The following is a 72089-nucleotide window of genomic DNA, read 5'->3' on the forward strand; positions in this document are numbered from 1 at the left end:
AATGCGTCGCCCTAGTGTCCTCGCCGTCTCTCCGACACCCCTCACACACAACTTCATCGCCTCGACCTGGTTTCACTGAAGACGTTACGTCATGTGGAAGAAAGGAAGCCCAGATGCTCGTTGAAGATTTTAGAATACTGAACTGGTGGTGTGTCTCGCAAACAGGGCACAGAAGTCTTTTGTTCGTGTCAGATTCAGGGTGCGTAAAGGAGTCGAAGCAAGGAGGACAGAATGAGTGAAAACAGGGTAGATCACGAAGACAGGCATTGGGCTTGAAGCAAAGAAGACATTTGGCATAGTCTTGAACCTGTTTTGTGATCTGCCGTGATTGGTTGATATCGGCCATGGTATGTTGTGACTGGTCGACACTGAGTTAAGTTGTTCATGACCTGTCAAAGTTTGACAAAAGCTACTCTGTTTCGGCAACGTCACCTGAAAGCAAAACATAATGGTATATTAATATTTTCTCAACTTTTTTCACCAATATTACGATATCATAAATCATGGACGATTACTACACACCATGAGAAGCTATCCCTTGTCCGTCACAGAGACTATAACGAATTCTCAAGTCCCTATATCCATGTAGATGTAGTGTACCGGGATTTCCTTATTAATGCGAAAAGTATTTCTGGAATGTAATTAAGAATCACATTTCGTGATAAAGTAACTTCCCTGTTACACTAGAAAAAAATGCAATCCTGTACAAAGAGGTATTATGTTAAATCGGTCATTCGGAAACTTGTCCGATGAAATATGTATACAGACGTACATCGCAATTATATCTTTTACTGGCTGTTGACACCATACCTAGGTATCTTATGACCAAGATGAGTATATGTACATCTTGAATAGTATATACTACTACCGTTTCATACGAAGCCACAATAAGCCACAAAAGGATCAGACAATTCTAATTACTTATTTTCTACCAAGTATCGGCCAGTTTATCTAAATATTTGACAAAATAATTCTAGAGTGCGCCTGTTGATTTTGAACATGAAAATAAAAAAAAAATAAAAGTCGATAAAATAAGAGAAAAAATACCATGTAATGTCAGAAGGAGGGTATAAGTTTGCGTAACTTGTATCGCTATATAGCCATATTAAGACGACCTCCAATTAGGAATGGTTTGCGCCCATATGCTTCGTGTAAGTAAATAAAAAAAACAAGATTAAACATTACGTTTGTGATACATGTATCATATGAAGAGAACACACTTAAAACTTTGCCTGGTCACTTTTATCAATGTTTAAGTTGATATACCCCAGACATTCGATTTCATTCAAAATATCTCTTCATTGGAAGTTAGAAGTAGAAGTACGTCACGGGTAAGATTGAGATGTATGGAAGATAATAAAATAATAGTAGTAAAAGCCATTTGATATATTTATCCTAACCGGCTAAGAAATAATATTTACGAATGAACTTCACGAAATGCATTTTGAATGCACATTTTCATCAAAAGACTTATAAGTAGATATTATTTCTTCCATTATCGTTATAAAGAGTGGTTATTAAAGTGAATACATACCTGCATCCATTTGGGACGTAGTTAACGACTTATTACACCTCTGACTGGCGAGCGATGTGAAGTGACATCCGGATTCCTTATCCTGAATAGAAAGCAATGACAGACACATGATAGTGGTGTTTACAATTCTCTAGATAGCATCCCACAACCAGGTGTACGTGAAAAGGATACAAAGTTTGTCTGATGCACAGGCACTCGGGGAGCAGCTATAATATCCAAAAATTCCAGTTAGGGATATATCCTTCCAACTGCTTCCTAAGGATGAAGATATTTTTGTCATGTTTTTGAAATAAATGACTATTCAGAGAGTTGGACTCGACTTGTAATTGTGCATAATACTGTATATTTGACTCTTGTGGGTGCTAAAACTGTAATAGGCAAGTGCTTTCTGTGAATGTTGATGATCAAGATATGTTTTAAAGCAGAAGTAGAAGAATTGTGGCGAAAACCGTTTATCTCACAGCAGGAAAATAGAAACAAGTGTCTTGGACACTTAGATAAATCTGTCACCTTGGTAAAAACTATTTACAGAATCGAGATGGACAGCAAATTTGTACAAAAGTTATCTAAATATTTACAACAATGTAATACGATATGATGGTTATTTCTAAATACCAATATTAGTTTTTGTACATGGGGAAAGATAATGACTGCAATGGACAAACAATTAGATTATGTAATGAGTGGGTAGTTGAGGTTGGGGGTTGGGATTCCTGCATGGTCAATAAATAGTTTTTCAAAATAACTTATTTTAGTACATCTGTAATTATTCTAGCTGCTTCACTTTTCATTTTTTCGAGTTTTTTCTCTCGTTCTTGGGGTATATTACCTCAAACTATATCTCCATACTCCATTATGGATCTGATGAATAAAAACAATGCCTGCAGGCAGAATTTATAGAGTTTGAATTTTAGAAATCGCATAAGCTTTAGTTTTGGAAAGACTTTATAAATTATATGGCTGACATGATCTATCCACTTACCACTGAGAAATAGACAGCAATGTGCTGCTGAGAGGATACTCTAGTAATAGGCACATGGTTCATGTGACGGATGTGGTGATTTGGAGGTTTTCTTTCCCTACATACATTTTCGGATTTATTTTGATTTTATTTCATATGGCAGATATAGCATGTGATATGTGATATGAATATGACTTTTACACAATCATATACAAAGATCTGTCGTCGGCAAAAAGTTTCAAAATGGAATAAATATCAGAAACAATATCATAAATAGAACAGAACTCCGGGGTTCTCCAGCATAAATAGAGCTGTTATTGATTAAATTTGTTTTCTGTGTGCTCTGTCCGTTAGATGATTTTCAAACCAGAAAAAAAACGATGCGCGATATTTTCAACCAAAATCTTGTTGTTTACATCTGGTAAAGTAAAACAAGCCTTGTTTCTGAAAAAAACTGTATCGAGAAAATAGTTATTTTGTTGACCCACAGTGACGTCACGAGGCTGTATTGCATGGGTAACCATGTTATTACATGTAATACAGCCTCAGACGACACGAGTGTATTGCATGAGACCAGCCAGTATTATACCCATAGGTATGAGATGATATATGGTATCGTAATGGGTGATCTAACAGCGATTCGTCAATATATGTCCGTTGATGTATCGAATGATTACTAACAAAACTTAGATAGAATATAGACGAGGCATTTTCAGAAAAATGCGTACATTTATTTACTAGTTGTGTCAGGAAATCTTTGTCGATATAATTACATAAATAACTTTTGTGGAGATGAGTCTGAAGAGGATTTATATTAAAATTCCTATTATAACAATACCTTAGATACCAGTGTGTTAAAAGCTCAATGAATGGATAGCTGTAAAACGTCTAAACTAGAACGAGTGATTTTTATGAGAGACTTAATCCATAAACTTTCTACCCCGTCATTTAAGTGTTGTAGTAATTAATTTATCAGATACATTCCCCCCCTACTATGTCATCGCGATAAAAAAATACAGGACTATGTTAACCAGGGATACTTAAGGATATGCTATTGTCTGATCAGTGAATGCCAAAATACTACTACAGTAACATACTTATTGTGTAGTATGCCCAAATTGTGTTTTACTAAGATTTTAACCTTAAAATTAAGAAATAGAAATGCATTACTATTCGAAAACTCTTCAGACAATCAGACGAAACAGGCGAGACGGAATTAAATATTGGACCAGGATTTGATTCGATGTTCCCTTTTATAGCAAATAAAAAAGCTATTAAACACAAAATAAAGCAAGAGAGAAGGTGCAAATAGTATGATTACGTTTTTATTAAAACAATCACTGTCAAGTATGGGCAAAACCTTGACTACGTGTAAGTTGTATAACATATAGGGCTTTAAGGCGTCGTTATAGCTGGAAATCAAACACTGAATATTCTTTGGTCTTATTACTCTACACTGTCCTCCAAAAGTTCCATCACACATGCAGTTTTTACGAATACCTACATCACAAAGTACAGGAATATGTAAATTTCACTAATACAGGCATCAGCATATATTATTTATCAACTTATTTATATTCTCTTACTCAGTTTAATGGGTTTTTATTTTTATTTTCGAGGGTGTTCTCGGAGATAAATTGCCAGCAAATTTTAACATATGTTATAGAACTTTTGGAGGGCACTTGTACATTAGAACCTAGTCTCGCTCCGTGTATAGTACTGTGGAAAGGCATTATGTTATGTTATGCCTGTAAGGTATACATTATCAAAGTTGAACAATATATATCCACTAGTCACTTAATGGTAGCAGTTACACAAATACGACAGTTATAGAATAATGGAGACAAGGATTTCATAGTAACATTTTGATGAATTAAATAAATTTCAAAAACCAAGTGACAAAAAAGGTCCAACTTTTTTTGTTATATATTTTTTTCTCATATAGATTTTTGGAAAAAGGAGTTCATACCACAGAAGAAAATGGAAGAAAACATATGCCCGTGTGATCGTCTTTGAGCTATTGTCATTCAAAGATACGAATATAGACAAAATATTGATTTTCATGGGAATTTTGTCGTCTTATACACACGAGATTAAAGCGATTGAGGTGTTGAATATATATGGATGTTTGGTGAATTTATTTCAAGAGGTTTTCTTAAAAATGTATCAGATAATACTAATAAGACTCATATTTTTTCTCAGAATAACAACATTTGCTTTCCCTGAGCTATAAAATGACCATTTTCAGCCATTTTTGCCAAATATAACACTTTATAGGAAAATTTCTGGTATTACACTTTTGTAAATATTTTGCATATCAATATGGAAAAGGTCGCTCTTTCTCAATTAGGCAGAAATGGGGGGTCCGGCCCAGTTTAAATTTTTCAATATTTAAGAATAAAAATGTAAAATCCGTCTTTAGCCAGACTGATGTTTTACACAATCTATCAGTAATTTAGTAGTATGGTAGTAGTTGATGAGTCCAGCGTTGTTTATATGGATTCGTAGTTGCTCACTGTGCATTGTTTATTTTTAAATTCATTTTCATTTTTAATCTTAATTTCTTTTATAAGACAATTTTAGAAAGAACTGACCATGAACACATTTAAAAAGTAACACTAAAGCCTCTTTATTTAATTATGTCATGTAATCCTTAATAATCCTTAATCCTTATAAGTTTGTGGCTGTGAAGCTTTTCCTATGAGTTATTATACCTTTGAGATGAAAATCCAATCGTAGGTTTCATTAATATTTGTGGCTCTTTGTTCAATCTGATAGACTTTATTCCATTTCCTAGTAGTTCATTAAAGACCTTGGTGCAAACAAAGTAAATGGAAATATCACATTATTTCCCCAATGAAAATAAACGTTTTCGTATAATAGTATAAGTAATTCAAAGAATCGATTTGATTTTTATGATGTAACCCTGGTTAATACTAGCCGCATTATGTCGCTCGGCTAGAAAGCACTTCTTTTTAGCTCGATCGGTTGAGCATCAGATTAGTGATCCAGAGGTCCCAAGTTCGATCCCTAGCTTAGGCAGATATTAAATTTATTGTAAATCCTGCACCCTGTTACATTGGCGCCTACGTAGGGACTCGGGAATGATACTTCATGATCGTTGTGACCCCTAGAAACCTAGACGAGTTGATTCCTGGAGGGAGATGTAACCCTGGTCAATACTAGGAATCAGAAGATCTTAGCTATCGTTGTCAGACTAGTAATCAGAGTCCGATCCTCCCCCAGTTTATTATGTAGACCTGCAAACTCTAGGGACGAGTTGATTCCTGGAAGGAATCGGGACCCCTAGAAACTCAGGCGATGAGTATGTAACCCTGGTCAATACTAGCTGCAATAAATTGCTCGACTAGAGAGAACTTCTCTTTAGCTCAATCGGTTGAGCGTCAGACTAGTAATCCAGAGGTCCGAATTCCATCCCTAGCTGAGGCAGATATTAAATTTATTGTAGATCCTGCACCCTGTTACATTGGCGCCCATATAGGGACTCGGGAATTATACTTAACTATATTTGCGAAGGAATCGTCGTAACCCCTGGAAACTCGAGGACGAGTTGTTTCCTGGAGGGGGGTATGCAACCCTGGTTAATACCGCCCGCAATATATCGCTCGGCTAGAGATATCTTCTATTTAGCTCTATCGGTTGAGCGTCAGACCGGTAATCCAGCGGTCCCGAGTTCGATCCCTAGCAGAGACAGGTATTAAATTAATTGTAAATCCTGTTACAATGTTATCTATGGTAGGCTCACATAAGAAGATATTTTTCAGGATAACTGAAATGTTTTATTTGGCGGCCGCCAAATAATTATCTGGCGGCCACCACTTAATTTATCTGGCATCCTCCACTTAACTAACTGGCGGAACATTGTAACTACGTTATATATTTGTTGTCGTACACGGAGTCTTCAGTGTCCAATGGTCCAGCATATAAGGACAGTGATTGTAACCCATAGAATTTCGAGGTTAAAGCAAAACTACGAAACTAAAATCATAATATGTTTATACATTGAAAAATAAAAGACAGTGCTTCAAGTTCAGCAAAAGTTAAGCAACTCAGTAATGAATCTTGTTGTTTTGATGATTATATTCATGAACTTTGGGCTTGTATGACAAAATAAGCCAAGGGATGCAATTAATTATTAGAACTTATCAATGGAGGTAATGGTGTAAAGAAAGTAAATTTTGGACAGAAGAAAAATGCTTTTTTGTCTTTTTTGTCTTTTATTGAGAAAAAAATCTATTTGTCAGCGGTGGAGCATCTTTAAGTGATTTATGGTGTCATAATGACACCTATTGTACTGTCCTTACATGACAATGAACAGCTATTGTACTGTCCTTACATGACCAAGTCGTAGTTCTATGTGTAAGGGGAAGCAACTCTTGCAAAATTTTCTCCTGAAATCCATTTGTCTTCATATTTTATTGATTATAGGGAACTTCAACAGCTTTAATAAATTGTAATTTTGCTGCGATCTTTCGTCATAGTAGTATGCCAGATGATTTAGCAAACCTCGTTTAACCAACATCGCCTAGAGAAACACAGGTGCATCCCAACAAGAATTAATGTTGCTGAGAATTGTTCATTTCACTTCCCAGGGAGACATATACATTTGCGGGTAACGAGATGATTTCTTGCAACTAGTTTTGTATTTATCGCCACACGACATATATATGTTCCGAATGAGATAATGAGAAGGTTCGTGGAGCTCGTGGAGCTCATTAAGCCAACCTTTCCAGGAGAAACAGAGAGATAATATGAGATGATGAGACGGCTCGGTTGGCCCGGCTCTGCTCGGGCGGCACAGTTAGGTCAACTCGGTTTACCACGGCTGCACTCGGCTCGGCTCGGTTGAATCCGGCCCATATCGCAAGGAGAAACAGAGAGGCTGTAAAAAGAGTTGTTCTGTAAAACTACTTTATCTCTCTCTTTCTTCGACTAGAAAAACAGAAATGCTGAAAATGAGATGAATTCGTCTAACTCCTTATGTGCGAATCGACATATGAATTAGAAATTTAAGATTAAAACTGAGATGATTTAATCAAACTACTTAAAACTGCATCGGCAATGGAAACACAACGTGAATGAGATATTTCCCAGAACTCCATAACAACGCATCAAAAGCAGATAAAGAGATGCTGAGAGTTAGATGAATTAGCTATGCCCGTATCGCCAGCAGAAGCACAGATGATGAAAGTAAAATATTTCTGGAAACTCGATAATCGCATATTTTCTGAAAACTCCTTCAATCCGCATTGCCAACAGAAACAAAGCTGGTGAAAATGTGATGATTTCGTTGAACTTGTTTAGGCCGGATTTTTACAGGAGAAACGACCAGGTTGTGAATACACATTTCTTTAGAACTCGATAAGCCGATATTTTCTGGCACTTCATTAAGGCCACATCGCCAACAGAAACAGAGGATGCTGAGAGTAAAGTGATTTTTATGCCTGCATCACGAGAAGAAACATTAAGACCGCATCGCAATTCGCAAGAGAAAAAAGTGATGTTGTAAATGAGGCATTTTTTGGAACTCCTTAACCCGATATTTTTTTTAAAGACTTCTTCAATCCGCATCATCAACAAAAACAGGGGTGCTGAAAATAAAGATGATTTCGTTAAACATCTAGCGCCGCATCGACCGGGAAATCGTCAATGATGTGAATGAGATTTTCTCTGAAACTCCTTAGGCCAAAATTTTCTGTAACTCCATTAAAAACCGCATTCCAACAATAATGTTGAGAGCGATATATTTTCGTTGAACTGATTATGCTCGCATCGTCAGTGATGAGAGTGAAACATCTTTGGGAACTCCATCAGTCATTTTTTTCTGAGAGTCCTTAAATCCACGGAAATGCTGAAAATGAGATTATTTCGTTCAACTCCTAACATGTAAGTGTGTATCGACATAATAATTAGGGAGAGAGGCTAAAACTGGGATGATTTCATCAAACTAATTAAATATGCATCCCCAACGGAAACACAGCGATACTGTCAATGAAATATCTCCTGGAACTCCCTAACACCACATCAACATTTCGTTGAATTAGCAAAGCCCGTACAGCCAGCAGAAACACAGATGATTAGAGTAAGACGTTTCTGGAAACTCCATAAACCTGATATTTTCTAAGACTTACATGTATTTATTCCGCATCGCCAACAGAGACAGAGATGCTGAAAACAAGATGCTATTTATTTAAGCTGTTGAGTCGCACCGACCAGGAAATCATCGATGATGTGAATGAGATAATTCCTGAAACTCTTTAAGCCAACATTTTCTGGAACCCCATTAACACCGCTTTGCTGACAGAAATAGATATTTGTATAGATAATTCAAGGACACAAATAATGTTTTGAAACACAGTTGAAGAATATTCATCAAATTGTGATCATTGAATTGATGTTGTTTTTTCTGAACATTTTCAACTTTACTGACAATAGGGAATGAGTGTGACCGCCCAAAAGTAGCAGAGGCGGCTTAAAACCTGTCTCGAAAGAAGAAACGGGATGCTGTGAATGAGATACTTCTTGATACTCTTGAAGCCAAAATGTTCTGGACCACATTTAGGACCGCATCTCAACAGAGATGCTGAGAGGGAGATCAGCAGAAACTTAGATGGTGAGAGTGAACATCTTTGGGAACTCCATAAGTCATTTTCTTCTGAGAGCCCTTAAATCCGCATTTGCCAACAGTAACTGAAATGCTGAAAATGAGATTATTTCATTCAACTCCTTACACTTTAAATTTTAAGTTTTTGAAAGCATTTCCAAGAGTATCTCGATTAGATAAGTGAAGAAGATATTTCTTGAAACTCCTAAGCCAATGTCTTTTCCAACTTCTTAACCCCCGCATCGTCCGGAGAATCAGGTATGTTTGAATGAGATATTTCTTGGAACACAATAAGCCAATATTTTCTAGAACCCAAATAAGACCGCATCGCCAACAGAAATCATACATGTAGATGCTGACAGTGAGATGATTTCGTCGAACTCATTAAGCACTGATCGCCAAGAGAAGCAGCGATTTTTGTTAATGAGGCATTTCTTTAAACTCCCGAAGCCGATATTTTCTAGAACTCCATTTAGACTGCATCGCCAACAGAAACAGAGATGCAGAGAGTAGAAACATTTCGTTGAACGTGTTAGTCCTGTCTGGTTCTGGAACTCCTTTAGCCGCCATCAGCTGGAGACATAGAAATGCTTAGAGTAAGATGATTTCGTTCGACTCATCATACTATGGTTTATTCAATATTATATATATTACAGACGATTCATTTATCTAAATTATCCAGAAAATACTAATTGGTGCAGGTAAATATTCAACATGATAATTGTGCATAGAAAATAAATTCCCGTATAAGATGAACAGTTTTATGAAAAGTGAATCTTTTTAACTAGAACTTGGGAAAATCTTTTACAATGATTCCTTTCCGTTACATCCCAGAAACATGATTATCATGAAACGCATTTCAAAATATCGGTTAAAAGAAATAGAATGATTATTTGAATATAATCATGAAAATGTACATGTTAGATTGTTTAATTCACGCAAACTTTGTCAATTTAAGTCTGAGTCTGTCAAATAGTTTCGCTGTTAATAAGAGGTTTGGTCTGGCAGCGATGAAAATTAAAAACCGAATAACGAATACTGTCACCGGATTCGTTATTCAAACTGATATACGAAAAACGATCTAAGGAGGTGTTTTACGGCTTTCAAGTCGTGAACAATTTTTCGAGGTATTTAGTTTTTGTGAGGCTGTGATTTTTTTTTGGATTTATTTTTCAATTGTGTGATCTGGTTTTTTTATGTTTTGAAATTGTTATTTATTTGTTCATTTTTAATAACGAATAAGGTGTTATTCGAATCCTGAATCCCGAATCTGGTGCTTACTTCACGTTGCCTATACATATGAGATATGCTCTAATTTTGAATATTCCTTCACGAACTTCATGGCCCAAACGCTGCATTCTTCAGGGTGGCGTTTTTTTACCAATGCTTTTCTGGCAATTAATATACACCTAAGAAATTATTTTTGACATTTTTTTTAAAGAAGCGACATATCTTATATAAATATCAAGGACCCTTTTTCGGACCATATTTTCAGTTATCGCACCTCTGACAGAAATGTCCCCAAATGATTGGCGGAGAGCAGTCACGTGGTGGCACCCCCTATCACTTTATAGGGGGTCTGTAAATTTTTTATGGTGACAATTATGGCGGCTCCTCGACCCTTCGCTTCAAAAGTTAAAATCGTATCTTCATCTTAAATATACCACTTGCATATGCGTAGTTAAAATTATATAATTACTTTTTATTTTTTTGTGTAAAAAATAACTTTAATCGTTTTTTTTAACACTTCAAATTACATGGAAATGCATTTTCTTTTTTAAATAGAGTTGCTTCCCTACGCGTGAGCAGTTTGAAAGTTGATGACGCGGTGAAAGTCAAAACGTAAAATATATATTCAATATTCAAGCGTTTTCTATGACTGTGATTATAAACAAATGGAGGTGTTCATACCTACAGATCAATCTTCACTCTACAATCAATTTATCGGCATTACTTTTAAGTGATGTATCTCAGCGAGAATGCACAGATGATCGCATCCGAGGACCATTTATTTGTTTTATTAGATCTTTGTTTCCAATTTGTTTTCTCAAGAATCCGATATCAAACCTGAACCATGCTGGCGAAGAATGCTACAATCGCCGCTTTTTAAATATTTTGCCTACAGTAGGCCTACGTATTTATTTAGATGTATGCATTTCTTTCCGGAATCTGCAAATAACTGTATAAGGAACCTGAAGAACAATACTGAGTAATTCATAAATCAACAATAATTCGACATTCCTAGTGCTCAACAGGCCTATTTCAATGCGACATCAGACTGACTAATCCACATGTCACTGCAGGTCGCTCTGGGTTCTTTAGAGACGTCCTCAATACTCCTGACAGCTTGCATTCTCTGTGTGAGACCGCTAAACAAAGAATACAACACAGTGCCTGATGATCCAAGCAGTAGATTTCTAAAGTTTATTTACCAGGATGCTGAAAGCAATTTTCATAAAAAGAAAGTTTCAGGGGTAATGATTCAGTGTTTTGAACATCGCGGATATCTATGACTCTGTGATCCAGTCCGTCTTTTTTATTCCGTCATGTGCGATTTTACAAGACGAACAAAGGGCCTCGGTGCAATGCCGACACCAATGCGTCGCCCCTAGTGTCCTCGCCGTCTCTCCGAACTCCCTCACACACAACTTCATCGCCTCGACCTGGTGTTTTCACTGAAGACGTTTACGTCATGTGGAAGAAAGTGCAAGCCCAGATGCTCGTTGGAAGATATTTAGACTCTACTGAACTGGTGGTGTGGTCTCGCAACAGGGCACAGAAGTCCTTTTGTTATCGTGTCAGATTCAGGGTGGTGCCGTCAAAGGAGTCGAAGCAAGAGAGGACAGAACGAGTGAAAACAGGGAAGATCACGAAGACAGGCATTGGGCTTGAAGCAAAGAAGACATTTGGCATAGTCTTGAACCTGTTTTGTGATCTGCCGTGATTGGTTGATATCGGCCATGGTATGTTGTGACTGGTCGACACTGAGTTAAGTTGTTCATGACCTGTCAAAGTTTGACAAAAGCTACTCTGTTTCGGCAACGTCACCTGAAAGCAAAACATAATGGTATATTAATATTTTCTCAACTTTTTTCACCAATATTACGATATCATAAATCATGGACGATTACTACACACCGTGAGAAGCTACCCCTTGTCCGTCACAGAGACTATAACGAATTCTCAAGTCCCTATATCCATGTAGATGTAGTGTACCAGGATTTCCTTATTAATGCGAAAAGTATTTCTGGAATGTAATTAAGAATCACATTTCGTGATAAAGTAACTTCCCTGTTACACTAGAAAAAAATGCAATCCTGTACAAAGAGGTATTATGTTAAATCGGTCATTCGGAAACTTGTCCGATGAAATATGTATACAGACGTACATCGCAATTATATCTTTTACTGGCTGTTGACACCATACCTAGGTATCTTATGACCAAGATGAGTATATGTACATCTTGAATAGTATATACTACTACCGCTTTCATACGAAGCCACAATAAGCACCACACAAAAGGATCAGGCAATTCTAAATTACTTATTTTCTACCAAGTATCGGCCAGTTTATCTAAATATTTGACAAAATAATTCTAGAGTGCGCCTGTTGATTTTGAACATGAAAAAAAAAAAAAAAAACAAAAGTCGATAAAATAGAGACGAAAATACCATGTAATGTCAGAAAGGGGGTATAAGTTTGCATAACTTGTATCGCTATATAGCCATATTAAGACGACCTCCAAGGAATGGTTTGCGCCCATATGCTTCGTGTAAGTAAAATAAACAAGATTAAACATCACGTTTGTGATACATGTATCATATGAAGAAGACACACTTAACATTTGCCTGGTCACTTTTATCAATGTTTAAGTTGATATACCCCAGACATTCGATTTCATTCAAAATATCTCTTCATTGGAAGTTAGAAGTAGAAGTACGTCACGGGTAAGATTGAGATGTATGGAAGATAATAAAATAATAGTAGTATAAGCCATTTGATATATTTATCCTAACCGGCTAAGAAATAATATTTACGAATGAACTTCACGAAATGCATTTTGAATGCACATTTTCATCAAAAGACTTATAAGTAGATATTATTTCTTCCATTATCGTTATAAAGAGTGGTTATTAAAGTGAATACATACCTGCATCCATTTGGGACGTAGTTAACGACTTATTACACCTCTGACTGGCGAGCGATGTGAAGTGACATCCGGATTCCTTATCCTGAATAGAAAGCAATGACAGACACATGATAGTGGTGTTTACAATTCTCTAAATAGCATCCCACAACCAGGTGTAACGTGATAAGGATACAAAGTTTGTCTGATGCACAGGTACTCGGGAGCAGCTATAATATCCAAAAATTCCAGTTAGTGATATATCCTTCCAAGTGCTTCCAAAGGATGAAGAAATTTTTGTCATGTTTCTGAAATAAATGACTATTCAGAAAGTTGGAGCTCGATTTATAATTGTGCATAATACTGTATATGTGGCTCTTGTGGGTGCCAAAACTGTAATAGGCAAGCGCTTTCAGTGAATGCTGCTGATCAAGATATGTTTTAAAGCAGAAGTAGAAGAATTGGAGCGAAAAACGTTTATCTCAAAACGTTTATCTCAAAACAGGAAAATAGAAATAAGTATCTTGGACACTTAAATAAATCTATCACCTTGGTGAAAACTATTTACAGAACCGAGATGAACAGCAAATTTGTACAAAAGTTATCTAAATATTTACAACAATGTAATACGATATGATGGTTATTTCTAAATACCAATATTAGTTTTTGTACATGGGGAAAGATAAGGACTGCAATGGACAAACAATAATTAGATTATGTAATGAGTGGATGGTTGAGGTTGGGGGTTGGGATCCCTGCATGGTCAATAAATAGTTTTTCAAAATAACTTATTTTAGTACATCTGTAATTATTCTAGCTGCTTCACTTTTCATTTTTTCGAGTTTTTTCTCTCGTTCTTGGGGTATATTACCTCAAACTATATCTCCATACTCCATTATGGATCTGATGAATAAAAACAATGCCTGCGGGCAGAATTTATAGAGTTTGAATTTTAGAAATCGCATAAGCTTTAGTTTTGGAAAGACTTTAGAAATTATATGGCTGACATGATCTATCCACTTACCACTGAGAAATAGACAGCAATGTGCTGCTGAGAGGATACTCTAGTAATAGGCACATGGTTCATGTGACGGATGTGGTGATTTGGAGGTTTTCTTTCCCTACATACATTTTCGGATTTATTTTGATTTTATTTCATATGGCATATATAGCATGTGATATGTGATATGAATATGACTTTTACACAATCATATACAAAGATCTGTCGTCGGCAAAAAGTTTCAAAATGGAATAAATATCAGAAACAATATCATAAATAGAACAGAACTCCGGGGTTCTCCAGCATAAATAGAGCTGTTATTGATTAAATTTGTTTTCTGTGTGCTCTGTCCGTTAGATGATTTTCAAACCAGAAAAAAAACGATGCGCGATATTTTCAACCAAAATCTTGTTGTTTACATCTGGTAAAGTAAAACAAGCCTTGTTTCTGAAAAAAACTGTATCGAGAAAATAGTTATTTTGTTGACCCACAGTGACGTCACGAGGCTGTATTGCATGGGTAACCATGTTATTACATGTAATACAGCCTCAGACGACACGAGTGTATTGCATGAGACCAGCCAGTATTATACCCATAGGTATGAGATGATATATGGTATCGTAATGGGTGATCTTACAGCGATTCGTCAATATATGTCCGTTGATGTATCGAATGATTACTAACAAATCTTAGATAGAATATATACGAGGCATTTTCAGAAAAATGCGTACATTTATTTACTAGTTGTGTCAGGAAATCTTTGTCGATATAATTACATAAATAGCTTTTGTGGAGATGAGTCTGAAGAGGATTTATATTAAAATCTCCTATTATAACAATACCTTAGATACCAGTGTGTTAAAAGCTCAATGAATGGATAGCTGTAAAACGTCTAAACTAGAACGAGTGATTTTTATGAGAGACTTAATCCATAAACTTTCTACCCCGTCATTTAAGTGTTGTAGTAATTAATTTATCAGATACATTCCCTCCCCTACTATGTCATCGCGATAAAAAAATACAGGACTATGTTAACCAGGGATACTTAAGGATATGCTATTGTCTGATCAGTGAATGCCAAAATACTACTACAGTAACATACTTATTGTGTAGTATGCCCAAATTGTGTTTTACTAAGATTTTAACCTTAAAATTAACAAATAGAAATGCATTACTATTCGAAAACTCTTCAGACAATCAGACGAAACAGGCGAGACGGAATTAAATATTGGACCAGGATTTGATTCGATGTTCCCTTTTATAGCGAATAAAAAACTATTAAACACAAAATAAAGCAAGAGAGAAGGTGCAAATAGTATGATTACATTTTTATTAAAACAATCACTGTCAAGTATGGGCAAAACCTTGACTACGTGTAAGTTGTATAACATATAGGGCTTTAAGGCGTCGTTATAGCTGGAAATCAAACACTGAATATTCTTTGGTCTTATTACTCTACACTGTCCTCCAAAAGTTCCATCACACGTGCAGTTTTTACGAATACCTACATCCACAAAGTACAGAAATATGTAAATTTTACTAATACAGGCATCAGCATATATTATTTATCAACTTATTTATATTCTCTTACTCAGTTTAATGGGTTTTTATTTTTATTTTCGAGGGTGTTCTCGGAGATAAATTGTCAGCAAATTTTAACATATGTTACAGAACTTTTGGAGGACACTTGTACATTAGAACCTAGTCTCACTCCATGTTTAACTACTGTGGAAAGGCATTATGTTATGTTATGCCTGTAAGGTATACATTATTAAAGTTGAACAATATATATCCACTAGTCACTTAATGGTAGCAGTTACACAAATACGACAGTTATAGAACAACAGTGACAAGGATTTCATTGTAACATTTTGATGAATCAAATAAATTTCAAAAACCAAGTGACAAAAAAAGGTCCAACTTTTTTTGTAATATATTTTTTTTTCATATAGATTTTTAAAAAAAGGAGTTCATACCACAGAAGAAAATGGAAGAAAACATATGCCCGTGTGGTCTATTGTCATTCAAAGATACGAATATAGACAAAATATTGAATTTCATGTGAATTTTGTCGTCTTATACACACAAGATTAAAGTTATTGAGGTGTTGAATATATATGGATGTTTGGTGAATTTATTTCATGAGGTTTTCTTAAAAATGTATCAGATAATACTAATAAGACTCATATTTTTTCTCAGAATAACAACATTTGCTATCCCTGGGCTACTAAATGACCATTTTCAGCCATCTTTGCCAAATATAACACTTTATATGAAAATTTCTGTAACTTTTGTAAATATTTTGCATGTCAATATGGAAAAAGTCGCTCTTTCTCAATTAGGCAGAAATTGGGGGTCCGGCCCAGTTTAAATTTTTCAATATTTAAGAATAAAAATGTAAAATCCGTCTTTAGCCAGACTGATGTTTTACACAATCTATCAGTAATGTAGTAGTATGGTAGTAGTTGATGAGTCCAGCGTTGTTTATATGGATTCGTAGTTGCTCACTGTGCATTGTTTATTTTTAAATTCATTTACATCTTTAATCTGAATTTCTTTTATAATACAATATTAGAGAGAACTGACCATGAACACATTTAAAAAGTAACACTAAAGCCTCTTTATTTAATTATGTCATGTAATCCTTAATAATCCTTAATCCTTATAAGTTGTGTCTATGAAGTTTTTCCTATAAGTTATTATAGCTTTGAGATGAAAACACAATCGTAGGTTTCATTAATATTTGTGGCTCTTTGTTCAATCTGATAGACCTTATTTCATTTCCTAGTAGTTCATTAAAGACCTTGGTGCAAACAAAATCAATGGAAATTATTTTCCCCAATGAAAATAAACGTTTTCGTATAGTTATTCAAAGAATCGATTTGATTTTTATGATGTAACCCTGGTCAATAATAGCCGCAACATATCGCTCGGCTAGAGAGAACTTCTTTTTAGCTCGATCGGTTGAACATCAGATTAGTGATCCAGAGGTCCCGAGTTCGATCCCTAGCTGAGGCAGATATTAGATTTATTGTAGATCCTGCACCCTGTTACATTGGCGCCCATATAGGGACTCGGGAATGATACTTAACTACAAATGTATATCTGCGAAGGAATCGTCGTAACCCCTGAAAACTCGAGGACGAGTTGTTTTCTGGAGGGGGGTATGTAACCCAGGTTAATACCACCCGCAATATATATTGCTCGGCTAGAGATATCTTCTATTAAGCTCGATCGGTTGAGCGTCAGATCGGTAATCTAGAGGTCCCGAGTTCGATCCCTAGCAGAGGCAGGTATTTAATTTATTGTTATTCCTGTTACAATGATAACTATGTTATCTATGGTAGGCTCACATAATAAAATATTTTTCAGGATAACCTAAATGTTTTATTTGGCGGCTGTCAAATAATTATCTGGCGGCCGTCACTTAATTTATCTGGCATCCGCCACTTAATTAATCGGCGGAACATTGTACAAAATGTAACTACGTTATATATCTGTTGTCGTACACGGAGTCTTCAGTGTCCAATGGTCCAGCATATAAGGACAGTGATTGTAACCCATAGAATTTCGAGGTTAAAGCAAAACTACGAAACTAAAATCATAATATGTTTATACATTGAAAAATAAAAGACAGTGCTTCAAGTTCAGCAAAAGTTAAGCAACTCAGTAATGAATCTTGTTGTTTTGATGATTATATTCATGAACTTTGGGCTTGTATGACAAAATAAGCCAAGGGATGCAATTAATTATTAGAACTTATCAATGGAGGCAATGGTGTAAAGAAAGTAAATTTTGGAACAGAAGAAAAATGCTCTTTTGTCTTTTTTGTCTTTTATTGAGAAAAAAATCTATTTGTCAGCGGTGGAGCATCTTTAAGTGATTTATGGTGTCATAATGACACCTATTGTACTGTCCTTACAATGAACATTGTATTGTACTGTCCTTACATGACCAAGTCGTAGTTCTATGTGTAAGGGGAAGCAACTCTTGCAAAATTTTCTCCTGAAATCCATTTGTCTTCATATTTTATTGATTATAGGGAACTTCAACAGCTTTAATAAATTGTAATTTTGCTGCGATCTTTCGTCATAGTAGTATGCCAGATGATTTAGCAAACCTCGTTTAACCAACATCGCCTAGAGAAACACAGGTGCATACCAACAAGAATTTATGTTGCTGAAAATTGTTCATTTCACTTCCCAGGGAGACATAAATTTGCTGATAACGAGATGATTTCTTGCAACTAGTTTCGTATATATCGCCACACGACATATATATGTTCCGAATGAGATAATGAGAAGGTTCGTGGAGCTCGTGGAGCTCATTAAGCCAACCTTTCCAGGAGAAACAGAGAGATAATATGAGATGATGAGACGGCTCGGTTGGCCCGGCTCTGCTCGGGCGGCACAGTTAGGTCAACTCGGTTTACCACGGCTCCACTCGGCTCGGCTCGGTTGAATCAGGCCCATATCGCAAGGAGAAACAGAGATGCTGTAAAAAGAGTTGTTCTGTAAAACTACTTTATCTCTCTCTTTCTTCGACTAGAAAAACAGAAATGCTGAAAATGAGATGAATTCGTCTAACTCCTTAAGTGCGAATCGACATATGAATTAGAAGATTAAGATTAAAACTGAGATGATTTAATCAAACTATTTAAAACTGCATAACCAAGGAAAACACAACGATATTGTGAATGAGATATTTCCCAGAACTCCATAACAACGCAACAACAGCAGATAAAGAGATGCTGAGAGTTAGATGAATTAGCTATGCCCGTATCGCCAGCAGAAGCACAGATGATGAAAGTAAAATATTTCTGGAAATTCGATAATTGCATATTTTCTGAAACTCCTTCAATCCGCATTGCCAACAGAAACAAAGCTGCTAAAAATGTGATGATTTCGTTGAAGTTGTTTAGGCCGGATTTATACAGGAGAAACGACCAGGTTGTGAATACACATTTCTTTGGAACTCGATAAACTATCGATATTTTCTGGAATTCATTAAGGCCGACATCGCCAACAGAAACAGAATTGTTTGTTTAATTAACGTCCTATAAAAGATGATGAGGACGGCCTCTTCCAGTAATGCTGAATGTTGAGGTGCGTGTTTTACTGCCGGTATCTTCGTGTTATCTTCGTTAGTGGAACTGTCGCCCTTTTAATTTACTACTGAAAAAATCACTGAACATCGCAATGGAAGATTTTTGCACACCCCAGTCCATAAAACTGACAACGCTGATAACCAGTATTTCCAGGTATGAATAAGCACAGAGATGAAATATTTCTTTATAGACTGTCTCCTTCAACCCGATCCTCAACAGCTCAACCAAACAAAAGTGAGGTGGTGAAAATGGTGATGACTCAATTCTTTAAAAATTTAGGCGGAGAAAAAGATAAGAAAACGCCCTAAGGTTGATTTACATCGCCTTTTTTGGAACTGATAAGCAGTACGAATTTTCGCACTTCATTAAGGCCACATCGCCAACAGAAACAGAGGATGCTGAGAGTAAAGTGATTTTTATGCCCGCATCACGAGAAGAAACATTAAGACCGCATCGCAATTCGCAAGAGAAAAAAGTGATGTTGTAAATGAGGCATTTTTTGGAACTCCTTAACCCGATATTTTTTTAAAGACTTCTTCATTCCGCATCATCAACAAAAACAGGGGTGCTGAAAATAAAGATGATTTCGTTAAACATCTAGCGCCGCATCGACCGGGAAATCGTCAATGATGTGAATGAGATTTTCTCTGAAACTCCTTAGGCCAAAATTTTCTGTAACTCCATAAAAAACCGCATTCAAACAATAATGCTGAGAGGGATATATTTTCGTTGAACTGATTATGCTCGCATCGTCAGTGATGAGAGTGAAACATCTTTGGGAACTCCATCAGTCATTTTTTTCTGAGAGTCCTTAAATCCACGGAAATGCTGAAAATGAGATTATTTCGTTCAACTCCTAACATGTAAGTGTGTATCGACATAATAATTAGGGAGAGAGGCTAAAACTGGGAGGATTTCATCAAACTAATTAAATATGCATCCCCAACGGAAAACACAGCGATACTGTCAAAGAAATATCTCCTGGAACTCCCTAACACCACATAACATTTCGTTGAATTAGCAAAGCCCGTACAGCCAGCAGAAACACAGATGATTAGAGTAAGACGTTTCTGAAACTCCATAAACCTGATATTTTATAAGACTTACATGTATTTTTTCCGCATCGCCAACAGAGACAGAGATGCTGAAAATCAAGATGCTATTCATTTAAGCTGTTGAATCGCACCGACCAGAAAATCATCGATGATGTGAATGAGATTATTCCTGAAACTCTTTAAGCCAACATTTTCTGGAACCCCATTAACACCGCTTTGCTGACAGAAATAGATATTTGTATAGATAATTCAAGGACACAAATAATGTTTTGAAACACAGTTGAAGAATATTCATCAAATTGTGATCATTGAATTGATGTTGTTTTTCTGAACATTTTCAACTTTGCTGACAATAGGGAATGAGTGTGACCGCCCAAAAGTACAGAGGCGGCTTAAAACCTGTCTCGAAAGAAGAAACGGGATGCTGTGAATGAGATACTTCTTGATACTCATGAAGCCAAAATGTTCTGGACCACATTTAGGACCCCATCTCAACAGAGATGCTGAAAGGGAGATCAGCAGAAACTTAGATGGTGAGAGTGAACATCTTTGGGAACTCCATAAGTCATTTTCTTCTGAGAGCCCTTAAATCCGCATTTGCCAACAGTAACTGAAATGCTGAAAATGAGATTATTTCATTCAACTCCTTACACTTTAAATTTTAAGTTTTTGAAAGCATTTCCAAGAGTATCTCGATTAGATAAGTGAAGAAGATATTTCTTGAAACTCCTAAGCCAATGTCTTTTCCAACTTCTTAACCCCCGCATCGTCCGGAGAATCAGGTATGTTTGAATGAGATATTTCTTGGAACACAATAAGCCAATATTTTCTAGAACCCAAATAAGACCGCATCGCCAACAGAAACATACATGTAGATGCTGACAGTGAGATGATTTCGTCGAACTCATCAAGCACTGATCGCCAAGAGAATCAGCGATTTTGTGAATGAGGCATTTCTTTAAACTCCCGAAGCCGATATTTTCTAGAACTCCATTTAGAATGCATCGCCAACAGAAACAGAGATGCAGAGAGTAGAAACATTTCGTTGAACGTGTTAGTCCTGTCTGGTTCTGGAACTCCTTTAGCCGCCATCAGATGGAGACATAGAAATGCTTAGAGTAAGATGATTTCGTTCGACTCATCATACTATGGCTTATTCAATATTATACATATTACAGACGATTCATTTATCTAAATTATCCAGAAAATACTAATTGGTGCAGGTAAATATTCAACATGATAATTGTGCATAGAAAATAAATTCCCGTATAAGATGGACAGTTTTATGAAAGGTGAACCTTTTTAACTAAAACTTGGGAAAATATTTTACAATATTCCTTTCCGTTACATCCCAGAAACATGATTATCATGAAACGCTTTTCAAAATATCGGTTAAAAGAAATTATTTGAAAAGTATGATTTGAATATAATAATGAAAATGTACATGTTAGATTATTTAATTCACGCAAAATTTGTCAAATGAAGTCTGAGTCTGTCAAGTAGTTTCGCTGTTAATAAGAGGTTTGATATGGCAGCGATGAATATTGAAAACCGAGTAACGAATACTGTCACCGGATTCGTTATTCAAACTGATATAAGAAAAACGATCTAAGGAGGTGTTTTACGGCATTCAAGTCGTGAACAATTTTTCGAGGTATTTAGTTTTTGTGAGGCTGTGAATTTTTTTGGATTTATTTTTCAATTGTGTGATCTGGTTTTTTTATGTTTTGAAATTGTTATTTATTTGTTCATTTTTAATAACGAATAAGGTGTTATTCGAATCCTGAATCCCGAATCTGGTGCTTACTTCACGTTGCCTATACATATGAGATATGCTCTAATTTTGAATATTCCTTCACGAACTTCATGGCCCAAACGCTGCATTCTTCAGGGTGGCGTTTTTTACCAATGCTTTTCTGGCAATTAATATACACCTAAGAAATTATTTTTGACATTTTTTTTAAAGAAGCGAAATATCTTATATAAATATCAAGGACCCTTTTTCGGACCATATTATCAGTTATCGCACCTCTGACAGAAATGTCCCCAAATGATTGGCGGAGAGCCGTCACGTGGTGACCCCCTATCACTTTATAGGGGGTCAGTAAATTTTATTATGGTGCAATATGGCGGCTCTCGCCCTCGCTTCAAAATTTAAACACATTATCTTCAACTAAATATACCACTTCATAAGCGTAAAATTATATATTACTTTTTATTTTTTTGTGTAAAAATAACTTTAATCGTTTTAACACTTCAAATTACATGAAATGCATTTTTTTAAATACGAGTTGCTTCCCCTACGCCAGTTTGAAAGTTGATGACGCGGTGAAAGTCAAACGTAATATATATATTCAATATTCAAGCGTTTTCTAGACTGTGATTATAAACAAATGGAGGTGTTCATACCTACAGATCAATCTTCACTCTACAATCAATTTATCGGCATTACTTTTAAGTGATTATCTCAGCGAGAATGCAGAGATGATCAAGGAGAATTTGCTTAAAATGTTAGATGGATGTTTGTGTCACTCTTGTTTGTGTTGCTTTCAATATAGAGACGGTCTATACGCTAAGGTCCTCGATGCGATAAATTAGTTTATATAGTCAGTTACGCCCTCGCCCCCTATAAATCTTACTGACCCTCTATGCCTTTATAGGGGTTCAGTAACTGACTATATAACTAATTTATCGCATCGAGGACCATTTATTTGTTTTATTAGATATTTGTTTCCAATTTGTTTTCTCAAGAATCCGATATCAAACCTGAACCATGCTGGCGAAGAATACTACAATCGCCGCTTTTTAAATTTATTTAGATGTATGCATTTCTTTCCGGAATCTGCAAATAACTGTATAAGGAACCTGAAGAACAATACTGAGTAATTCATAAATCAACAATAATTCTACATTCCTAGTGCTCAATAGGCCTATCTCAATGCGACATCAGACTGGTTGTATATTGAAAGCATCACAAACCTCTCGCTGAGATAATCACTTAAAGTAATGCCGATAAATTAGCTGTAGAGTGAGGGTTGATAGATCTAAAGATACGAACCCCTCCATTTGTTTATGGTCGCAGTCAAGAAAACGCTTGAATTCTTACGTTTGACTTTCACCGCGTCATCAACTTTCAAACTGGCGTAGGGGAAGCAACTCGTATTTAAAAAAATGCGTTTCATTTAATTTGAAGTATCAAAACGATTTTAAATGAATTTTACATAAAAAAATAATAAGTAAAATATATTTTCACGGTAAAGAAATGGTATATTTAGTAGAAGAGAATGTGTTAAAATTTTGAAGCAAGTGCGACAGCCGCCATATTGCACCATAATAAAATTTACTGACCCCCTATAAAGTATTAGGGGGTCACCACGTGACGGCTCTCCGCCAATCATTTGAGGACATTTCTGTCCGAGATGCGATAATGTGTTATATCGGCCTTCGGTATAATTTAAAATAATAACATAGGGCGTCATTTATTCCACGCGGTCGAGACCAATCAGAAAACGGCAAAACTCAGTCATATAACAAAACATCATATGAACCTCAACAAAGGTCCATAATTGATGTATATGCATGGCAACTTTTTTTTTTAATTTATACAATAAATATGTTAGTTTCAACATACACGTTATCATTACAGACTCCTTAAAGCACATAAAGAAATCAAAGTATGTATCTAAAAGTGGCAATTACACAAAATAAAAACTAAAAGCCTGTGTGGGGCATACGAAACTCCACCACTTCACAAGCATAATGTTATTGTCATACAAACAAACACTGTGTCATGCTAAAGACATTATCAAAATAATCACGGTTTTAAAAAAAATAGGTCCGTTTTTTCTCGACCGCCGAGTTCATACCCTTGATACTATAATATATATATATGTATACTATTGGTTAAAATTTTTCGTGCCAGGTCCCTGTGGAAACGATTTATCGCTCAACTGACATCCCTGACAAAACAATGCATCCTATTTATCGAATTTGATATCCTGTCATTTTGTTTCAGAAATTTTGGTGTCATTGCTTAATTCTCTTTCATACTTTGCTTATTTTTTGTTCTCTTTCTCTCAATCTCGGTTTTTTTCTAATTCTTTCTTTTTTTCTTTCTGCCAATTCCTAATTTTATATAAATGGCTCAGATCTCCCTCATCCTTTTGTTTGTTTTCTATCTTAACTCTGCTCTCTTCATCTTCTTTTTTATCAAAGTATTTGATCAAGTCGTTAGCATCTAGAATAAGTCTGCAGTGCCTCATTTTCTCAAAATCATTAGCAATTACAACAGATGTAATTGCAATGTAATGGTTAGAATAATATTCACAGTCATCGCAAATATTTATTTTCTTTTTACTAAGAGCAAAAATAACTGCACTGTTGCATTAATATCTGATCAGTGCAATTAGACAAAATATCGCTTAAAATAATCGAGAAAACTGTTTATCATACTACATACTTTCGTTGACAGAGACTTTCGCGGTGGCCGAGTGGTTAAGATGTCCCGACATATTACCACAAGACCTCCACCTCTGGGATGCGGGTTCGAATCCTATGTGGGGCAGTTGCCAGGTACTGACCGCTGGACGGTGGTTTTTCTCCGGGTACTCCGGCTTTCCTCCACCAACAAACCTGACACGTCCTTACATGACCCTGGCTGTTAACAGGACGTAAAACTAAACAAACCAAAACAAGGTCTAAGAAAGATAACTCTTATAATAGGTATTCCGCATCCGTTTTCGATATTATAAAGACATCCTTGCTTCCGGGATGTAGGGGGGTCGATAATACATTAAGTTTTCAGATTTATCAATCTATTATCGACCCCCTACCCACAAAATAAAATTAAGATATTTGCATATCTATCTTTCTTTAATCTGGTTAATGATGTTCACATCTCTTTGTTTACGTCCTAAAACGAGGAAAAAAGACAAGACAGAGTCAATAGATCTACTTCAGCGTACGGACTTCGCGCATTCTACTAACTCGTTGCGTAACAACATCGATTCTGAACTATGCCGTAAAAGTAACTTGCGTCTAGGTCAGTTTTCTGAAGTTTTCATTATTGTTTGAGACTATGGAATAGTCAAAAGATGCCTTAATTGAATGCAAATATATCAGCATCGAGTTATTTATGTTAACTTATAGTGGTCGATTACCTTTAGTTGAAGTTATTCGAATTTCGCGCGTTTTTTTTAACTCTTCTTTTTTTCTTTGACGCAAGCGACAACATTACCGCTTAACACATCCACAATTTTGTTTTGACGGGTAGGCAGCATGGCTGGTCAACATGAGACGCTAGTTGGAGCTGTTGATCAGGGAACAAGTAGTACACGGTTTTTAGTAAGTATTGTTGCATGCTGTTGATAAATATGTCATCTGACTTTACAAGACCTATATTCAGCAAAAACTATCTAGCTAGTTTGTAAGTAAATATGTCGTTTTATTCGCTGACAGTTGTTTGCCCTTCACCGTGATTTGTGAGTGTGGCGATATGTTTGCATTGTTTTGGGACAGCTAGGCCTAGTCCTACGGCCTAAGTAGGATCGGTAAACCTATGCTACTGTGGGTTAGTGTAAACATGCATATATGTAAGTGACGGCAAAAGACAAGTACAGATGAGCATGATCTGCAGCGAGCTGTTGTTGATATGTTGCTGTGAAAAAAGCAGTTCCGAGGACTTGTCTTAGTGTGTAGGTCTAACTAGAGCTTTTTCTCACTCCTTTGGGAATGGGGATCGTGGCTTTTAATTTGGGAAGTGTGCGACAAAACCAAGATTTTGGAAAAATTATGAAAAATACGAAATAAAGCATAACAAATCAGACTTTGTATAAGCCAATTCACAATATATGTAAAGCCTATATAAAGCCAACCTAAGTTCATATAATGTTTGTTTGAGAACTACAATAAACTTTGATTTTGTGGAAATTTAAAGGCTTCCAATTGGAAACATTAAGAGGAATTATCCATGGGGAATGAGCAGAAATTTGGCCGCCAAATCAGGCTGAAAAAAGCCCTGCTAAGATGAGGCATGCAAATGACAAGTAACAGATAATCTGCAGCGAGCTGTTGTTGATATGTTGCTGAGAAAAAACAGTTCCGAGGACTTGTCTTAGTGTAGGTCTAACTAGAGCTTTTTTTCACTACTTTGGGAATGGGGATCGTGGCTTTTAATCTGGGAAAGTGTGCGACAAAACCAAGATTTGGAAAAATTATGAAATACGAAATAAAGCATAACAAATAAGACTTGTCAGTATGTAGGATTGAATTTGAATATTGTGTTTTTTCTTATATTTTCGTGTATCTGTTACCTTAGTTAGAAGTGCTTTGCACTTCATGCTCTTTGGGCACGAAGGGCTGCGCCCTTATAAATTATATAATATATATAATATAAAAGAGTCTTAATTTGCATGCTGATTGATTTGCATTAGAAGAATATATATTTACTGGAGAGAGCAGTACCGGAGCAACACACAACCTCCCCATATGTATATAAAAAATGGCGGCCGCAAACTGAAGCTGTCGAGTGTGTAGGATTGAATTTGAAGATTGTGTTTTTTCTTATATTTTCGTGTATCTGTTACCTTAGAAGTGTTTTGCACTTCATGCTCTTTGGGCACAAAGGGCTGCGCCCTTATAAATTGAAAACGGGTTGGAATTAACATTTCATCTGTGCTACGACCAAAGCAACATACATTATATTGACTAATTGAAAAGTAAAATATGAAGAATGATATCTAATTTCACCCTGACAACATTAGCTATTTATAGATACAATGCAATCTATGTTGAGATATTGCTCATAACGTATATATAAATTATATACATATTAAGAGTTTTAATTAGCTTGCTGATTGTGCAATGTTATCAGCTAGTAACATAGCCATATATATTAATGGTTTAACAGTAATGAAATATATACATGTAGTTACAATTAATGAACACCCGTATAAATTTATTAATATTGAATGGCTGTTTTACTCTGGGTGCTTCAGCTTTTATTCAATGATCTTGGCTATTAAATGGATGTGTACATTGAACAGACAAAAAACAATATAATTATGCAATTGGCCGGCTCTCCAACAACAACAGATATTGGTAATCACTGAATAGAACAACAGTCAAATATGTATATAGTATGTGATAATAAATCAAAGCAGATACATGGTCTGTAGTTCATTGTCATAAGTGCTTGTAATCTTGAGCTCTGGACAGGCCCTATATATAGCTCCTTCCCAGAAATGATAATGTCTATATAGATAGCTTTATAACTACATTCTCTGTGTTTCAATATAAAGGTGAGCTATAAGTCAAACCATTTGTAAATAACATCTTATCAACAGCCACAGATAAATTTAAACCTTTTATGAGCTAAATATTTGAGGAGCCAGTCATAGGGATCTGAGAATTGGTTTCAGTTTACGGTATATCAATATATGCATGGACCCACCAGGGTGCCATAGACCATTTTTAAGATGTTTTCGGGGTATAGATAAAAGTATTTTATGGTGCCACTTTCTCGTGTATTAATGCATGAGCGATCACGAGACCTCCGCTGCAATCTCATTGGCTGATAATATGAGTAAAAAAAAAAGTTGTTATGCTTCTTTCGGGACACCATTGACATTAAGCGTAACCCACACAAATAAAAATAAATGCATATACAAGTTGTAAATGGGATACCTATCCTTCCAGGAGAATTAAAAGCTAGTACCTGCATTTAAGCAGTATAAAGTGAATGTGTGCATATACGTACATGTATCTTTAAAAATATTTCGCCTCTTGACCTTCTTTAAGTACATGGATACAAAAAAAAAAAAAAAGTGGTAAAATTCCATCTTGATCGAACTTCTTGAAATGGCGTAGTAACAATGATATCATATAGAGATGATGATAAAAAAACTACCAATTATGATAGATATAGCCATATGTGCGAAATGACAAAATATCTAAATCTGTGCAAAAATGTACAAATTATATAACAGTTATAATAAAGTATATAAATTATTCTTAACTTATTATCCTATCCATTTCATCTCTTTCCCTGCCCAATCATTTATGAAAATATACACCGATCGGAATATTGATCGGAATATGATATATGAATTCATGATCAATACAATTATATATATTATTCGGCAGTTTTATAATTCAGATCTACATAGCATCACCATGTATATAAAAAAGCTAAGAATTTTTTCATTTCAGTCAGATGAGTTGTATATTTATTTGGGATATTATAATATTATAAAAATGAAATAGATATATAGTTTGATGAAATAAAATTTTTGAAACATAATTCCATTTAAAAAAAAATAGTTATGTATATCATCATATATTTACAATAACTTTTCACCACCTTTAATGTATAAACTACTTTAAAAATCCATGAATTTGCTTTTGTATATATAGGATTTAGAAAAGAAAAAATAAGCTTGGGGGGACATTCAAGCGAGCTTGCAGGGAATGTATATTATAATATAAATGCAATTATTTGGTTAATGGAGTTTTATGTTTTCACCTTGTTTCCACAAAAAGGAGCAAATTACATATTATGTTGCATACAAAGATAAAGAATGACGGAGCGATTGAGCATGGCTGGTTCCCCATCACCTTCTCTTAGATTAACTAGGACAGAGACCGTATGATTTGACATTATATAATAAATGAAGGTGTATGTTAGCCTAGGGCATAATGTTAAAGTATGGGAGTCATTGCATTTATAGCCTAATGTACTCATACAACCTTCTCTGTAAATGTCTCACAGCTGCTGAACACTACATGTATATTACAGACTTTAGAGCTGCAAGCTCTGGTATCCTATATATAAAATATTGTATGCAATTCTGGTAACTAAATAGGGACATATGTGTGTTGTACTTAATTACGCAAACTTTGTAAAATAAATGTAACAGGGTTGAGGATTTACAATATATTTATTACCTGCCTCTGCCAGGGATGGAACTCGGGACCTCTGGATTACTAGTCTGACGCTCAACCGATCAAGCTAAAGAGAATTGAAGTTCTCTCTAGCCGAGCAATTTATTGCGGCTAGTATATTGACCAGGGTTACATACTCCCCCTCCAGAAATCAACTCGTCCTTGAGTTTCCAGGGGTCACAACGATTCCTTCGCAGGTATCATGAAGTATCATTCCCGAGTCCCTACGTAAGCGCCAGTGTAACAGGGTGCAGGATTTTCAATATATTTATTACCTGCCTTTGCCAGGGATGGAACTCGGGACCTCTGGATTACTAGTCTGACGCTCAACCGATCAAGCTAAAGAGAATTGAAGTTCTCTCTAGCCAAGCAATTTATTGCGGCTAGTATTGACCAGGGTTACATAAATCAACCAGCTTAGTACATGTAAGATGTTCCCAGTAGTGTAAATAATAAATATGAACTAGCTGTTTCAAGGTGACATGCCTATATTCATATCCAGGTAAAGTAGTATGCATACTATATACTCCAGGGATCTGCTGATCTCTTGTGTATTTATGCAGTGTTGGTATATATTGCATTATTTAATCTAGTTTTCAGTTCTGATAGGAATATGTATGTATGTTTATAACATAATTGCATTGTAAAAAATATTTATATTAAAATAATTTTTATGAAAGATATATCTATTAGTGTCTGAATCTGATGCTATAATCATCAATACGGTATGTACAATTCAGTTTGGGATATGAAATAACATCTTGAATTTTTTTTTCATGTTACAATCATTATTAGAGTATATATTCCTTTGATTTTTTTTGGCGAACATTATTTACGAAGGATAGCTTTCTTTTGGTAATAGAAACAGCTTTGATAAAAAGTATTTTAGATGAGAATTATTGCCAATTTCAAACCTGCTATAATATCTAAGAATGAAACCTATGAATATAGAGCAAGACACTTGTCTATTAATGATAGACCTATATCACTCCCATTCTTGTTGTAATTTACTATGTAATTGATCATGACCTTTCTATAAAGGACATCTCTATATAAAGGACATTTTTGCTAGCCTGTGTCACTTTGGTGTCCTTTGTAGACAGGCTTCACTGTAGTGGTCACTAGCACTTAGAAAAAGATGTGTGTCAGACTACATGTACGGATACGGTAGACACAGTTCCATGAACTTAACCTACTTCGGGTCAAAATGAGATGACATCAGAGATCACATGATTCAGACACTAGAATTTACTTATTCAGTTTGGACGTGCTTTTATCTTAGACAAAGATTTTCCTGACTGTTATATAGTGCATCTAATTAGCTATATACGATAGTTGTATAGTTTCCAGAATTACATTGAGAAACTAAATATATAATTATGAGCAGATTCAAAACACCTTTAATTATTCCTTATTCCATGATTCCACACACAGATGATATATATTTATTAGGTCATCTGACCCGAAGGGTCAGGATGACCTATAGTCCATCATGCACCGTCCGTCGTCGGCGTCTGCCGTCCGCCGTGCGCGGTGCGCCGTGCGTAAACTTTCCATTCAAACGACTTCTTCTCAATAACCATAAGGCCTAAAGTACTCATATTTGGCCTGTAGCATGCTGGGATGAAGGGCTACCAAAGTTGTGAAAATTATTGACCTTGACCTACTTTCAAGGTCACAGGGTCAAAAAGGCTGAAATCTTTGAACGACTTCTTCTCAATAACCATAAGGCCTAGAGTACTCATATTTGGCCAGTAGCATGCTGGGATGAAGGGCTACCAAAGTTGTGAAAATTTATGACCTTGACCTACTTTCAAGGTCACAGGGGTCAAAATAGGCTCAAATCTTTGAACGACATCTTCTCAATAGCCCATAAGGCCCAGAGTACTCATATTTGGCCCGTAGCATGCTGGGATGAAGAGCTACAAAAGTTGTGAAAATTAATGACCTAGACCTACTTTCAAGGTCACAGGGGTCAAATAGGCTCAAATCTTTGAACGACTTCTTCTCAATAGCCATAAGGCCCAGAGTACTCATATTTGGCCCGTAGCATGCTGGGATGAAGAGCTACAAAAGTTGTGAAAAGAAATGACCTTGACCTACTTTCAAGGTCACAGGGGTCAAAAAGGCTAAAATCTTTGAACGACTTCTTCTCAATAACCATAAGGCCCAGAGTACTCATATTTGGCCTGTAGCATGCTGGGATTAAGGACTACCAAAGTTGTGAAAATTAATGACCTAGACCTACTTTCAAGGTTACAGGGGTCAAATTAGACTCAAATCTTTGAACGACTTCTTCTCAATAACCATAAGGCCCAGACTACTCATATATGATCTGTAGCATGCTGGGATGTAGGGCTACCAAAGTTGTGAACATTATTGACCTTGACCTACTTTCAAGGTCACAGGGCTCAAATAGGCTGAAATCTTTGAACGACTTCTTCTCAATAACTGTAAGGCCCAGAGTACTCATATTTGGTCTGTAGCATGCTGGGATGAAGGACTACCAAAGTTGTGAAATTAATAATGACCTTGACCAACGTTCAAGGTCACAGGGGTCAAATAGGCTCAAATCTTTGAACGACTTCTTCTCAATAGCCATAAGGCCCAGAGTACTCATATTTGGCCCGTAGCATGCTGGGATGAAGAGCTACAAAAGTTGTGAAAAGGAATGAACCTTGACCTACTTTCAAGGTCACAGGGGTCAAAAAGGCTAAAATCTTTGAACGACTTCTTCTCAATAACCATAAGGCCCAGAGTACTCATATTTTGCCTGTATCATGCTGGGATTAAGGACTACTAAAGTTGTGAAAATTAATGACCTAGACCTACTTTCAAGGTCACAGGGGTCAAATAGGCTCAAATCTTTGAACGACTTCTTCTCAATAACCATAAGGCCCAGAGTACTCATATTTGGCCTGTAGCATGCTGGGATGTAGGGCTACCAAAGTTGTGAACATTATTAACCTTGACCTACTTTCATGGTCACAGGGGTCAAATAGGCTGAAATCTTTGAACGACTTCTTCTCAATAACTGTAAGGCCCAGAGTACTCATATATGGCCTGTAGCATGCTGGGATGAAGGGCTACCAAAGTTGTGAAAATTAATGACCTAGACCTACTTTCAAGGTCACAGGGGTCAAATAGGCTGAAATCTTTGAACGACTTCTTCTCAATAGCCATAAGGCCCAGAGAACTCATATTTGGCCCGTAGCATGCTGGGATGAAGAGCTACAAAAGTTGTGAAAAGGAATGACCTTGACCTACTTTCAAGGTCACAGGGGTCAAAAAGTCTAAAATCTTTGAACGACTTCTTCTCTATAACCTTGAGGCTCAGAGTACTCTTATTTGGCCTGTAGTATGCGGTGATGAAAAGCTACTAAAGTTGTGAAAATTTATGACCTTGACCTACTTTCAAGGTCACAGGGGCTAAATAGGCTTAAAATCTTTGAACGACTTCTCAATAACTGTAAGGCTCAGAGTACTTATATTTGGCCTGTAGCATGCTGGGATAAAGAGTTACCAAAGTTATGAAGATGAATGACTTTGACCTGCTGTCAAGGTCACAAGGGTAAAAAAGGCTAAAATCTTTGAACGTTTTCTTCTCAATAACCGTAAGGCCCAGAGTACTCATATTTTGCCTGTTTCATGCTGTAATGAAGGCCTACTAAAGGTGTGAAAATGGATTACCTTGACTTATTTTCTAGGTCACAGGGGTCAAATAGGCTCAATTCTTTGAATGACTTCTTGTAACTAACCGAAAGGTCCAGGGTACTCATATTTGGCCTGTGGCATGCTGGGATGAAGGGTTACCAAAGTTATTGAAATGAATGACTTGACTTTATTTCAAGGTCAAGGGTCAATTAGGCTTACATCTTGAATTTTGAACTTCTCAAATTCTGCCAGTGTGATTTAGCTGATACTTGCATATGAAATGATCCTTGTCATGGTCCTGACCAAAAATTATGTATGTATTTTTTTTTTTTATTCACAGATATTTTCCAGTAAGAACTTCTTCTAAAGTTCTACCCATGCAGTTTTGACTAACCGTTAAGGCCCTTGGGGCCTCTTGTTATAAGTGTTGCTAATCCGTCCTTTCTTCTGTATGTCCCTGTCCCGTTCTGTTCCACTCAGTTTCCATATACAGGCAGGAGATCAAATTGTGTGTCTTCAGATATACGATATAATGTCCTAGTGCTGGTTAGTCAAAGATATTTATTTGCAGGAATACGCTTGATCAATGAGTTGGTGCCGTGAATTAGTGAATTAGTGACTTACCACCAAGAAGAGATCAATCAACTGTTGCCCTATCGTCGGAAGGGTTAGTATTTTCTCCTGGATTGATGAGTAAATCTCTCACGTTTGTAACTAATGGTAATTAATAATCCTGTTTACCGTGTTGTCCCCGATAAAGGAATAGGACTTTCAGTTTTTAACCAATATCATAATACTTGTATTTACCTTCAACAAAAATATTGACAATTTTCAATTGATCTTAATGAGAAATTATAATAATATGAAATTATTAACCCCTATACTATCATTATAAATTTCCTGCTGGAAAGTTTGAATGGGCTACTGCCTATCTAGAAATTTTCTATACTGTATGGCCTTACAACTTGGTATGTGGTTCTATATACCTACATGATGTAGGTGAGACTATGTGTAGGTACCGAAACCTGATTACTGACCTGTAAGCTATATTATGACCTTTGACCTCAATCTTTAAAAAAACTTATAAAGGCTTTCTCTTCATAATTGATGTTCATGCACTAAAAACAACATCCTACTTTGTACGAGTTATCCAGGTGAGGGGAATATGACATTACATCTCATGTACAGTAGCCATGGGTGATATGTTGGATTAGTTTGTTAATATATCTGAAAGCTCCTTAACGTGCATCTTTTAATGGAATATATATATATATAATAGTCTGAACAGGGTCTTTAAACAAAATAAGAGACAATATTTACCTTATTGTTTTATTTACTTTGACAATTTAAAGTTAATACGTCTTTGCCTCTCAAATTAATATCGAAGTCTTGCCAAATTATGCACATCCATGCTTCTTATAAATAAGCTGTATGCAATGACGCATTTAACATTGACCTGTATTAGTTACTGTTTAAACTTGATGCAATCCTGCTGTTCAACCTTGACAGGGCATTTAAAAGCTAAATACTGTCTTTCAAACTATAATATGCTCTGAAAAATGATACACAGTCCTGCCTGTTAAATATGCAAGCTTCGACAAATTTAATTGATACAACCGTGACTGCCTAATAAAAAAACAATAGAATTTTTTCATTGTTTGTTTTTTACATTGTTTGTGTGTTTGTTACACAGATGGGTAGAAGAAGACCCTATCGAGATCCTAGCCTCTGTACTGACCTGTATGCAGAAAGCTGTCAACAACCTCAATGCCCTCAACATAAGTCCAGCAAGTATCAAAAGTAAGTATTGTTGGTTTACTACACTTTAAGCAACTAACATCTAACGCTCCATGAAACACCCTATGGGGAAGAGGATAATTAGTTGTTTTCAAGATTTGTTGAGGTTAATTGGCTTAGCAAAAAAGTGTAAAATGATTGTGACCATTCTGTCTGCTAAACATTATATTAATAAACGAAACATATAGACTTTCAGGGAGCCAATATCTTCAGTGACATGCTGAATTTTAGATGAGATTGGTCAATTTTAGCTGACTTGTCTGATTTAAAAAAAAAAACTTGTCTGAATCTTCAGAATTTGTCTTATTTTACAAAAACTTGTCTGAATCGGCAAGGAAAGTCTGAATAATTCAGATAAAACATAGTAATTTCAGACTTTCCTATTTCCTAGTGCTAGGGCATAATATAAAAGGTTGATTGTGCATTGCAATTAAAATAATGAATAACAAGACTATGAGTACCAGCCACTGATAATGTAAGTGTTCATTTCAGCTATTGGTATTACGAATCAAAGGGAGACTACTGTTGTCTGGGACAAACTCACAGGAAAGCCGCTGTACAATGCTATAGGTATGTTAACATAGATAACAGACACACTGTGGTTGATCTAATTCACTACACTGTCATACAGTCAGTCTAGTGCAACTGTTCAATTGCTGCATCCTTTGAGTGTGTCATGTTATAAATTTGCTTTGTGAATTTTCAGTTAGAATAAAACCAATGTGATGTAATATGATAGAAATTGATTTTATCCACATTATTGATTGTGATCTTAATGGAACTAGGGGCGCATTTATGTGTGTTGTTTGTCCATCTGTTTGTGTGTTGGTTGTCAATTACTCTGTATTTGTGTTGTTTGTCGATCATATTGTATGTATGTAAATTGTTTATCAATCTGTTTGTGTTTTGTTTATCGATCAATCTTTGTATTTGTATGTGTGTTGTTTGTCAATTGATCTGTATGTGTGTTGTTTGTCAATTGATCTGTATGTGTGTTGTTTGTCAATTGATCTGTATGTGTGTTGTTTGTCAATCAATCTGTATGTGTGTTGTTTGTCAATTGATCTGTATGTGTGTTGTTTGTCAATTGATCTGTATGTGTGTTGTTTGTCAATTGATCTGTATGTGTGTTGTTTGTCAATCAATCTGTATGTGTGTTGTTTATCAATCAATCTTTGTATTTGTATGTGTGTTGTTTGTCAATTGATCTGTATGAGTGTTGTTTGTCAATCAATCTGTATGTGTGTTGTTTGTTGAAGAACATGTATGTGTGATGTTTGTCAATCAATCTGTATGTGTGTTGTTTGTTGAAGAATATGTATGTGTGATGTTTGTCAATCAATCTGTATGTATGTAAATTGTTTATCAATCTGTATGTGTGTTGTTTATCGATCAATCTTTGTATTTGTATGTGTGTTGTTTGTCAATTGATCTGTATGTGTGTTGTTTGTCAATTGATCTGTATGTGTGTTGTTTGTCAATTAATCTGTATGCGTGTTGTTTGTTGATCAATCTGCATATGTATTGTTTGTTGTTCAATCTGCATGTGTGTTGTTTGTCCATCTGTATGTGTTATTCGTCCATCAGTATATATTTTGTCTTAGAGTATATGTTTTGTATGACCCTGATTATAATTTGAAATTGTAATTTTGCCTTGTTTAGTATGGCTTGACATGAGGACAGCAGGTACTGTAGACATTCTAGTCAACAAAACACCTCAGAAAGACAAAGACTACCTTAGGGTAAGATTAAATAATTACTGTGTATGTCACATTGTTGTAATAATTGTTATGGAGAATATTTAATAATTGTTATGGAGAATATTTAAGAACAAAACCCTGTTGACTTCACAGCATGTATTGATTATTGACTGTTACTGATATTTTGAACCACTGTTTTACTAATTTATCAATTTACCAGTGTGATCCAGTGTGTGCAACCAAATTTTGTTTCTATTTGATACCTGTTTTTATGGGTATGATTTATTTGCTTCTTTTTCTCCAGCCTAAATGTGGCCTTCCTATCACAACCTACTTCAGTGCTGTCAAATTAAGATGGCTGATTGACAACTGTGAGGAAGTGCGTACAGCAATCAAGGATGGCCGCTGTTTGTTTGGGACCGTTGACTCCTGGTTGTTGTGGGTAATTGATTGTTTGAATATCATGAAGAATGGGAAAAAAACACCCAAAAAATCCAGAATTATGAAGCAAGAGTTGCAGAATCAGCTGTAGGGTAAAAGTTATCTAGGCAAAGTATGAAGGACAAAATTAGCTAGTCAGACATCTAGGTTAAATAATTAGCTGATCATAGCTTACAAACCTTCATCCTCAGTGTTTCAGGGGCTACTATTACCATCATTATATCTACCTCAGCTATGTCATAGAAAAAGTGAAGGCAATTCAGGAGAAAAAACTGACCAATCAAAAGCCCCTATGGACTTCTTTTCAATATTACAGAGAGCAAATCCCAATTTCAAAGCTATACAGTGTACCATTATTTGATCCTTTTTGATGTACATCAAAAGACCGAACTACCTGTTTCATCTGTAATCGCACACGGAGCCTTCAGTTTTGCTATGACATAGTCCAGGGGTAGATGTTATGACAGTCACTCTGTCATTAACCCCTGGAAATGAGGATGGCCAACTTTGCAATGGAATAGAGTGTAACACTATGACAGCAGATTAATAGATAGATGCATAAGAGAATATTACATGATTATGACTGTATAGAGATAGGGATATATTTGTGGACACAATTATTAATACCAAATCTTTTTGAATGAATATTTTTAGATAACTTTTAGCTGGAAATTTGTCTGAAGGATATATAGCAGTGGATATTTTATAGTGTATAATAGTAATAATATGTTTATGTTTTGTTAAATCATCAGAACCTGACTGGTGGTAAGGATGGAGGAAAGCACCTGACTGACGTCACAAATGCCAGCCGGACCATGCTAATGAACATTGGATCCCTGGAGTGGGACATGGATTTACTCAAGTAGGCATTCATGGATGGTTTAGAGTAGACTACTCAAAGTACAAATTAATGTATTTGGAACATATAAATTGATACTGGCAAATTTCCTTTATTATCGGTGTTTTAAATTAATGCCATGGGCTTCCACAGGTATGTTTTGAAGTCAACACTTGACAAAGTCATACTATATTGAATCATATCTGATTGTGGTGAATCTTTGGTAAAAAAAAAGTTAATATTTGAAACAATGAGAATGCATATGAATAAAGTTTGGAAACAATATTTTTTCCTATTCTTGAATTTATTATTTACAATATGAGATAAGTGTGAGAAATCATTCAATGGTTAAAATTTATGCCATTTTTAAATACCATGCTGATGTTATTCTCTTAAGATTCTTTTTATTTCTTTCTAGGTTCTTTGACATTCCTAAAGAAGTTTTACCTGAGATCCGAAGTTCCTCAGAAGTGTATGGACAGCTTGTGTCTGGTCCTTTAAAGGGTCTCAACATTTCTGGGGTGAGTTTTTTCAGGCTCTCAATAACTCCTGTATGTATTTAAAATTGGAGACAACTCTAGTCTTTATATTTTGTTTTCTGTCCTTTAACAGAAATTTAACAGAAAAATTCTGAATTTTAAAGATGTTAATGTATAGGTAGTTAGAAGATGGAGGACAGCTGTTAGTAATACACAGAAAAAAACTTATGATCAACCGTCAGTACTTGGCCACTGCCCGAGACACTGCCGGAGACAGACAGACAGACATTGTTTAAATCCTCTCAGCTGTCCACCACCTCCTAAACCTGTTAATCCTTAAGTGACCCTGCATGGTAGTTACCATGTAATATAGGACATAAAACAAATATCAGAGTATATAAGGGAGATCATTACTAACTTCTGATCTTTGTTATGTTTTTAGATACTCGGTGATCAGCAAGCAGCATTAGTTGGTCAAATGTGTTTTAAACCAGGACAAGCAAAAAACACGTAAGTATAATCATTCATGACAAATGTGTTTACAAAAATCAGGTTTCTGATTTTAAGGTGTTTTGCACGAGGACAAACATGAATCATATTTGTTTGAAAAACAACTATTATTATTGTAAAACCATGATTACATTAATATAATATCAACAATATCAATGTTGTACTAAGTTACTTCACCTGTTACAGGTATGGCACTGGCTGTTTCCTGTTAATGAACACTGGTACAGAGGTAAGCCACTTGTATGTTGGTTCTTGATATGTCCTCAGTAATGCTATTCCACAACCATTTTGACCATTGAGATTTGTTCAAATTTGTCTCCTTATGATTCATATTAAGGGTCTTCATTAGAATCTTTGATATTTTCTATACCTGATATAGAACGGTTTTGTGTGCTATTTTCTATACCTGATATAGAACGGTTTTGTGTGCTATTTTCTATACCTGATATAGAACTTTTTTGTGTGCTATTTTCTGTACCTGATATAGAACAGTTTTGTGTGCTGTTATAGTTTGATTGACACAAGTAAGTTGGTCCTTTGTCTTAATCTTCTAGACCGTCCAATGAGTCTACTTCTCAAAACACTTCTTCATACAATGTGGCATGTACATCTATTGCAAACATGTTATCGATAATGAATGCGTTCCTGGTAACCTAGGTTTACGTGAAATGTCACAAACAAAAGATGTCTCTATTTTAGGTGTGCGAGTCGAGCCATGGCCTGCTAACCACAGTTGGCTACCAACTGGGAAAAGACAAACCAGTAATTTATGCTCTTGAGGTAGGAGCTGTTTGTGTGCTATGTATGATTGTGATGAATTGTATTTTCTTTGTGTTGTAAATTATTATAGAAAGTACTACAATTGTGCAAATTTATCTGGTTTGTGGTAACATGTTCAAAATAAGAAATAAGTATGTTTTCAATATTTCCACTGTGACATAACATAATTTCATTATATAACTATATCCTTCCAGTAATTTTGTTTGTTTCCATCAAATTGAAATCATGTTACTATTTGTCCTCTCTCCCTGTATAACCCTTCTTTGTATTTTATAGGGGGCTGTAGCTATAGGAGGTGCTTGTGTTCGCTGGCTCAGGGACAACCTCGGTATCATCAAGACCTCAGCTGAGATAGGTCAGGCCTATACACTTTCTGTTGTTGTATTTCTGATTTCATAATCATTATGGTTGGCATATTTGATAATACATTGTTATTAAGTTTTTAGTTAGTCTAAGAATATATGTTTATACCTGGTTTACAGCTATTAGCAAGTCTGATGATAAACATTTAGATACAAATTGGAATAATGAAATAATGGCATTCTATATTATATAAGCAGACAACAACAAACACCTTAAAACCCTGGAAACTTAAATATAGGTATGAGTGGACCAAATTGTGCCAGTCGTAACGTTAGTCCCTAATTGTGTGTATTTTACAGAGGAGCTAGCTGCTGGTGTTGACTGCGTTGGTGGGTGCTACTTCGTGCCAGCATTTTCTGGTCTGTTCTGTCCATACTGGCAATCTGATGCTAGAGGGTAAGTGAAGTTTAGCTCAACACCAAAATCCATTTTTGTCCCAAATAAACTGTTTTGGAATTGTGCTTCATTTTCTTAGCTATCGTAGCTATAATCTTTTTGTTTTTGATGAGGTACCTCATTACCTGAAAAAAAAATTTCATTACAGATAATGTTTTTATTTTTTTACCAATGGTTTTATGTTTTCTACAGAGTGATATGCGGACTAACTCAATTTACAACTAAATGTCACATAGCCAGAGCTGCACTGGAGGCTGTGTGCTTCCAGACAAGGGAGGTAAGCATACTTTAGTATAAAAACAAGGGAGGTAAGCACCTTTATAGCATTTAGAAAAGGGAGGTGAGCACCTTTTAGCCCTATTTTCGGAAGCCTTTTGAGTTAGAAAAGGGAAGAAAGCATCATTTTAGTGCTTTTAAAAGAAAATTGCTGTATATATTCAAGCAATCTGATTAAAAGCGTATTCTTATTTTCACCTCACTTTACACCTTTATACTCCCAAATACATCAGAATTAGTTTAAACATATGTATACTATCTAGCTACAACAACTGAAAATAACGTTTTGTCAATAAAATGCATGTAGCTATGTTGTACGGACGAATTGACTTCATGCATGGAAATTATTCTGACAGCGCTGCAAATTATTTAAGTCCTTTCTTTACCTCTATCAAATGATTGTATGCATGCAGAACAGAATTGTTTTACCTATTAATTACTGATAGTATGTAAATGATAAATCCTTCTGTTGTTTTTCAGATCCTCGAGATAATGAATGAGGAGAGTGGTATTCCTTTGATGTCATTACAAGTAGACGGAGGGATGACTGCAAACAAATTACTCATGCAGATGCAGTCTGATCTACTTGGTATCAATGTCGGTAAGTCTGTAATATCATCTTAATTGATATCAACATATCAAAGTCTCACCAAGGCTTTTTATTGTTGAGAGGTCATCAAGGTTGTGAGTTCTCAAATTAGGTATTTGGTGGTCTAATTTGAAATTCTTCTGCTGAGAATATGATAGACTGCATGTAAATATTGCAAACACTACGTTGCTTTCTTATCATGATAATTTAACAGAATAAAATAACTGACGTTTGCACTTCATGCCGTAGCTCAAGAATTTGACATTGGCACCTCACACCTTAACTCCAGAATTATCTAAACATGCTCAGTAAATATGTGTCTTTGTAGTGCGACCGTCCATGCCAGAAACTACAGCTCTGGGGGCTGCCATGGCTGCAGGTCATGCTGAGGGTATTTGGAATATAGAAGACAGCGCAGCAGCAACCATCACTACAGATACCTTCACTCCAGCCATCAGGTCTAAAGGTTTGTTTTCAGACACAATCCTGTTTCCAACTCTCTGGTATTATGTTCTATCAATATTAAGGACATATCCTCTGGTACGCGATATCAGTATGAAAGTAACAAAGGTCATATAAAAAGACATCCTGCCTTGTGTATTGTCTAATAAAAGCTCAAAAGCTAAAGTTTACAAAGGACTTATAATTACAGGTCCATACTACGGAAGGACTCTTAGATCACAGGTCCTAAAACTATCAAATAGAAAAATGGCCAGTTAGTGTTATTACATGCGTCATTCATATAACTGCTGGTATGTGGTACATTGTATATACCAATTCTGTGATCAAAGATAATTAATATGTACATTATTGAATTTTTATGTCTTACATTATCATACCAAGTATGAGTAAATATGAAATGTCTTATTATACCAAGTATAAGTAAATATGAAATGTCTTAGCATACCAAGTATAAGTAAATATGAAATGTCTTATTATACCAAATATAAGTAAATATGAAATGTCTTATTATACCAAGTATAAGTAAATATGAAATGTCTTAGCATACCAAGTATAAGTAAATATGAAATGTCTTATTATACCAAGTATAAGTAAATATGAAATGTCTTATTATACAAAGTATAAGTAAATATGAAATGTCTTAGCATACCAAGTATAAGTAAATATGAAATGTCTTATTATACAAAGTATAAGTAAATATGAAATGTCTTAGCATACCAAGTATAAGTAAATATGAAATGTCTTAGCATACCAAATATAAGTAAATATGAAATGTCTTAGCATACCAAGTATAAGTAAATATGAAATGTCTTATTATACCAAAGTATAAGTAAATATGAAATGTCTTAGCATACCAAGTATAAGTAAATATGAAATGTCTTATTATACCAAATATAAGTAAATAAAAATGAAATGTCTTAGCATACCAAGTATAAGTAAATATGAAATGTCTTATTATACAAAGTATAAGTAAATATGAAATGTCTTAGCATACCAAGTATAAGTAAATATGAAATGTCTTATTATACAAAGTATAAGTAAATATGAAATGTCTTAGCATACCAAGTATAAGTAAATATGAAATGTCTTATTATACCAAGTATAAGTAAATATGAAATGTCTTAGCATACCAAGTATAAGTAAATATGAAATGTCTTAGCATACCAAATATAAGTAAATATGAAATGTCTTATTATAAAAAGTATAAGAACATATAAAATATCTTAGCATACCAAATATAAGTAAATATGAAATATCTTAGCATACCAAATATAAGTAAATATGAAATGTCTTATTATACCAAATATAAGTAAATATGAAATATCTTATTATACCAAATATAAGTAAATATGAAATGTCTTAGCATACCAAATATAAGTAAATATGAAATGTCTTAGCATACCAAGTATAAGTAAATATGAAATGTCTTATCAAATAATTTCTTAGTTCACCTGTGACATGGTCTTTTACCAGAGCAAATGTTAATAAACTTTATGATATATACAGAACGTGATGAGCGTTTCAATAGATGGAAGTTGGCAGTTGAGAGGTCTATGCATTGGGAAGTTCCTACTCCAATTCAGGGTAAGTGTTAAACCTAGCATCATCAAACACTTTACTGTCACTATACTTTGTTCTAACTTTTAATTAGTTAATTAGGGTAAACATACTCTCGCACTAATGTTTTCGTTGGCTAGTGTGGATTATGCGTACATAGTAATGCACAAATTTCAACTGTGCACGCTATAATGAAAGTCACTGTCTTATCCCATTGAATACACTTTGTCATAATTTAGTGACATCAACCTTTGATAAACATGATAAAAGAAACTTATCAGTGACATTCTTCTATGAATTAAAAACATTGAGACATTAGGCAGTATTAGGGTATTTTTATTTTATGTTTTATCAATATTGCTAGTATCCTCTCAGAACTTCTTACTCAAAAATTATAGTTAATCATCCAACAGATTTGAAATTGCAGGAAATTTTCAATATCGATAGCAGACTACACTGCTAGACTGCTGTCTGTAACCATGATGTTCTAAAAGTTAAACGTGTACACCAACATTAAGCTATCAGTTCTTTTTACACTCTATGATTTTGTTGATATTCATAAATCTTATTGAAAATTTAATAACAATATGGCATATAACTAATACCTGTGTTTTACCTATGGAAGAATAGGGCGGGTACCCAGTCTCTACCGAAGTCTCGCGGGCGGACTCTATTTGTGGACCAGCTGTGCCTTATTACTTGCAGCAGAACTTTTACACAAGAGGTAACATTTAGCCAGGTTGTAGGTACTTATTTTACTCCAATTTTATTATTTTTTATTTGTATATTAAATATATTTTTATGATGTTGAGATCTTTCCAGCACCTATATCATAGATACCCGCGGTGTCACAATGAACCATACATATCAGACCAAAGTTTGCTCATTCTAGTCTTTACTCATTATTATGTATATAGATGTTAAAATGTTTAAAACTGCATTCGGGGCTATTCCATAATTATCGGTTTTTCAGAGGAGGATATTGTTTAAAAATTATAAATTGTTGATAAATTCTCATTTTATTGAATTGTTTTTATATCTTAACATGTTATGTATGTTTTATGTAACCATGCAAACTTATTCAAAAATACTAAATAACAGTTTCCATTTATTTTTGCTTGTATTGCTTGTTATTTGTTAGGTAGGTAGTTTCAGTTTTCATTAAAAAGTATAAATTTACAATGAAAAAGTAAAACAAAAAACACCACATGAATAATTGTGGAACAGCTCTAATGCAAATTAATATCTGTTCACACTCTATTTCACTTATCTGTCTATTAGCTTTAATTTGTAAGTAGTAAGATCTGTCAGATTACACAGAGAAAGTGGATTTGTTATTATTTGTATAGTCAGTGTGTATATTATGTTCTAACATATTGAACTGCTTTCCAAAAAGTTCCATGATGTTATACATAAAGTACATGTGATATCAGAAACATAACACAGAGATTGGTATCTCCGCCATATTTACCATTGAAAGAGGTACGCTTATATGTTTCTGGTAATATTAACTATATTGTTATATGAATTAACTTTTTTTTAAAGTTTGGTTTACATAGATTTATTTTCAATAACTTATTTTTTAATTTTCTTAAAATGAAACAACTAGTATATTTCAGTATGTATCTCAGTAGTTAAGCATAATGATAAATGTAGTATATTGAATATTTATAACATTAAAATGCTGTAGAAATTTTTAGTTCAGAGATGAGAAGCATGCAAAGAAATTACAGATTCAATTGACCGCATTAGTGATATATCAGAGATTAAGAGAACATTGTAAGTTAAATATCAAAAAGGATTTTAGTTAAATCCAAAAATGTGTACATTCGAGAACAGTTGCTGAAATCTAACTACTGGTAATAAAGATAATTGCTAATTTAAAAAATGCTTGAATGTTGAAATGTGTATGAACAAGGTTTATCAAAGGTATGTACATTATCTCGAATGAGACAGCTTTACTAAATGATAAAACTTCATCAAATGATAAAGCTTCAACTTCGCTTAATGATACTGCTATATCAGATAATACCGCTTCATCAATGCTTGACAAAGCTTCAGCTTCACTGAATGAGAAAGTTGACAAATCATAAAATGATATAAAATTGCTTCCTAAGATGATGTTGATACTCATTATAATATTATGGAGATTACGCTGTGTGATATATTCTACACATATCATGATTTTCTTACAAATGTAGTGATGATCTTGTTCTCAAATTGAACAATAATGCCTACCGTATAAAAAGTTTAAATTATTTGCATTTATATTGTTTAAGAATGAAGTGATTGCGAACAAATTATGTGTATTTATGATGTTTAAGGACGAAGTGATTGCGAACAAATTATGTGTACTTATGATGTTTAAGAACGAATTATGTGTACTTATGATGTTTAAGAACGAAGTGATTGCGAACAAATTATGTGTATTTATGATGTTTAAGGACGAAGTGATTGCGAACAAATTATGTGTATTTATGATGTTTAAGGACGATTGCGAACACATTTGTGTGAGATTAATTACATTTTAGATTTTAAAGAGATAATATTGAATTTAATGCATTTGAAGTGAAACATGTTTTTATCTGTTATAAGCTAATTAATACTCTTTCAATAGTATATGAGATATGAAATATGTTATTGTACAACATATTATTGTTCAATAATCAAACTATAAAATTGTAAGTGCTTCATTATCATGTGAAAACTCTGTACATATGTCTATAACGAAACCCAATCTTTGTACTGAAAGACTGTTTTTGTCAATCTTTTTGATATGTTAACCCTATATGTCTATTTTAAACGGTCAAAGAATGTGGGACTCCATGTAAGCTGTACTTTTTAATGTTTACCGAGTTTGTCCTACAAGACGTATTTGATACACGTGATGTGTCCTTTTTGAAACTCCTCTAATGAACTAAACAAATAGGTATCATTAACATTGGTCGGGGCTTATTGAGTTATATATATTTATTAAATGGCGGAAATTTCCCCAGGCTAATATAGGATTGAACCATTTTGAAAGATAAATAAATACTCCATGAATGAAAGATTACGAAGTACATTTGTCAACTTGATAAAATATATAAATATTTCACCTAGTCGACAGACAACCTTTACCACATTAACTGTTGTGCTGATGTGTGGTGGTAAGCTAGCTAGATCTTTGCAGCAATTTGTTTTATCCGAAAGCATAAGTCTCTGAAATTTAAGGCAAATTAATGCTCATATAAACAGAACTTGAACTGGACTATTTATTTAAAACCCGAATATGTAAGAATTGAAATGCGTTGTGAAAAAATATCCATACTTAGATAAGTTTACAATGATTATCAAACTGTTAAAGTAATTCTCTTATCTGCTCAGCGTTTGACAGTCCAATCATATCCTTTATAGACTGTATGTGTGTATATGAAGGATTTCATATGCTTGTTTTTTATTTGGAATGAGTTTTTATCACTCATTCTATATGAGGTTTTTGCTTTTTATGTGGAAAAATAGCTTAACACTGCTACCTTGTTATAAGATCATGTATCAACGAATCGTCAAGGCTGCAGATGCTGAAATATGTTCACATATTCAAACCTCAATTATATATGCAAAATCACAAACCAGCTGTGATAACAATGTAATAATTTTGTTGAATTGTAAAAAACTAAATTCAACAGTCCATGATTTTTCTTTAGAATACATTATTCATAACGTAATGTAGGACATAATATGTGTAATGCTACACACATACGGGTTAAAGGGACTAAATCACTAAAAAATCATGTAATAAAAGATAAAAAGAATTATAGGACTAAAATTAATTGTAAAAGTTGTGTACTTTATGTTAATAACAATATTTAAAAGTTTGTATAACAATTTTATTCAAAATGGAGAAAAACTGAAAATAAATAGGACCGACCTAGTCACTATTTCATATTATTATCTTTCGGCGAGTGTAAACAACCCCTATGTGCATGCCCGACGCGTGAACATTCCAAACATCCGATCGCAGGAAATCTCATCTGTCTATTGGACATATCTACTATCGACTTAAAACACAAATTTATCGACTACAGGTTCCTGATTACTGTGTTAATCTAATAAACGTTGAAAAGTATGCAAACGTTTTGTGAAGAGTTTCTAAGTGTAAATAATCCTATACTGTACAGGTTTTTGTAGCCATAAAGAAGGGTTTTCATTATATTATATGGTTTGATACTTGCTTCTACCATTATTTTATTTTCATTTGTCATGATATTATGTACTATTCCGCTAAATCTGGCAATATTTTTAGGCTTTTAAAAAAATTGGCCTAATATATAGACTTTATAATAAGGAAAAAATGAGGAAAAACTAATAATATAGGCAGGTTTAGCGGACTAAGTAAGTACGTGTATTTCTTTTATCATTATATCAATATTTGACATTCCGTATACATTGTATATCCTTAGTTATAATGTCTATCCGTCTAATGGGCATTCCCTATATATCTCTAGTTATAGTCTTTATCCGCCTAATGGACTTTCCTTATATAGCCCTAGCTATAATATATATCTGTCTAATGGAAATTCCCTATATATCCTTAGTTATAGTGCCTATCCGTCTAATAGACATTCCTTATATATACCTAGTTATAGTCTCTATCAGTCTAATGGACATTCCCCTATATGTCACTAGTTATATAACTTTTTTCCATCTGATTTACTTAAAAAAATCAGCCTAACTATATATCTAAATTTTATGTGTACTTTTATGTATTCAAAGCAAAAATATACCTTACATATACATTGTAGACCTATGTACATTGTACATGTTTGCTTAATAATGTACATGTTCACCTGTATTCATGTATAATATATACATAATTAACGGGTGAAAATACCTCTCACTTCTTGTCATATTTCCATCAAATACTCTAAAGCTTCATAGAACTATGCTGTTTTACTTGGACAAGAGCAAACATTTCTTGTTGCCCCCCCCCCCCCTCCATTTTCGCCGACTGAAATGTTCTAAAATTGCACATTTGAAAGAAAAAAGGGCCCTTCTGCACATTTTCGTGAACTAGACTAAAAATGTCAATCAGGGGATTCTACGTACTATTTTAAAAAATGTCTCTTAAAAGATTCATCTGTTTATATGACTTAGCAAGAAAATTAATTCATTATTATTTTGTGTTAAACAAGAATGTACATGTACCGATGGTGTGAAGCCAGTATGTTCAGATCGAGTTGCATAGATATGACGGCATTCAAAATTACCAATTCTTAATGCAGGTAACTTTAAATAAAAAAGTATTATGTTAAGAACGCTTTAAAATCATTAAAATATATCGTAAAACTCATCACAGCCATTCTAAATCTAATATTTTTACCCGGGGGAGACCCTCGGATCTCCTCAAACACCCAAATTTAGCGCCTTCAGGCGCTCCCACATTCATCAAAATGCATCGTAAAATTCTAAATCGTAATGTATTTCCCGGGGGAGACCCCCGGACCCCTCAAACACCAAATTTTCGCGTCTTCGGCGCTCGTAAATTCATCAAAATGCATCGTTAAACTCATCATAGCCATTCTAAATCGTAATATTTTTTTCTCGTAGGAGATTGTGCAATTTGCGTATTCATTAGTTTCCGTTTATCGACGCCACTTATTCTATAAATGTGTACAAGGATTCTACTCAACGATATATGAAAAAAGTTTATAAAGTATATATGGTTGTGTGTTGAATTAAATAATCAATCTCCTCTTGTGGGTGCGGGGCGAGGAGGGGGTCCAAATATTGAGGACCCCCCCCCCCCCCCCCCCCCCCCCAATTACGTTTCTTTCTACGCCACTGAGATACGCTGTAAATGTATCGGCTATTACGCTTAATCAGGCCAATGTAACCGATAAAATATAAGTTGCCTCTTAGTGGTGTTATTACATCTATATCCATTAGCCGGATGAGATTTCAGCGACCTCGATTCCGAACTCAAAGAATTCAATGCCGACAGATACAATTTCTTGTTGTGTTTGGCGATATTTTAACGTTGATAAACATTGCCAATAGTTCAAATTAAATGTTGTAATTTTGAAAACTTTCTAATTTCAGGTATAAGAACGTTTGTAGGAAGTCAAAAACCCTAAGAAATATATGTAAATCTAATGATTTAGTAACTTTAAACAACAGTGTTGGAGCCATGAACCATGTCACTGACATATAAATGCACATAAAATGTACATGAAGAGTGGGTTTGAGTATTTGATTACGGCCAAAATTAATTATTACGAGATCCTTTGTTTAACTGCTATATAATATTAATATGTTCTCAAACTATTTTTCGCAGATCATGATGCACTTTGATAATACTTTTTCATTATCTTCTTAGTTGATTGATTCTATTTTATATATTTTAACAGAAATTAAAAATAAGTTATACTCGCCAATTTAATCAGTTAGAGATTATTCCATTGTTTAGATGTTTTTTTAGTTGACTGGTTAATTTTGTTTTTGTACTCTTCGTATTGATTTTTTCTCTCGCGTATATGTAAGAAATCTCATTGTCACTGATTAAAGCTTCGCACATATATATAGTTTATAGCTTGCTTATATTATATGTTTGCGTCATTCCTCTTGTGTTGTTATTTTTACATCAGATATAAAGAAAGATAATAAAATATGTATCACGTTATTCAGCCTCGTGCTTTTTCTTGCTCATTTTATATTTACTGAGACGGATATGGCATCAAATCTAATATTATAATTGCTTTGTCTCTTGCACATTTCACCTCAACGACGTTGGAATGCGATACACTACACATGCCATGACATTTAGGGATATGTACATGTCTACTTCAAGACGAGACATGATGTTTGCCGAAATATTTCCCACCCATGTTGTTGACGTGAATCAACTCAATAACTAATATTCGTTATAATTATTTGATATTTCTTTACATATCAATTCAAATATATCCAATCGTAACCATCAATATCAAGTCAATGTCATTACGGTGAAAATATCCACGCTAGTTATTCATTCCGGGTATCAGCTTATGTCCAAAGCACGTGACGTTTTGACCATCCTTGGTTGTCCAGAACAGAGGATTACACCCATCTCTGTACTGGAAGCATCCTTCTGGTAGTCCAAACACACCGGCACTTATACCATACCTACAAGCATATAAATTAACTAAAATTGATGTTTATTTTCTCTCATACTGACTCGTGTAATACTGGCTGGTCCAGGGCAATACACTCATGTCGTCTGAGGCTGTATTGCATGGCTACCCATGCAATAAAGCCTTGTTACGTCACAAAATGTTACAAAATAAAATCAATATTTTCTGGGTACATATTTGACAATTTTTTGCAGAAACTAGCCTGGATTTACTTTAAAAGATACCAACAACGGCCATTGAGTTAGTTGAAAATATCATGCAATTTTCATGTATGGAGAATTGCCTCACAGTCCTATTTTCTTTCGACTGGATTTCAAAATGGCGGAAAATCATAGTAATAAAATTGCAATAAAACGCCGTGGTATGAGAGAAAATTACTCTTTCATACGTGGATATGAAGGATAGGGATACTCTACACTCGGGATCACACAATGTTACAAAACCCTCGACAAGCCTCGGGTTTTGCTTCATTTTGAGACACTCGGGTAGAATATCCCTATCCTTCATATCCACATATGAAAGAGTCTTATAATACCGCATGTATGACGAAAATGTTCAAATAAGCCTTAATAAATATTTCAAAATACATCGATCAAAATAACAGTTTCATACGCAAAAACACTTGTGCAGTTTATAATGGGTTCCATTAATACTATTCGTTTGTGCTTTATCTCACGCACACTCAGTTGTTCATCTTTACTTGGTCTGGGACACGAGTAAATTATATTGTATCCAATTTAAATTATATGACTACGATACATTATTTTTGCCTTCTTAGTATATGCTATAAGATTGGGGATAGAGAGAGAGTGATACCAAAGTCAAGTCCTGTCCCGCTGTGAGATATAGAGTTGGGGTGGGGTTATCCATGTCTTTTAGATATAGTAAAACTCAAATATAACGAACTCGGATTCCGTTAAGTGTAACAAAATATATTCCAATCCAATCCCCGACTGATATTATAAGACTCTTTCATATATGGAACTAAAGAATAAGGAAAATGTAAAATCTGGGGCTAGCCGAAATTTTTACAACATTATGTGATCCTGATGGGCACAAAATGTTGTAAACCCCGAAGCCTGTAGAGGGTAGAATATCTCTTTCCTTCATATCAGCATATGAAAGAGTATTTTGCTCTCATATCCCGACGTTTTATTGCAATTTTACAACTATGATATCCCACCATATTGAAATAAGTCTGAAAAAAAACGCGACTGTAAGTAAAAATTTTAACGCAAATCCAGTTGTTTGAATCTCTTGTAGTAAAAACAGCATAGTTTCTGAGAAAAAAAAGGCAAAAATGATACGCGGAAAATAGCGACTTTTGTTGAAGCCGAGCCGTCAGGAGGCTGTACTTTAGTACAGCTGTAAGAATGAGAGAACTATTAGATACTATATACAACTTTAATTACATGAAAATGTATACAGGAAAATTTATAATCATGTGAAAGGTGACTAAATCTGGTATCTATCATTCCTAAAGCCTTTGGAGGTACACACCTCAGTAAGATAGCACTACAAAAAAGGCAATAGTTTTACAAAGATACTCAAAACGAATATACCACAGTCTCCCAAAGCATCCTCGATATTTTGGGGATTTTGATCACTTACCATCTCTACACCTCTTGACTATCTCATAGTAAAACTGGAGGCAACAGAACAGAACAGGTAATTTAGTCCTTTGTTGTACATCAAAAGAGCCGTAAAACGGTACACAAAGAAAATCTTAGCAAACATGTGATTGGTTCAGATGTTTTCCACTGAGCTGCCTTCAGTTTTACTATGAGATAGTCCAGGGGTGTAGAGATAGTAAGTGATAAGAACCCCTGGAGTATCGAGCATTCTGCAACAGATGGAATGACGTCCTTTAATTATCCTAGCTGGTAACTGGGCAAATCAAAATTGTGTACATAAACTGAGAACAAACAAACTAAAAACAACCGATATCAACTAAAAACGCTTTCGCAAATATCTAATTTTACCTCGACAACATAACCATGGATAATCCTTAAAATCCCAATATCCGAATCTGCTTCATGTTTTACATGGTTTAAAGCTAAAGTTTTTAAAGTTTTCAGCTACGTTACGTCTTTCCGAACTCTCCCGAGATTGGGTCATGAATACATGTATTACGATTTCCGTTCGGCAACGATCATACCTTCAATGGCGACACGTTTAAAATGAAAACGTTAACAAGCATAGAGTTCCATCAACTGCTTTGTCAAAGTTACTAAAAAAATCATTATACATGTAAATATGTTAGATATAGCCTAATTTTAGAAACATATAAATAGAAACCATATCGGGGTCGAAACTAACTTGACTTTCAGCAGCTTGTTACGTAAATGTATATTGTGACTTGAATATAGCCTTTAAAAACAACCATTCACGAACCCCAGATACCTCATATACACACAAAACTGCATACACGGACGGCCGTCCTTAAACATTCTCATCCATCAGAGTTACTTCCCTTCATTTCACTCTGTCAGTTGGTATAGCGTTGCTTGACAGCCGATGGGTGCCGAGAATGTCCTTAAATGACCCAGATTGTTATTAGGACGCTAAAGCAACCAACCAACCAATCAATAAAACGAATGTTTCGTTCTTGCGTCCGTTTTTAATACAAAAGCGTGTAGCGTTTGTATTATTGCTATCCGCTTTGACCTCTTGAACAATTTCATTCATAAACTTCCATTCATATATTCCCTGTTCATTGAATAATAATTCTTTGGACCAATCAGTAGTCATGGCAAGACTGCCTTCTGATTGGTAGAATACATAGAGTGTGTATAAAATACACAGAGTGGTATATAAAACACAGTTGTCTCTGTTGTGCCTGATGTGACTCCTCTGTCCAACTTAAATGATCTCTGTCAATGATAATTCGAATTGGACGTACTATCTAATGTTTGGTTTGGTTTGATTAGTTTAACGTCCTATTAACAGCCAGGGTCATTTAAGGACGTGCCAGGTTTGTTTGTGGAGGAAAGCTGGAGTACCCGGAGAAAAACCACCGAGCAGCGGTCAGTACCTAGCAACCGCCCCACATGGGATTCGAACTCGCGACCCAGAGGTGGAGGGCATGTGGTAATATGTCGGTACATCTTAACCACTCAGCCACCGCGGCCCCCACTATCTAAGGTTTATAGACCTGAAAGAGACCTAAGACTTATATATAAAGTAAACTAATCAGATGTTCTTTAAATGTACTTTAAAATAATGTTTTTAAAGGATTGTTAAAACAGATCTTAGGTAAAGGCAAGATAACTTATTAGGCTGCCCTCATGTGTGCATGGTTTTACCAAAATAAGTGTATGTGTAACATAAGAAACAAGAGGATAGGATAAAACTCATTTTTAATGATTTAATGAAGGCTTTTGTTTTCTTTTGTAATATATTTTTTTTCATGTAGGAATTTTAATTAAGAAAAATATGTATTTTTCTGTGATCAGTTGAATGTTTTTGATATAATTGATATTAAAGTCTTTATAATATGGTTTATATGTTTTGATTTTGGAAATTCATTTGATGTCGTTTTATTTTTCTGATTCTGCTGCGTCGTATTTGCAGTACTTTGAGTACTTTGATTATAAATGAATACTCATTTAGCGAATTCCCAAACAACTGTCAACTTATACCGGTATCCAGACGTTTTCATCAAGCATCGTCATTGTTAACAGATAGTCCTACTCTACAAATGATAAAAGGAAGTTGTATTTGGTTCACATATATTACAAGGGCGTAGATAAAATCACCTTGCAACCAATCCTCAATCAACAAATACTCACCCAGCTCCGTCAAAGTATCCACCTTTGCATGTCACTTTTGTACATTCATCAGCAAATAGGACTGTTCCCTCTGTCCACTGCAGTCCATTATAGTCACAAACCAGAAGCGGTCGCCCAGTCACTATGATTGATAGAAAATTGAGTTTCATGTATTTTTGATATTTTAAATGATTTTTGATCTCGCCTTAAACTAAAGTCTCGTAGACTTTTACAAAATGAAGGGTAGTATAGCGTTCCGTCATAGTCATTTATCAAAAATGTCAATAACACTTATGTAGCACTAGTACATACATAAATCTAAATTCAGTGATATTCATTCCACGAGGAGGACACTTTCTTTGATTTATATTGTTTAAACTCAATGTCTGGTTATAGCTATGGCATTCTGTAACCATTGCGCCCATATAAATAAATGAACAACATGCAGTCTACTTACCACTAGCGGTCATATTAGCTTTCCCATAGAAAGTGTACGCCCGATGGATGGGCATTATTCCCAGTAAAACGACGAGCGCAATGATTCCTGAGTAGATTCCCGTATTCACCATGTTGGTAGTATATACATGTACACTATCGCTATTGTGATAGTCTTCTTGTTGTGGTTTTCTCTGTAAGCTTGTCAGAGGAACATCTGCTTTGAGAATTATAAAATTTTAAGTAGTTTAAAAATGTTAATCGCTTTTAGCTATAATCGATGCTCAAGGAACTATCAGGACTCAGGACAATTCAATAAATCTTTCCTGATTTTTTTTTTTTTTTTTTAATATTTAGCTTACCTGGCCAAAAGGACCGGTAGCATATGTCAAGGCGCGACGTCCGTCGTCCGTCAGTCAACATTTCCTTAAAACGCTATAAGTCATAGAGTTCTGTATGGATTCTAACAAAATTTGGCCAGAAACATCCTGGGGGAAGGGGAACAGAGTTTGTATAAATTTTGACTCCGACCCCTCCTCCCCCCAACGGGGCCCTCCTCCCCCCAACGGGGCCCAATAGGGGAAATAGAGGTAAATCTTATAAATTGCTTTTTGTCATAAAGGTCTGTATGGATTCTAACAAAATTTGGCCAGAAACATCCTTGCGGGAAGGGGAAGAGAGTTTGTATCAATTTTAGCTCTTAACCCCTGTAGTACAAAGAGTGGGGCCCATTAGGGGAATTGGAGTTGAATCTAAATTCCTTCAGAAAATAAACAATGATCCCGTATTCACAACATAACTTACCATTGCAAACCATGTGAGCGATACAGGCTCTCTGGACCTCTTGTTAATATTATTCTATGTTCATGGCGAATTTATTTTCGTTGAAGAAAAGTGCATTTTATAGTCAAGATTATCGTTTGCTGTCCATGAGTGATAGCTTTCTACCACATTTTTACTCATAAAGTCTATGCTTAGGAATTCTTTTATTGCACAATTATCGCACGACACATATGGTACCCTCATAACCGTCTGAAGACGAACTAGTAAACTTTTTTGTGCCTATTATCGTGGAATATATCCATTAAAAGCCTACACAATATACATAGAAAGTGATTATTAGAGCTTTTATGTGTTTGATTTATTCAAATGTATATTTATAAACTAAACCAGACACCCAGCAGTTGCCATTAATTATGTATGAACTTCACACATATCTATGACCATATATCTCCGAAAACCAGATTATTTTTGCTGTTAACCATGGTGGCGATTTGCCACAATTACAAAGTCGATAATTTAAGAAATTGACATAGAAGCTGTGGGTGGTTTATTTCGGTCATGTTAACAGCTTGGTAATTTAAGGTATTCCATGTGTATGAGTGGGTGTCTGTATATTTTGGAAGACTGTGGTACGTTCGTGTTGTATCTCTTTAAGATAGTGGAAACTCTCATCCATGTTATAGTGTTATTTCATTGAAGTATGCTGCTTGAGACACCGGATAGCACACCACATCAAGTCGAATTATACCAGCGTACAGAACCCAAAGTCTTCTTCACAGAGGCGAGCGCTCAATTGAAGGCCAAAAGTGAGGTGGCGTTAAGAGAGACGCAAGGAAGTAGAAGCAGGGGTTCGAACGTGTATTGGTATGCAAAGGTGCAATTTAGAATGCGAAGCAAATATGGCGACGAAATCTCCATTTCGAGTATCACTGAAGATGCAGGATATGATTACTGTCCTCATTTAGTTGAAAACGTTTTGAGACAAAATCAGCTTAACGTCCAGCATATAGGGAGTAGAAAACCTAGTGTAAAATGTTATCCAGTGGGCTGTCGTTTGTTGTTGGTTTTCTTTCTTCTTTTTTTCTGTTTTTTTTTTTTTTTTTTCTTTGTTCTTTTTTCTTCCCTTTTAGCGCCCGTCATCGTATGATTCATTGAGATAGCACCATCAGATAATAAAATATACACTACACGTTCTTGTCGCAGTCTCTAAAACTACACATGAACTGGCCAATCCCAACATAACGCACATATGGCGAATTTATAAGCTGTTAAAGGAACACAACAAATCAACAGACCATAATAAGAGCTGAATTAAGTTACAGTTTGTATTTTATGTCTGCATTTTATTACTTGCCGAGATGGTGACGGCGGGCCTAATATTTAATTATCATCTTAAGTACGGTAGAGATTAATTATGATAACTATAGCTGACACCTGTTACTTTTATTTATTGTATTTTCATGTCATTTCACATTTTTTGGTTCATCATTAATGAAATATGATACATTAATGATTAAAAACTGGTATATCTTAGCTCATTAAGAAGTAGCGGTTATTGTAAAAAATTATAGATCTAATTACTATTCGTTTAACGACACCTGACTTAAGTAATTTTTAATCATAATAATAAGCTAACGGGGAGAAAATAGCAAATGAAAATGTCAGTTTTAATTAAGGGTCCAATACCTCAAAAACCATTCACAAATTTAATTTGATTTTGTACAGAATCCGATCTTCCGAAAAGACGAGAAACTTAAGAAGCTCGTCCGTCTTGTGTGTGCCACAAGATTGAGCTTTTAATGCGATATTCTATCGAAAAATATATCGTTACTATGCAAAATGCTTTATCCCTAAGAATATGATCAAGTACATGAAAACTTTTGCTTTAAAAACATAATTTATCACTTTCCAAATGATTCTTTATACGTATCAAAGCACAATGACGTATTAATAGCCTTCGGGTAGTGGATATACAAGGTTTTCATGGCGTATATTTCTAAGCCCACTTCCTACTCGGGGATTAGCCACCATGCAGTCCGGATTTGTTCCGAACAAGAAATTTATAGGACAGGCCATAATACGCGCCACTGTCCCATATTACGATACTCATCACACAGTTCGTCATTCGGAATGAAACAATCTTGTAAAAGTCAAGTTTGGATAGGTATATTAGGTTTAATGTCCTATACACAAAACATGTCTTATAAAGAGAACCTTCCCTGTATTCCATTTTTGCATATTACAGAGTTAGCTCCCTTGCGGGTAGGTATCGATTGTGACGTCATTATTTTGTGAGCGCAATTCACGTCGTTTTCTTCGCAATTTATGACGTTACGCTCGCAAACACATGACGTCACAATCAATACCTACCCACAAGTGCAGATAACTCTGTAATATGCAAATTCGGAATACTGTGAGTTGCGAGTGTAAATGTGTCTATGTTTTCAGCGATGTAATATAGGCATGTTGTATCTCCTTGTAATAGCATTATCCTGTCTTTTTATATAGTGCTATCTTACTAAAGCACGTAATAGATCATACAAAATTATAGGCTTAAGGGCCTGACGATGCAACCTTTGCACCATATGAATTAGGAATAAATATAAAACATGTTCCAAGATGTTGACTTTGATATCCATCATGACGGCCCTTCCTTACGATGCCAACAAATTTTCACCACTGAAGATGAAATTTAAAACGTGTTTTCATAATGGAATTCAGATCGTTTGAAAAAAATAACACTTTTTCTGGACTATGGCAGGACCATTTAGGAAGGTTTCATCTAAGTAAATAGCACCAATAGAATTTACAAAGTTTAAATTATATTTTCAAGTTATCGGACCAACCTGAAAAAATAATAACACTTGGTCGGGACCATGTCAGGATCATTTGAGGTAAATTAAATTTCAGCTCAATCCCACTGGTGAAACGTGAGCAGATTATTGGAATCTTTCCCCCTTCTCAAAGTTTCCCGCGTTTGAAGAAAGCTCTGGTTCTGGGTCTTGATCGGGAAATAATAACCTAAAATATTAATGGTTGTTTCTGCTCCTAACATATCGCTAGAGTCCGCCTCACATTTGGCCTTGAGATGGGGGTTTGTCCCTGTGATGAAGGTTCTGGTTTCTATCCTCTGGCAGTTTATAGGGACAAAGACATGTCATCACAAAGCAAATACACTTTCAATGCGGTTATGATGTGACAACCGGTTGACATATTGCTTATTTTCTACCCTATACATTTTAACAAATGTTTTATAAGTCTGAATTGATAAATCGAATCAGGATTACAACAGACCTAAAATAATAAGCATGTGCCATATAAATATGTCGATTTGTAGTCCGTTTCACTGCTTATTTTCAATATCAATGCACTTTGGTTATTTATGAGAATGACTTCACATTGTGTTGCTGAGAAAAAATACATTGTCATTGTCGAGATTCAGTACCAAACTTAATGATTTACAACTAAACTCTTTAGTTAATGACCACTCCGTTAGTTCAACTAAAATTCATCAGCATGATTTTTTTTATCAATTGATTCAACGATTCGTCAAAGATCTGAAGAAATGCAATGATTGATTTCACTGCTGTCAAAATGCCATGAAGAAAATCCCTTTCCTTAATAAAACAGCACATGAAAAATATATTTACAGGGAAACGGTAAAGGTCATTCTCATGAAGAAGTTCTCATGGGTGTCAATGGTTGTAGCTGACGTTAAATGTAATTGTGAGCATAATTTATCTGACAACGATATTATGGACATCGTTCCTGTCACCTTTGAAAACAGACATCGTGTAAATTCCAATAACGTACTAATCTGGGTTTGGCGGCCATAAGACATACATTGTGTAATCAACTCGTTTTTTTACAAAGGATACCAAAATAGCCCATCACTTGCCGAAACCGTCAGACTTATAATAAGTTTTAATCGCTTGTATCGTCTTTTAAAGTGAGATATTGTTTATGCTATAACGTTCAATCCGTGAAGTGGTATGATCAAGACCAGTGGAAAACGATTTCGATATCAGAATTTTGTATATATAGCACGATGGGATGATTGATGGCTATTTGATAGCATCAGAGCCTATGATTTATTTATTGGAGATTTGTTCAAGCGGACCTTTAGATTCTTTTGTGCTATTCAGTGTATGGATTCATTGTAACTGTTTATTGAGGACCTGATAACGACAGTGTAGGGAGACAGAGGTATACTTTCCGGATCAAGTAAGTATATCAAAGTAACAGTTGCGTCGGGTCGGTAGTCCATTCGACATCTACGGATAAATTAATTATTTTCGATTTACCGGGACACACTGTGCTACGTTCTAAAGTTTAAATGCTTCAATTCGTTTGGCTTGGCAAACATCAGAAAATTTCTTAATAGCTATGATTCTAGATAAATTGAAAATTAAGTCTCCGATGACACCATCTCACATTTTGCCTTGAGCTGATCGATCGCTCGAGGTTTTGTCGCATTTGGAATTTGTAAACACTACTTGAATAGTTCAACGGAGTCACATTTGGAGTTTCGTCTAGTTCCGGTTTCCATTTCAAGAGAAGTTCGCGGATTTGAATAAACGCTGAAGATATATATTCGCGGAGACAAACTTTCGCGGAGTTTGATGATTTGAAAATTGAATGAAAATCCATTTCAGTATAAACGCTGTAGATATGTATTCGAGGAGACAAACTTTAACGATTTTACTTGAATCGCGACATTCGCGAAAATCGCACACGAAAGAAAGTTGGTTTAAAGTTGTTCAACGGGGTCACATTTGGCGTTTCGTCCTCTGTACTGGAATAGGTAGTTTAGGTCCTAGTTTCGTCCACTGTACTGGAATAGGTAGTTTTGGTCATAATTTTGTCCGCTGTACTGGAATAGGTAGTTTTGGTCATAGTATCGTCCACTGTACTGGAATAGGTAGTTTTGGTCATAGTATCGTCCGCTGTACTGGAATAGGTAGTTTTGGTCATAGTATCGTCCACTGTACTGGAATAGGTAGTTTTGGTCATAGTATCGTCCACTGTACTGGATTAGGTAGTTTTGGTCATAGTATCGTCCACTGTACTGGATTAGGTAGTTTTGGTCATAGTATCGTCCGCTGTACTGGAATAGGTAGTTTTGGTCATAGTATCGTCCACTGTACTGGATTAGGTAGCTTAGGTCCTAGTTTCGTCCACTGTACTGGAATAGGTAGTTTTGGTCATAATTTTGTCCGCTGTACTGGAATAGGTAGTTTTGGTCATAGTATCGTCCACTGTACTGGAATAGGTAGTTTTGGTCATAGTATCGTCCGCTGTACTGGAATAGGTAGTTTTGGTCATAGTATCGTCCACTGTACTGGAATAGGTAGTTTTGGTCATAGTATCGTCCACTGTACTGGATTAGGTAGTTTTGGTCATAGTATCGTCCACTGTACTGGATTAGGTAGTTTTGGTCATAGTATCGTCCGCTGTACTGGAATAGGTAGTTTTGGTCATAGTATCGTCCACTGTACTGGATTAGGTAGTTTTGGTCATAGTATCGTCCGCTGTACTGGAATAGGTAGTTTTGGTCATAGTATCGTCCACTGTACTGGATTAGGTAGTTTTGGTCATAGTATCGTCCACTGTACTGGATTAGGTAGTTTTGGTCATAGTATCGTCCACTGTACTGGATTAGGTAGTTTTGGTCATAGTATCGTCCACTGTATTGGAATAGGTTGTTTTGGTCATAGTTCCACTGTACCGAAGTATTTCAATAGGTTCTTGTTTGGAGTGTTATACATCGAATGGTCATTATCCCCAATCTCCCGAACATCGTAATAGTATCACTTAAGAAAAAAGTGAACTCTCAACTTAATGATTAACTAATTTAAACCTATTAATATCAATTAGAAAATATATTAATTAGATTTAGGTCTTTCTTCGGCATGCACTCGAAAAGCAATATAACTAACACTATTTGGTCACCGACTGAGCTAATTTGCTATCATTGAACAATATTAAAAGACTCGTTCATATAGTGATATGAAGGATATGGATATTCTAGCCGAGCAACAGAAAATTTGCAAAAATACGAGACTTGTCCAGGACTTAACAATATTTTGCAATCGCTGAAGAAAATCGCGACCGTAAAGTCAATTCTCCATACTTGAAAATTGTGTGATATAATTAACGGACGTTCAAGTTTTTTTACAGCAATGCCAGTCTAATTTCTGAAAATGATAATTTTGTTGACAAAATGACGTCTGAGGTCGTATTCCATGAGTAGCCATATATACAACCTTTTCTTTCATACCTACAGGTGTAATACTGGCTGGTCTAGGGCAATACACTCATGCCGCCTGAGGCTGTTTTACTATTAAAGATGCAAACAACGGAATTTTTGTTGAAAAGATCACGTAATTTTTCATGTATGAAAAATTTATTTTCAGTCATGGATTTCTTCGAATTTATTTCAAATTGCAATAAAACGTCGAGATATGAAAGAAAATACTCTTTCATAAGTAGATATGAAGGGTAGGGATATTCTTCTCTCGTGATCACAACATGTTGCAAAACCCTCGGCAAGCCTCGGGTTTTACTATATTTTGTGACCCTCGGGTAGAATATTCCTATCCTTCATATCCACATATGAAAGAGTCTTATAATACGGATGTCGAGATAGACCATTATTTCAACCATGAGTGTGAGAGGAATGAGAAAATACGAGATACATTGACATAGCATATTAATATTTTGTCTTATTAACGGTAGCTATGAGCTACCCAGTTTAGATCTTTATACAAGTAGGTAAATCATCCTACTTTTGGTGGTGTATTCAAATAGAATTTCGTGAGTGATCCGTCCGTTCGTTCCTTATCAATTTTTTTATCGTTATTTTGTCAGACAGTACAAAAGGGATCTTTCTCACACATATATATTGTAGGTTTCCCTTATACTATAGTTCGGTATATTTCATTTTGGGACCGATTGGTCAACAAGATAGCCGAAAGACAGCCATCTTGGATGTTGATGGTTGATATTGGTTACAGTTATTTCTCAGAAAGTGCTGAAATGATTATTTTTCAATATTTGATGTAGGTTTTTCTAGGACATTAGTTATGCATATTGCATTTTCCGAACTATGAAATTCTATATACATGTTGAAAACAATATAACTGAAAAGTAGCCATTTGAAATTTGTCACTCTCTCGGAAATCACTTAGAAAACCTAGCTTTCTCAAATGCAACTAACGTCTAAAATTAAGAGTCTTTTTTATCCTGAGTGACCATATTAGATTTGACAAAGTAACTGTTTCTACTAAGCAACTCTATTTGTGCAAACTTAAGAAGTTTCTCTATATGCATAGAATATTTGAAAGGAAAAGGAAAGAAGAGAACGAGTATCGAACAGACGAAAATCGATGGAGAAATTAAAATTCAAACCGTTATCATAATTTTGGTTTCGGAAAAAAATTGTCGTTTTTGTATCATAATAGGGTGGTTAAATGTTGTTGCGTTTAAATTTGGAGTTTCCCTATGCCATGTAGAATTTCGGTGCATAAGTTAATTTGATAAAAGGAAAACATTATGAAGATTTACTTTGCTTATGCACATACATGTAGATCCCGCAACAATGAAAAACCGACGTGATTGGTTTTGAGAGCCTTATCCATACAAAGACAACCCTTTGCATTATGCATTATTAAGAATTGGGGGCGCGGCCTACATTATAAAGAAACGTTTAGCATGGATTGATTTTCAGCACTTTTTATCTTGGATTAAACACGAGATGCTTCCTGTGTAACAAAACACTTTTTTTTTACTTCATAAGCATGGAATTAACAGAGTATCTTATTATTCTTTTAGGTTTATTAAAAATATTCGTCTCTAAAACGCAAGTTCCTAAATATCTTGAGAAATGCCACAATGAATTCTATTCCTGTTCCATGGGACATAAGAGACTATGCCAGTGTGATTCGCTTTGTCGATACTATGACGACTGCTGTTTTGATGCGGGACGTCCAACGAAAGACCTGTCAGACAACTTAGCTAAGGAATTGATGTTTCTAGACAAGACAATATGTGAAGCAATCAGTTACGGAGAACATGTACCTACAGGCCTATATAATGGAGTTTTTATGATATCATCCTGTCCCGAGGGAAGATTTGGAGACGAGATTACATTAAAATGTGAAAGCAATTCCTCGAAAAATGACATACTGGACAGTGTGCCTATATCCGACATCCTTACCAATAACACCTTCAAAAACAGACACTGTGCAAAATGTAATCATGTACAGAACTGGGACCCATGGTACATAGAAATGCATTGTGGAATCAAGTCATTTCTGTACAAAGGGTTCCACACGAACGCCTCGCTGTTGGCATCAATCAGGCTTGGAATTAAGGATTGTAGCTACCGTTTCATACCTCCTATATCTGTAAAGGCAAGATCGTGTTTCAACCAGTTTGACTATAACCCAAGGAAAAACTTGTCTCTATATAATACCACGATATGTGATAATCGTGTGATAAAGCCAGTTATCGCCAATTACACTGTGTACAGGTCTTTACAGTGTTTTCTCGAAAACGGTCACCATAATCAATCGTTGGTATTCCGTACGATGTGCTTTCTGGGTGAAAACAAATTTAGTTCCTTGAATTTGGATATCATAACTAGTACCATTGATATATCTGTCCTGTTAAACAGGGGTTCCAACATAAAATGTGATGAAACAGAGACTTACATTTCCAATCAGGTGAGTGCATTTGATTTTGTTTTATAGATCACCTGACAGTTGGACCTGTTGGCCTATTGCGACAGTCTTTTGTCCGTCGTCGTCGTCCTTTAAATTTTCCTTGAGGACAACTTGAATGAATATTCACCAAGCTAAATGAAAATTTAAATTGGTAAGATTTCTGGTGAGTTCCAAATTAGGATTTCTTTGACAGTAACTTGGAGTTATTGCCCTTTGCAATAATAATTATCATTAAACATAGAGGACACAATGACTAAGTAAATATTAAGTAAGCTTTATGAAACTTTATATAAAGCTTAGTATCAGTAAGATTACAAGAGTTCGTAAATCAGAAATATCGAGCAGTAATATTCCCTTATAATAATAAATACAACAGTAACAATTTACCAAGCTAAAAATGTATTTATATGCAGACTAACATTGGTAATATCTCGGACGAGGTCGAAAATCGGATTAACCATTTTTGAAGTTTGTGACAACGATAACTAAAGTATATATTCCCTGAACTATATGAAACTTTGTGTACAGCCTAGCATTTACTAAGATAAAAGGTTTAGATCTGTCTCCCTTTCCAATATTTGAGTATACATTTCCAATGTCATGTTTAAATTAGATAGTTGTAGGAACTAGCTTGCAGTGAAACAAAAAGACGTCTGTCTTCTTCCAACATTTATTTTCAACTGCTACAGGTACAATATAATTTCTGGTGATGGCCGGACACATATTCCGGCATAGTACAAAATAACAGACAATTCCGGATACACACTTGATGGTCAATTAAAAATATATATGAGAAACACACATATATATAACAACTAATGCATGTACTGAATGAGACTGTACGCAGCCTATCATATCAAAAATTATAACGTCTTGGAAGAATTTGTAATTGGAAATAGTTTGTAAGTAACTGATGAGGATTTGATGAAACAGTCCTTAAGACAGGTTCATATCATATCATTAATTGACTCAACCTATAGCATTTTCCCATTATGGTTATCTAATATTTAGTTTTCATCAGATTGCCTGCCCTCTTTATAGGAGTTTATAGAATAATAATCAACCATTCTAATACAAAATACATAATTTTACATCAGAGAGCCTGACAATAGACAATATATTTTCTTTTCTTTTGTAAATGTCCTTTTGTCTTATTGTGATGCTTTTGTATGTCTTGTAAAATATTTTGAAAATTGATAAAAAATAAATTTAAGAAAAAGGTTCATATCAATGCTAACCGTTAAGGCCCATAAACCTCTTGCTTGTTGTTTTATGGACAATTATTGTAGTTAAATATAAAGTCGAGAATAAACGATCTACATGTAGTTCAGAATCTGATAACTGACTTAAATAGGCATCGGATTGAAGCAATTTAGAAGACTGATGACAAGTGAGGTAATCTGACCACAGGGCATGCTGACCTATTGTGACCGTCGTTTGTCCGGGACTTTAGTAACTTGAATGCCTTTTCACTGAGCTTAATGTTACTTTTAATTAAAACTAAAATTGACAAAATCAGTAAAAATATTTCGGTAAATAACTGACTAATCGGATTGTTTTGGCATTTTTAGTGATAATTTGAACAACTTTTGTTTTGATTGCTATTTGCTTTCATTTTTCCGATTCAAAATAAATTCGCCTTGATAATAATAGTGCTGATGTCTAATGGAAGGTACAATTACATGTTACAGTAAAATAAACGCTATTATAGTATTTGATGTTATGAATTATATGCTTCATATTTAACACGATTATAACGATAATTACAATAATATTCATAACATATATACCTCGGCAATATAAATACCAAAAGGTATGCATTGAAGTAAAAATTAAAAAAAAAACACAAAAAAAAACAACAAAAAAACAACAAATGTTTAACCTCTCTTAAGTTGTTTTCAATGTTATATTTGTGAATGTAATTATTATTTTTAGCATGTCAAATATGATTTTAGTGATCTTTTCCATAATAATTTATTTGGGAAAAAACTTTCAGCAGTGACTACTATAACTTCCCATAAAGAACATAGTATGGAGGCATCAACATAGCACGTCTTTAAAAGCTGTTTTTCTTTTTTTTCTTTTAGGTAAAGTGTCAGTATCTGTACTGTCCAATAAATACGGAGCCTTATCGTGGAGGATGTCGAAATTTCATTAAATCTTCCGCTGGTGTAATTTTGGATCTCCTGTTTGTAGTAACTCCTAGAAGAATTCCTTATGAATCTGAAATCTTATATCATCATATGCTTTTCGATTTTTTATATGTATTGCGTAGTTGTAGGGAAAATTTGATGTCTCCCTGGTCAGGAGAGATGGCTGCTGATGTTTACCATGGTAAATATACCAGTTCTCAGGAGAACTGTTTGATGGTAAGGATGAGATACCCACTAAAGCAGACAACAACACGTGACTGCAGCCTCGAATATGAGAAGTGGTTACTCAGGAACTATGCTTTGAAATATAGAAAGGAAGTTATCCCTGGAGTTATCGTTCATCATATCAGTGACGTCACCAAATCGACATGCCAAACAAATGTTTCGTTCAGCAATCCTGTATATATAATGGATCAATATTGGGGTGGAACCCTCTTACCATGTCCAGCTGTAAAAGTCGACCTTATTCAAAACTCTTCGGATGAGCATGCCCTTAACATCACCACGTCGTTCGATTTAAACGGAATCAAAATTCATGCGTCAGATGTTATTAATTACAGTGACGGCCATTTTCTTTGTATCGAGACATATCGAAATAAATACGAACTTGAGAGGCCAACCATCAACTTCAGCCCTATTGTTTTTACAGTGTTTAACGCTGGATTTGCAGTAGGTTTGCTAGTCTGTTTGGCAAAGTATTATGTCGAGACGAGCTTCAGGAAAGTTAGGAAGGTTTGAAAAGTTTCGTTCAATTATTTGCTTACTGTGCTTTTTTAATGTCTAAGGCTCATCTTATTAAGCTTGTTTATGCCGGTTCTGATTCGTGTTTGTGCTTGGCATTGTTTTGTATAAGCAGGGTTACTGTAAAAATCTTTCGTGATTTTCGCGTTCACAGTCTCTTCACGAATATGAATATCCACGATTGCATATAAACCTTGCTTATATTGAAAGTTATTTACATTTAAATCTTGCTTATATTGAAAGTTATTTACATATAAACCTTGCTGATATGAAAGTTATTTACATATAAACCTTGCTTATATTGAAAGTTATTTACATAAAAACCTTGCTTATATTGCCATTTAATTTTCAAATTCATTAAAATTAATCTTCGTTCTTATGAAAGTTGAAATCGCAAAATGCAATAGCTGCGAAAGAAAATTGATTTACAGTTAATTGTTTCTATTTGTCCTTACTCCTGTTGTTTATTTAACGTTGTGAACTCCTGTTTTCGAAACTCTATATTTGAAAAAAAATTAGTCATATCAAAGTTTTTACTCTCAGCGGGAAACATCCTAAAGAACGCAGTTGCAGTGAAATATATCTTATTATAAGAACAATTATAATAATGTCATCGCGCTAAAGATCGATAATACTTTCATTTTCGTAGGTTATAACCATTTTTTTTATTTTTTATTTTTTTTTGAATTATTTAATACATGGTTAATAACAGTGGAAATTGACCTTTACAATTAGTATTTGTTTTTTATAGTCAGAAGCATGTATAAAGCATGGTTATAGTATGTTTATATCACATGCATGGGTCCAGGGGCGTAGCCAGAGTTGACACAATGTGGCATGGATGCAGTATTATTTCCTACCAAGTACTCCATGTTTAACCGAGTCCTCTTTATAGTTTTGCGATGCGGACAGTAAAATTGATCTCATTTTGTATTTTCTATTGTTAGTTCATATGGCAGTATGTTCGTTTCGACACACTGAAAATGCTACGATCTATTTTGCTCACGGTTACGATATAAAGTAACGTTGTCAAGTGTTTTTAACATGTATGAAGATTAATAAAGCTATAACTTACATATCAACCTTATTGCAATATAAAAAATATGTATTTGATTCATTTAAAAGTGTCATGTGTAAAGAAAGTAAACATATGGAATATAGATAAACATAATAATTGATAAAACGGACAGAAACGCTAACGATAGAATTGTAATTGGTAATTACGTAAGGTTTCTGTCTTGTTATTAAAGTGAAACATGCAAAAGACATATTTTATTGTCATGTGAGAGCTTAAAACATGTAATACAATTTGTTGCCAAGTAGCATTGTCTTGTGAGAAATACACAGATAAAAATGCATTGTCACGAACAGGTAATGTTATATTTATCAATTGTGGACGTTTTAAAGGTAACCTATGGTGTTATGCTGTCCTGGAAGAATGAAGGAACGATCGACGTGTCCACGATGTCCTTATTTAAGATTATGGCAGGTCAGTATAAATATGCCATATTGACCGAATCAAATGTCTTTGATTTCAAGTCTATTGTCATTATCATTACTCTTTATTTCCATTGCAATAGCTGCATTACAGTGAGATGCAGAGCCAGACATAATTACATTTTACAATTATAAAGTTTATCCTTCATTTGCGCATGCGTGTTTTACGCTGTTTTGCTTTGTAGAAGTAAGGTTCTCACATTGAAGCATCTGCTATTTAGTTTTTTGAACTAATTGTTTATATACTCCTTGACGAAGCCGACACTTTACAGGGTGAAAATGCTTTCTCCATTCTAGGTTTCGGACAAGGAAAGCTACGCCAAGTACGAAAAAGGCCCTCGTCCAGCCATTCACACAGGTCTTGATCCGTATTTAATAATAGCATCATGACGGAAACGATATTTTATCTCAGTTACCAAATTGAAAGCACATTATGGGATGTACTGCTGCTTGTAACCATGACCTGTTCAAAGTTCAACGGGTACACCAACGTAAAGCTATCAGTTTTTAAATTTTCACTTTATGAAATTTTGCTATTCTCACATCATGTTAAAACATGAATTACAATATGACATATAACTAATACATGTGTGTTCATATGGAAGAATATGGCGGGTACCCTGTCTCTACCGAAGTCTTGCGGGCGGACTGTATTTGTGGACCAGCTGTGCCTTATTACTTGCAGCAGAATTTTAACACAAGAAGTAAGATATAGCCAGGTTGTAGGTACTTATTTTACTATTTTTTTTAAATTTATATTGCGATCTTCCGAGCACCTGTATCATAACTACCCACAGTGTTAACTGAACAACACATATCAGTGCAAAGTTTGCTCATTCTAGTCGATACTGTTGTCATGATTTTCTTTAACGTTAAAATATTTCAGAACGTTTAAGAAATGGATATGCATCACAAACAAATTTGTGAAATGAATTACAATTTTAGATTTTGAAGAAATTACATCTAATTTAGTACACTTGAAATGAACATGTGTTCTGCTATGGAGCATAGAAATGTGTGTACAAACCATTATTTAAACGTCTGTATGAATTTTATCGTGCTTGTTTGATATCACCTACCTACAAAGCAATCAAACTGAACCGTATAAAATATTAAATTCACAGCGAGACATGATTTTTTATCACATATGAATATGATGGTCTTTTTGAAGGAAAATTATACGCCAAGTCTACAAATTATGAATTTGAAGTCTTCTGAGTGGTAAAGTAGATATTAGGAATGGTCGTTATGTTTTTTTTTTTTGACAAATATAATATATAAATACATGTCTACGCTTAAAATAATTAGAAACACACTGTAACAGCAAAGTTTAGAAAACTGTACCCGGGTGATTTTCTGAGGCAGTGCTCCACTACGACATAGGGACCATTTCGTACCCGGCCGAAAGCTATATTAGGCCAGGTACGTATATTCGTTCTAATAATATATGAGAAATAACATATATTATTGCTAATTAGATGATTGTTCAATTTTATTTTGAATAGACAGAGCTCCTTATATATTATTATTCACGTTAAACTATGTACATGTACGTGTATATACCGAAACTGATTTTGTAACATAGGAGGCCATCCGTACATGACCCTAGCTGTTAATAGGACGTAAATCAATAATACAAAAACCAAACAAACTTTTTAAACAGTTAAAGACTATGGGACTAAATGTAAGCTGTGTTTGTAAGAGTTTCCTATACCTCTAATTATAAAATGTCTCTGTATCACTCATATCAAATGATGTTTCCCTGTGTATCTGGAAAAAAATAGCTTAACACTATTGCCTTGTTATGTAATTATGTAAGCAACGAATCGCCGATGCCAATGTTGAAATATGTTTACATATTCAAACCTCAATATATTATATTCATATAGCATAATACAGCTAGTTGTAAGTCATAAACCATGTCACTGACAAACAAATATACACACTGAAAAGCGGATTGTATTGTCGCCAAAATCAATTATTGCAAGTCTCTTTGTTTATCTGCTTTATACTATTATTAATTTCTCATTTATTTCGCAAATCATTATGTAGGTTGATGATATTTTTTTGTTATCTTCATAGTTGATTGATTATCATATATATTTTAACAGAAATTAGAAATCGTTTATACTAGCCAATTTGAGTAATGAAATATAATACATTAATGGTTAAAAACTAGCATAACTTAGGCCATTAACAAGTGTTGATCATTGTTATAATATCATTGTGGAGATGTTTTTTTTATAGTTGACTGATTAGTTTTGTTTTTGTACTCGTACTATTGATTTATTCTTTCGCTTATATACAAGAACAATAAAGCTTCGCACATTTATATAGTTTATGGCGTGCTTATTGCTTATCACATGTAAAGGAAGATAATAAAATATGTATTACGTTATTCAGCCTCGTGTTTTTTCTTGTCTCAAATTCAACTTTATTGAGACGGATATGGTACCAGAATTGCTGTGTGTCTGCAGTTTCAACTAAACGATGCTGGAATATGATAAACTACACATGCCATGGCATTTTGGGAAACATGCATGTCTATCATCACGAGACATGTTATTTGTCGATGTATTTCACACCCATGTAGTTGATAATCAATTCATTTGACAATAAATGTAATATAAGTTATAATGAATACAGATTGATATTTCTTTAATTAGGCCAAAAAGAACATCTCAGGTTAAATGACTGAAAAAAGAGGGTAGGTTTTAATTTTTTAATTTTTTTTTAAGAGGAGGGGTTCAGCAGTTGCTTTATAACTACATTACGAAGTAATTCATCTTTCAGACTTTAGGCTGACTATAAGTCTTTCATTTCTCATTTATGTAATTTAAAGGATCACTACCTTTCCGGAGAAAAATATAAAAGTTTCTCAAAAAAACAAAACAAAAAATCCACCAGAAAATGTATTCTCGAAACGGTGATGATATTTACCGCTAATCATTAATTCCGAGTATCAGCTTATGTCAAAAACACGTGACGTTTTGACCATCCTTGGTTGTCCAGAACAGAAGATTACATCCATCTCTGTACTTGTAACATCCTTCTGGTAGTTCAAACACACCGGCACTTATACCATATCTACAAATATATCAAATAACTCAAATAGTCCTAGTTTTATATATTGCACACATGATACAAATGTTCAAATAAGCCATCATAAAATGTTTATATACATCGGTTGCTGTTTCTTTGTACATAGTATAAGATGGGGCATATGGAGAGTGATACCCAAGTCTGTACCGTCCCGCGGTGAGATATGGAGTTGAGTCGGGGTTGTTAATGTTATGTCGAAATATATTCCAATCCCCGACTTCTATTATATACAACAAATATTATAATCGTAAAATTTTGGTCTCTTATTCTTCCTTATGTGCTTTAGTAAGATAAAAGGGCAATATTATTACAAACTATAAAACTAAAGATGCACATTACGAATATACTACAGCCTCCCAAAACATGCATACAACGCAACACATAGAAGTGCTGAATAGAGGATTAGATCCATCTCTGTGCCAGAAACACCCTTCTGGCTGTCCAAACACACCGGCACTTATACCAAATCTACAGATACATCAAATAACTATAAACACACCAATGCATTTCATCAATTTCACATGGAATCATTTTTTATTTG

At 34.8% G+C, this 72089-nt stretch overlaps 2 protein-coding genes across 2 annotated transcripts in view; one reads left to right on the plus strand and one right to left on the minus strand.

Annotated features, from left to right (window-relative positions):
• LOC138317527 (protein PML-like) overlaps positions 1-1685 on the minus strand; it is a 5433-nt gene extending 3748 nt beyond the window's left edge. The window contains exons 1-2 of the mRNA XM_069259266.1: positions 1535-1685; positions 1-432 (exon numbers count right to left, since the gene is read on the minus strand). The exon at positions 1-432 is cut by the window's left edge and continues 3748 nt beyond it. Coding sequence (XP_069115367.1) covers positions 1-346 — 346 coding nt within the window. The 5' untranslated portion in view covers positions 347-432; positions 1535-1685. The remainder of the gene's footprint in view (positions 433-1534) is intronic.
• Positions 1686-32884: 31199 nt separating this feature from the next.
• On the plus strand, positions 32885-45566 carry LOC138317213 (glycerol kinase 3-like). The gene is made up of 17 exons (XM_069258765.1): positions 32885-32919; positions 34696-34802; positions 35292-35369; positions 36462-36541; positions 36804-36941; positions 37693-37802; positions 38197-38299; positions 38700-38767; positions 38954-38996; positions 39467-39547; positions 39824-39902; positions 40210-40306; positions 40499-40583; positions 41063-41183; positions 41500-41637; positions 43140-43217; positions 43816-45566. The coding sequence occupies exons 1-17, from the start codon at positions 32885-32887 to the stop codon at positions 43818-43820; spliced, it is 1446 nt and encodes a 481-aa protein (XP_069114866.1). The 3' UTR covers positions 43821-45566.
• Positions 45567-72089: the final 26523 nt, after the last annotated feature.

The sequence above is a fragment of the Argopecten irradians genome, chromosome 3, assembly GCF_041381155.1.
Source record: "Argopecten irradians isolate NY chromosome 3, Ai_NY, whole genome shotgun sequence".
NCBI classification, from domain to species: Eukaryota; Metazoa; Mollusca; class Bivalvia; order Pectinida; family Pectinidae; genus Argopecten; species Argopecten irradians.

Coding starts and splice junctions, on each gene's coding strand:
- LOC138317213 (XM_069258765.1), top strand. CDS start 32,885: ATGAATGACTTTGACCTGCTGTCAAGGTCACAAGG. Junction 36,942..37,692: donor TTGACTCCTGGTTGTTGTGG/GTAATTGATTGT, acceptor TTAAATCATCAG/AACCTGACTGGTGGTAAGGA. Junction 38,997..39,466: donor TAATGAACACTGGTACAGAG/GTAAGCCACTTG, acceptor TCTCTATTTTAG/GTGTGCGAGTCGAGCCATGG.